The 64,453-nt window shown below is 38.7% G+C and overlaps 2 protein-coding genes and 5 non-coding genes across 8 annotated transcripts; all 7 read right to left on the bottom strand.

Moving 5' to 3' along the window:
- Positions 1-16,727: 16,727 nt before the first annotated feature.
- dkc1 (dyskeratosis congenita 1, dyskerin) lies at positions 16,728-37,022 on the bottom strand. Of its 2 annotated transcripts, none has more exons than XM_056263525.1 (15): positions 36,946-37,022; positions 36,064-36,122; positions 34,332-34,418; positions 33,928-34,019; positions 32,348-32,532; positions 32,191-32,255; positions 28,379-28,505; positions 26,820-26,950; positions 26,332-26,475; positions 26,131-26,251; positions 25,819-25,937; positions 25,639-25,742; positions 19,535-19,583; positions 18,177-18,329; positions 16,728-17,102 (listed from the first exon to the last, which is right to left on the bottom strand). In XM_056263525.1, the coding sequence occupies exons 1-15, from the start codon at positions 37,010-37,012 to the stop codon at positions 17,034-17,036; spliced, it is 1,572 nt and encodes a 523-aa protein (XP_056119500.1). In that variant the 5' UTR covers positions 37,013-37,022; the 3' UTR covers positions 16,728-17,033. The 2 variants fall into 2 exon arrangements, with proteins under 2 accessions (XP_056119500.1, XP_056119499.1); XM_056263524.1 differs by having other exon boundaries at positions 16,729-17,102; positions 36,064-36,125; positions 36,946-37,021.
- Positions 26,014-26,092, bottom strand: LOC130096856 (small nucleolar RNA SNORD83). Its single transcript, XR_008808233.1, has one exon. It is a non-coding gene; the product is annotated as a small nucleolar RNA SNORD83 (small nucleolar RNA).
- Positions 26,670-26,789, bottom strand: LOC130096857 (small nucleolar RNA SNORA36 family). Its single transcript, XR_008808234.1, has one exon. It is a non-coding gene; the product is annotated as a small nucleolar RNA SNORA36 family (small nucleolar RNA).
- LOC130096855 (small nucleolar RNA SNORD83) lies at positions 28,256-28,335 on the bottom strand. Its single transcript, XR_008808232.1, has one exon. It is a non-coding gene; the product is annotated as a small nucleolar RNA SNORD83 (small nucleolar RNA).
- Positions 32,608-32,687, bottom strand: LOC130096854 (small nucleolar RNA SNORD83). The gene has a single exon (XR_008808231.1). It is a non-coding gene; the product is annotated as a small nucleolar RNA SNORD83 (small nucleolar RNA).
- On the bottom strand, positions 34,085-34,290 carry LOC130096859 (small nucleolar RNA SNORD17). Its single transcript, XR_008808236.1, has one exon. It is a non-coding gene; the product is annotated as a small nucleolar RNA SNORD17 (small nucleolar RNA).
- A 4,322-nt stretch (positions 37,023-41,344) lies between the features above and the next one.
- tmlhe (trimethyllysine hydroxylase, epsilon) lies at positions 41,345-60,171 on the bottom strand. The gene is made up of 8 exons (XM_056263527.1): positions 60,021-60,171; positions 59,753-59,897; positions 58,471-58,647; positions 48,862-49,141; positions 47,036-47,155; positions 45,598-45,834; positions 44,077-44,215; positions 41,345-41,484 (listed from the first exon to the last, which is right to left on the bottom strand). The coding sequence occupies exons 2-8, from the start codon at positions 59,889-59,891 to the stop codon at positions 41,353-41,355; spliced, it is 1,224 nt and encodes a 407-aa protein (XP_056119502.1). The 5' UTR covers positions 59,892-59,897; positions 60,021-60,171; the 3' UTR covers positions 41,345-41,352.
- Positions 60,172-64,453: the final 4,282 nt, after the last annotated feature.

The following is a 64,453-nucleotide window of genomic DNA, read 5'->3' as shown; positions in this document are numbered from 1 at the left end:
TGCGACAAATAAATGTGAATTTAATTGAAATTGAAATAATATTGGGTCCATCACCCACTCCTGAGATTGCATAGAGAGGAAGGAGAGTTCGCTGCGGGATTATCCCGATGCTTTAGTTTCCCTCAGGACGCAGTGGCTCAGTTTGATGCTCATATTAATAAGAAGAACCACCAATTACCAACTGATCCTGAACAGTTCTGGGTTTTTCCATTCGCTTGTACGGTGGCTCTGAGCTGTCAAAACACCTCTCAAAAGGCTTGCTACGGATGCAAAAAACGCTGGAAAATTTTTTATGACGGAGGAAAGTTTCGGAGGCGGTGTGTAAGCGTGATTGACACAACGTGAGGTCGTATTTATTTTTTAACGTTTTAACGCAAATTTCGGACTCAGTGTGCAGGGACCTTGAAGCTTGAAACATGCTATGTGCAAGTATGTGAATGCGATTTGACATGTAATTGCTTTCCTAAAACTATCAAAACACAATTTCTATTGCAACCGCGCATGGCATTCTCAGAAAAAAAGCTTTACATTCACATCAACTACCATCGTACAGTAGTGAAGCAACCGTTTGAAGAGATCTTGCTGAACCACCAATATGTAATGTCTTCTTTCGCCTATTTAGTAGATTCATCATGTTTTCTGTCTTTAAAGCTATCACATGAAAACATTCGGACATTTCTAGCTGACTCGAGTACTGATGTTTGTAATGTAAACATGGCCAAGCATTTGTGTCTGCGTACATTATGTGATTTAAACTAGATTATTATTTTTATTTTTAATTGTGTGGATGACTTCTTCGTGTAAAACAAAACCAGAATAGTATAAAGTAGATGTGCTTTTATTTTTTGTCTTTTCTTTATCTGGTGATGCTTTTGTAAATTCTGTAAAACAAAAAGAGAAATGTTTGTTTTTCTAGTTTCTAATGAATGCTATATACGTGTGTGTGGGTTTGGTTGTATTAAGAGTCTTCTGTAAATAATTTGAATGCTAACAGATCATCTTTAAACATAATAACAGCAAAAACAGAAAAGGAAATCTTTTTTTTTTTTTGAGCAAGGACTTAATTCTCATTCCAAACCCTCTTTCTTCCGTGGAAAACACAGAAATAATGCTCATGCTAGACAGATGCAGTTGGGCCATTAAAGCATTATAAAAGTCGTCCATATGCCTGCAAGTCTTCTGAAGCCATGTGATAACGTTGGGCCAATATTGTGTTGGGGTCAGTTCTTGAAACACTGGTTAAACTATTTATTTCTTCTTTAAGTTTTTAGACAATTTCTCATTAGGGTCACGGATGTGCATCCCAAGTTCTGACACTGGTGTGTTGTGGTTATATGTATTGTTTTAGTGGTCAAATCAAGCCCAATTGGTTTCGATGCACTTTGCCAAAAAACAGCCATTTAAAGGAGTCCTAATGTCCCCTTTTACGAAGTTTTGATTTTGTTTTTTGGGGTGTACTAGAATATGCTTTCATGCTTGATGTTGTCATGTCCCGATTCAGACCCTAAAAATAGCCTTTTGTTAACTAAACTAAAACTAAAAGTTTCCATCCACTTTTTTTCGCTGTTTTGTTATCGACAAAGTGAATATGTGGTAAAAAAAAAATTGGAAAATTTGCTGTCTCCATCTTGTTTCCATCCGATTGGTCTTTTACATGACATCATCCGTAAAACGAGGTGCGCTTGTTCCATGACGCAATACTATTATAACGGCGCATTTACAAATCGGTTCACAGCCGAGGAGATCGATCGATGTCGTAAAAGAAATTGAAGTGACATTGGGGATGGGACAAATCCACCCAAATTAGCTTCGGTTAAACATGCATATAATAATTTGGGTAAATGTGTACGCTTTATGCCTATTTTTCCCCATCGTCATAGACACAACAATGATTTCCCTCGTGTTTTTATATTTTTCCTTATAACAATGTATCATTTGCAAAAAGTAAAATGCATCTGTGTAGATGAGAGAATCATCTACAGTGTATGTGCGTTGTTCACACTCTGTATTATGGCCAAGCATGCGCGCTTAAAATAGCATCTGAATGTACGCGCACCGCGCCACTGACTCTAGACTAGGTTTTTTCTGGTCAGTGGCCCAATTGTTTTCTGGAACTGCAAAATAGCACCAGGGAATGTTTGCGCCGAAACACGCCTCCTTTTTCTGCGCTGAACCGCCCAGGAAGCGCAAGTTCATTCCCTAGGTTTCCGGCGTGCGTCTGTGGAGGGAAAAGTCCGCTTTGCACGGGTGTAAAATACGAATGATACATGCGTCGGTGTACAAAGTTAGAGAGACGCCTCGTTTCACATCACTTATAAACTCATGCGGCAAATCCTGATTCCAATGAGCATAGGGATACCTTATGTCAAGCATAACAAGATTAAGTTTATATAATCATACCTTATTTTTTTATGCAGTTGTTTTTCTTTTCTTGCCATGATGCAAAATCACGCTCTCATTGTGTCATCTTGTGGTCGGAAGTGGGACGTTTCATCTCGAATATTCGACTTCGTCTCGAACGCGTCATTACGGCGCCGTTTAAACGACACTATTTTCAACTTAAAACTGAACACTTTTTATGCATTTTCACCGTTCATTTACACCAGAATGGCATTTTGGGGCCTGAAAATGCAAACTTTTGAAAGCAGGTTTTAAAGTGCAAGTGTAAAATGATACACGTCAACTAAACGGTGACATATGCGCGTGCCTGCATTGTGCTTCTTTATAAAGGGACATCGCCATCGACTGGCCTGGTATAAAGAATACAGCGTTTTTAGTCGTTTTCACGGATCCGTGTGAGCGGGGATCGGTTTCGAGAACGTTGTTGTCTGTACACGAACATCATTGTTGCGTAAACGTACCCTTCATTTCAGGCAGTTCTACAATCACGAAGACTTTGATTCTCTGCTTTAGGTGTTTAATTCAGACTGGAGCTGAACTCTTGCCTCCAGAAGTAGGACTGGCCATCACCGTACTAAGGCCACATTTACACACAGAGAAACGAATATTTCCCCCGAAATAATTTCGTGTAAATGAGAGGCCAAACCGCAGGGAAATATCTGCGTCTTCTCTTCGTGTATTGGGGCATAAAGCAGGTCCACAGAAGTAAGGAGGAATCACGGAGACCAAGGGTTGGCAAAGCTGAGGAGGTTCCCATGCCGATCCATTTTCCTTCCAAGCTTAATCAAACACACCTGAACAAGCTCATCAAGGGCTTCGGGATCTCTGAAAGCTACAGGCATGGGAGTTTGATCAGGGTTGGAGCCAAACTCGGATTGTTACATATGTAAAGTGGAGCAGGAATAAAAAAATACTGGTGCCAAATTACCATCAGCTGTTTTCCGTCACAACAAGCCCGTGTGCTTTTGCTTATCAGACGCGCTCTACTAAAGTGAGCAACATTAAAGTCTTTCATTGCAGCTGGCTTGCTTCTTCAAAGTGTCCACGAGCTTGTTAAACGAGCATGTGTTCTTGTAGAGCTTCCCCCAGCTGAGGAGTTTGCATGTAAATGAGAGAGGTTTGTGATTTCAGCTGTCGAGGTCAAACTGCAGTCCTGAGACACGGCTCATGCTCACGCTTTCCTAATCACAACCAGAACCAGTTCTGCTCCTCACATTCCTTTCCTTCTCCGACTGTTCCTCTGTCCCGCACAGTCTCGGACCTCGGCGAGGCCTGAAATACACAATATTGAGTCTATATCAGTTTCGCCAAACACAAGTTGGATCACTCTAAAAATATCGTGGATTAGCCTACGTTGGTACTTCATACTGAGACGTTTTCTACTCTTAATGGGTTTAAAATATAATTACATTGGAAATATCAGATGGATTTCTGCCAATGAATAATGTTAACTCCATTTGATTATTATAAACACATAATTGATAACTTTTAAAGTGATATGATCTATCATGTCGCTGCATAAATTGAGGTTAATACACTGGAGTCGCATGTTTTACTTTAATAATGCCTTTCTGAGGCTTCAAAAGTGGGAGTTGGTGTCCATGGAGGGACAGAAAGCTCTCAGATTTCACTAAAAAAGACCTTCATTTGTGTTCAGAAGATGAACTAAAGTCTTATTGGTTTGGAACGACATGAGGGTGAGTAATTAATTATACATTTTGGGTGAACTAATGTAACACAAGTAAATTAGCAATGAATATGTGTGATTGCTTTAATAATAAAACAATACAATAATGAATCATTTTAAATTGCTTAAAGGGTTAGTTCACCCAAATAATGATTTATTATTGTATTGTTTTATTATTAAATCATGCAATCACACATATTTATTGCTAATTTACTTGTGTTACATGGTTAGTTCACCCAAAAATGAAAATTCTCTCATTTTTTCATTGTCATGTCCTTCCAAAACTTTCAAAACAAAAATGAAGATATTTATAATGAATTTGAGAGATGTCTGTGCCTGCATTGAAAGTCCATTTTGTCAAAATTTTGACACTTTAAAAAGTTAATAAGGGCTTAATCCATATTGTTTGAATCAGTTGAATCCAATCATTTCAATGTTTATATAAATCAGACAGGTATTTTAGGTATCTCGGCAAATTTGAGGCCATTTGTAAACCCTTTTCTGAATCTGAAAGATCTCTTGCCAAGCAGAAGTCCTGGGTAAAGCTGGTTATTCTCATTGCTGCAAAGAAACAACTGAGATATTAAAGAGTTGGGATTTTTGTGATTATTTTTGGAAGTTATCTGGTTGGTATATTAATGTTATTTTAGTATTATTGAGAAACTATTATAGTTTAACAGTTTGAATTAGTTTTTATGTCTTTATATGTATATAGTAAGCCTGGTTGGTAGTCAAATCAAAGTACAATTTAGCATCAGAATGTGTCAAAGATGGGATATTTGAAGGAAGATACAAGCCACACATGACCATATACAGTATGTATAATGTTTTGGATGACTTCTACACTAGCTAAAGCGCCAGGAAAAGCTATTGACCAGCAGCAAAACCAGCTAAACCAACATCTTTTAAGCAGGGTCAGTAGTTTGACAGATTGTAAAGATACAGAGCCTTGCATGCAGAAGCAGATCTCTCTGCTGAGTCACACGGTTCACAAGACCAAGTTTGGACAAAACGTTTGGAAGGCAGATGTGGAGAGCGCTGGGATGGAGTCTGGTTTCCATTAAAAGCAGAAAAATAGAAGCAGATATCTGTGGATCTTCCTCTGCAACATAGCTAAAAAATAAACCAGCAGCTTTGTGTATTATAAAAACCATCAACAATCATTATAGTCCATCAGAAAGTGTCTTCAAACCCCCTAAAGGCCAGCTGGAGCAGGTACTCCATTTCTGTGCCAACGACTAGTCAAGAACATGCTGAATTACAAGCAAATATACTGGAACGTTTCATAATAATGTGTTCTGGCATGTACGGGGACTGAATATAAAAGTAACTGCAGTCATATTTTATTCAGGACAAGAAAGTAAACCAGAAAGTTGGCATAAAGGGTGTTTCCTTCACTCTAAAAAATCGTGGGTTCTTTTTTCTACCCAAATCCTGAGTTGAGCCTTTTGGGTCATTTTCTGGGTTCTTTTTTCCGTATTTGGGTAGATTTGGTGTTACCCAGCTCCATGGGTCAGACGTAACAACCTAGTGTTTGGGTAGTTTTGGTGTTACCCAGCTCCATGGGTCAGACGTAACAACCCAGTGTTTGGGTAGATTTGGTGTTACCCAGCTCCTGGGTCAGACGTAACAACCCAGTGTTTGGGTAGTTTTGGTGTTACCCAGCTCCATGGGTCAGACGTAACAACCCAGTGTTTGGGTAGTTTTTGTGTTACCCAGCTCCTGGGTCAGACTTAACAACCCAGTGTTTTGGTACTTTTTGTGTTACCCAGCTCCTGGGTCAGACTTAACAACCCAGTGTTTGGTTAGTTTTGGTGTTACCCAGCTCCATGGGTCAGACGTAACAACCCAGTGTTTGGGTAGTTTTTGTGTTAACCAGCTCCTGGGTCAGACATAACAACCCAGTGTTTGAGTAGTTTTTGTGTTACCCAGCTCCTGGGTCAGACTTAACAACCCAGTGTTTGGGTAGATTTTTTGTTACCCAGCTCCTGGGTCAGACGTAACAACTCAGTGTTTAAGTAGTTTTTGTGTTACCCAGCTCCTGGGTCAGACTTAACAACCCAGTGTTTGGGTAGTTTTTGTGTTACCCAGCTCCTGGGTCAGACTTAACAACCCAGTGTTTGGGTAGTTTTTGTGTTAACCAGCTCCTGGGTCAGACATAACAACCCAGTGTTTGAGTAGTTTTTGTGTTACCCAGCTCCTGGGTCAGACTTAACAACCCAGTGTTTGGGTAGTTTTCTTGTGTTACCCAGCTCCTGGGTCACACTTAACAACCCAGTGTTTGGGTAGATTTTTTGTTACCCAGCTCCTGGGTCAGACGTAACAACCCAGTGTTTGAGTAGTTTTTGTGTTACCCAGCTCCTGGGTCAGACTTAACAACCCAGTGTTTGCATAGCTGCCAACTCTCACGCATTGGCCGTGAGACACCCGCATTTGATTGGTTTCACACGCTCACACGCCACACTCCCGATTTCTCACGCTGAAGTGTCAACCCGGGCGGTCAAATGCCTGGAAGATGAGTTTATCTATATATCTACCTGTTGAGCCACTCGTGATCGACTAGTTATACCGCAAATTCGTTAAAAATCTCCCGTTATCTAGAGCGAGCGTGCATGCGAGACAGAGATTGTGCTCCAAACCGCGTAGAGCGAGCGAGAGACCTTGCGCGAGCGAGACCGCACCCCCCCCGTCAACAAATCTCACTCGTCGCTACCCCCCCCCCCCCAACCCCCCCCCCCCCCCCCCCGTCAACAAATCTCACGCCGAGCAAAACTCAAAAGTTGGCAGGTATGTGTTTGGGTAGTTTTTGTGTTACCCAGATGGGCTATAACAACCCAGGGATTGAGTTATTTATCGCAGGCTTTTTGCGCCCTCTTCAGGAGAGAGCAGTGCATCTCCGTCAAATTGGTGCATGTCTTCGGTATTATAGCCTGGGTTTGTGTACATTTTAGCTTATCTATAATTTCGTTATTGTTATCGTTTAATTTAATGCAAAGCAACACACAGGGGCGCGATGTGAGTCACCTAACGAGTTGATCTTGAGGAAACAATTCATGTATGTAGCAAAATTCATGTATGTCGCAAAAAAAGAAAGAAAATAAAAGAATCAACCCAATTTTGGAGAATTTTCTGGGTAAAATTAACCAAACATGTGTTCTGTCCTAGCCGTGGTTTGAAAACAACCCAAATTGGGTAGTTTTTAACCCAGTTTTATTTTTTTATTTTTTTGCATTCCTTTAGCTTAAGCATAATCCAGGGTTCACACTGTCATGGAAAACTTGACCGAGAATTGACAAAAACAAAAAGGAAAAGCCATTTAATTGTTTCACCTGGTACCCGACACAAAACTTGAAATCCGTTTCAGCGATCTCTATTGTTTGTGTATCGGCTATAATCGTTACGATTTCGACAAACGTCTAGACGTCATTGAAATCCGTTGGTGAAAAGGTGTGGGAACCTCTTTGTGTGTTTGAAAAACAGACAAAGGCACAATCATCGATTCACCTACTAAGTGTTTTTCTTTCTTTTCTATGTTTGTGTGTGACTTTGTTTGTGTGTGACTTTGTTTTTTGAAAAACGAAAAACAGACAAAAGCACAATCATCGATTCACCTTCTTAGGAGTGTTTTTCTTTCTTTCCTATGTTTGTGTGTGACTGTGACGAAGTGGCAAACACATAGTTAAGCAAACCGCCGTATAATCTGTGGTTTCACAGAATCCAGCGGCTTCTCAAAACATTCATATGATGTCATCGTCTGACTACACAAGTGTGTTAAAGAGGTCATTAGAGGCAACCTGAGGGAAACCCCTGCTCTCATGAGCCTCAGGAAAACACATTCATTTCTTTCATGTATAGCCCGATAACCAGAGACCAGGGTTGCCAAGTCCACGGTTTCCCCGCGGAACTGGGCGGTTGCTTTTTTGTTTTGCGGCTTATAAGTTTTACATATTTATTTTTGGTTATTTATTTTTTGTTTGAAATATTTGAATGAAATATTTCGCTTCTCCCACTGTATATTTTGCCAATGGTGGGACTAAGAGTGGTAAGAGACAGTGCAGGCTTTTGTTTTTAGCGGCACTGACTAACAATTTTAAATTGTAAGAATATTTTGAAATGTTTATTTAGATTTATATTTTTTATTGAACTAAAATTGATTTTCCAGTTGGACGTTTGGTGCAGATTTCAGTAAGGATTTGGATTTTATTAACGTGCCTTAGGAAAAACAAAACATTACTGGTGTGAATCTTCAAACAAAACAATGGCACTGATTTATTTTAAGATATATCAGTGCAAGTTGCTTTCATTTAAAGCCCCCCTGTAGTCAAAATTTTTATCAAAAATCATCTTTGATCACCAAAATTACAAATTTAAACGTTTTTCCCTTGAAAAAAATGTCTTAATGCCTTAAAATATCTTGAACGTAACTCGACACCCTCGCCTCGTTTAGTATGCGCGGTTCTATGAATATGCAAATGAGCCCCGCCTCCACTCACTCCCTCAGCTCAGAGATCCACTGGTTGACGATCACACGTTGATCTGATTGGTTACAAGGTCGTTTGTGACGTCAGAAACACCAGCGATTTCAAACCGTGTTTTTGAGACTGTCTTTGGTTCACTGCAGTTTTAAGCAGAAAATACTCAGCAATGCTGTCGACTTATGAACTTACACATGGTTTGTCTTAAAGCACATTAAAAACAGAGACACATAGGCTAAATGACATTAAAACCTTGATTTTCAACACAGGGGGACTTTAAAACCGTGCATTTTAGTCTGTGACTAGCCTTGTCTGTGAAACCAGGGGATTGTGTCTTATATTAATATACCACATTATAATATGGACTATAAAATGTGTATGTTTAGATATGGAAGACGCATATTTTGTGTTTTACTATCCGTTTCTAACGTTCTAGACAGATTTGGATGTGTGACAGATGACAGAAAAACACGAAGACACTCGAAGAAGATCTAGAGTGATTGCCGATGTTGTCCAACAACAGCAAATAACCGTCTCCCCTTTCAATCAAACACTTAGCTAATCATGGGTTTGAAGCTAAGGGAATATTTCACACAACAATAAACAGTTTGTCATTATTTACTCACCCTCATGTTGTCCCAAACCCTACCTGTTTAACTCAAAAGATACACTGGGATGTCCATACAATGGAAATCAATGGGGTCCAATATTGTTTGGATCTGCATGGTAAGAATATTCACCCAAAACACTGCAAATAATTTGTAAACACTCAATTTAATTCAAAAGATCATCAAATGTACAGTCAAACCAAAACGTATTCAGACACCTTCAACATTTCTCACATTATCACAGTTTATTCGCTATAGTTTAGATAACGGTAATAAAATATGAGCAGAACTCAGTGGATATTTGACTGGTTTTGTCCGTCCTTCTGTTAGACTCTCACACATGAATTATGTTGAATATCTATCAGCTGTTAAATTTAACTACACAATTAGATAATACCAGTTTAGCTCAACCAGTGACCAAGCAATGCTTCATGTTGTTCAGTGTGTGTGTAAAAAGAGCATTAGCAATTACAGAAAACACACTTCAGCAAAACATGAGCAGCTCAAAGTGGAGGAATCATTTTTAGTCCCAAATTATTTATAAATGTCACTGGTAGTCACTGTATGAAGAATATTTGGGTATAATATGTCACAGTTTACTTTATTTTGCTCTCCTCACTTACATAAATGAACTATAGTGTCCTGCACACACTAGTGTCTGAATAATTTTTGCTTTGACTGTACATCTGAATTTTATGATGACATTTTATTTCCATCATTTTTGTCATGCTTTATAGGCATATGAGAGGTCATGTTGAATTAAAGCTGTTTGTAGGCCGTTTTCAGCCTCAGATTCGCTGCTTTATGGTGCCATCGTCTGGCAGAGACTAACAGATAGGCTGCACAATAATCACAATTCCTGTTCACACACTTCTGGGGCTTCATTTATAAACTGTGCGTAGGATCCTTACTAAAAGTGTACGTGCGCCCGAAAGCCAAAAATGGCGTAGGCCTACGCAAAAAAAATATTCAGACTTATAAAACCGTGCGTACGCCAGAACCTGCGCAGAATTCACTTTATAAATCCCAGTCAGCGGAAGATTGTGCGCACACGCGTCTCCTCCTCAAAACAACCATATATGGAGATTATAACGCCTAGTTTTACTATGCATATCCTCATCTGCATATCATTTGCATATGATTATTCATCCACGTGATAACATGTTTAACGGTACAAGACATTAGGAAAATATGAAATACGGATGTGCCGTCACATTACATTAATAAAAATCATTTAGTAGCCCATCCTTCCCTTGTTTTTTAAATAAGTAAAATAAAATAGTGCAAAATGCATTTCAGAGAAAGTTTTTCTCAATCTTTTCCACTGGCCAAATAGTATTTTAATTGTTTTATATTTTTAATGGAAACAGATATTCCTTGTTGTGCATTATTTGCACAAAACCATTTTCTCAGACGATCTGCTATCATGATAAGCAATTATCTATGTAGTTAACACATTAAAACACAGACATCATGCCAGAGGAAAAGTGTTCAAAAGCATCACATCCACAACAATTATTTATATTTATTGAATATAAAAATGTTGTAACTTCTCAGTAATGATTTCATGTTACTGGCCGTAATTCAGAACACAATTCCAAGAGGATGGCTCTTGGGAATCGAAATCATAGATCGAAATCGGCTCATGAGCAAGGAAATCTTCACGGTCTCTGAAAACACGCTCTCTCCGTAGAGCGTCATTAGCAAGGTCTTCTAACAGCGCTGGAGCATCCATTATGATGATATGTTATATAGGCTACGCACATACCTTTTTATAGCCCATTCATTACACAAAAATTGCATTTGCACCTGCTTAAGAGTGCTGATAATGATAATTCAGGTTGATGCAATTTGATTTATTGGGTGATGTAATAGGAAAATTTAGAAGTTTTTCATTTTAAATAGTTATTGCTATTTGGGCCAGTTGGTGTCGCAAAAACACATAGGGTAGAGTGGGGGAAAATGCCCCCCTGGGGTAAAATGCCCCCCCACCCGTTTTCCCCAAAATAACCACTAGAATGAATCAAGATACATTTTTACTATTGCTATGCACTACGTTGACAACGGGGATATACAAATCTCCATGGAGAAGCTGACACCAGCGACGTATTTGAAGAGAAGAGGATTACATGGAAAATGCTATAATGTTCAGATATTAGTAAACAAGTGTTTAATAGAATATTGTTCACAGTGATATCACAGTAATGTATGATAGATGAATAGAGAAGTCTGTAGTTTGAGAGCATATGTTATTTATAAGGAATATAATTATATTTTTAAAAATAAACAATTTAAAAGAAAAAACATAGCTTGTGGGGTAAAACGCCCCCTATGCTGAGGGGTAAAACGCCCCCCAATGGGCATAGTTTCTCTTTATCATAATTACTATAGTAACATATTTCTGTTTATCAAAGTCTTTATTTTACACTTTAATGCAGTATAACTAGGCGATAAAATCAAAATATTTTAACAAAACATGATAAAATTACATGAGCATTAGCTAGCTAGCTTGGTGGATGCAATGATGGAAGGTGGTAAGGTGACCCAATGATAAAATATAGTGACTTTTAGAGCATTTATTGAATATATTTCACTTTAAATATAAAAATTTATGTTTAATATTTATTTAGGGTTTTCTGTTTTTCTTGATGATAGTGGTGAACAAATACTACATCAATTATCAACCCCATATAGGCCTAGTGTAGAAATCAAAATATTAAAATGTTAGAAATTTGGCTATTTTGTACATTCCTGAAATAAATATTAATAGGTATATATACATGTTGTTGCATTACTTGCCTTTTACTTTTAGAGATTAAAAACTATGTTTATTTTGCTGTTGATCTATGAAGCAAACTGGTTGGTAAGAAAGGGGGCGTTTTACCCCACCTTGGGGGGCGTTTTACCCCACCGCTGGGGCAAAACGCCCCCTTTGTACAAAAATATTTTCAGTCAAAAAATATATATAATTATGCAGGTTGAGCAATTTTAATATTTAGTAATATTCTCCTGCCATAGTCACTCAAAACTGGGATGGCAATTCTAGTCACATTTATGTTTTGTTTCACAGTAATGTCACATTTTCCTTAAGGGGGGCGTTTTCCCCCACTCTACCCCTACTCTTCTAAAAGAGTGCGTACGCACGGTCAAGAGCATCCTTACGGTGCGCACTTATTTACGCCAAGTTTATTTTTTATAAATCCGATATGTGCGTGGAAAAATGCGTACGCATATTTCTATGCCCATTTTGTGCGTACGCAACGTTTATAGGCTACATCAGGCCCCTGCACTTTAACCAGTTAGAAACCCATTTTAAATTGGTCTCCAGATTTAATAATGCTTTAGACGATCTCTGCTATTATCTAGCAGAGATGTTGTGTGGTATTCAGGATCTAGATGTGGCTTGAATGTAGTTCACCTTAAGCTTTCTACGCCGTTAAAGTTCAGAAATCCAGAAGAAAACACTTGAACATTGTATAGTAGGCTACCATGTCACAAGCAATATTTATTCAATGAAGATCTAAAATGAAGTTCTTTCAATCATAAGCATTTTTTGTTGTCTTAGTAGCCTACATTATTTTCATACCTCCTTTTATGTTATCTTTTATGTGAACTGAGAATACAAGCATCAGGAACAGTGTAGTCGCCACTTAGAGGATGTTCAGCCTTTTCACTTTATAGCAAATTAACAAAGGAGATTAAAACACAGGTTTTGTTCAAAAGCTTGACATTCTGGCTTTATGTAAACTTTTTTAATATAATTATTGGCCTGTCTGTGTTAAAACAATTATGGTATCAACAATGGTTGAACTAAGTGTGGCGATCTCGTTATTTTTCGCCAGGGGTTGTAGGCTATAGATTACATTTTATGTGCAATCATACATGAATAATGACTCACTGTAGAACAACATATTGAGTATCGTGGTAAAGCAATACTTCAAGTATCACAATAGTTATTTACTTAATATTTGAATGGTTTTATTTTGGTCCATCTACATCTACACTGATATGATGACGATATTATGTTAAAATTGCTGAACACCACAATATGGAACACAACCTTGTTTTTCACAATGTAAATTTAAAAAAAAAAAAATGGGAAGTGCAAAACTGACTCAAAATTAACATACCAAAATGGCTGAAGACAACTAACAGAAATAAATCAATCACAATAATGGAAACTTGACATTAGCCTATTTCAGCTTTGACTCTTAAAGGGATAGTTCACCCAAAAATGAAAATTCTGTCATAATTTACTCACCCTCAAGTTGTTTCAAACCTGTATGAGTTTCTTTCTTCTGCTGAACACAAAAGATATTTTGAAGAATGTTGGTGACCAGACAGTTGCTGGACCCCATTGACTTCCATAGTATCTTTTTTTCCTACTATGGAAGTCAATGGGGTCCAGCAACTGTCTGTTCACCAACATTCTTCAAAATATCTTCTTTTGTGTTCAGCAGAAGAAAGAAACTCATACAGGTTTGAAACAACTTGAGGGTGAGTAAATTATGACAGAATTTTCATTTTTGGGTGAACTATCCCTTTAACTCCACTGCAACATGCACTTGCTCTGGCCAGAACAGCACTGTCAGGGGCGGATGGGCACTGGCCAGGCATCATCCTGAAAGCGGTTCGCAGTGCTGGAAGAGTCAGTAAACTATAGCAAACAGTGGTTTCATCAGGATAAATCTGTCCAATGAGAAGCCAGAACAGGGTGTCTACATATTTAAACAAGTTACATTTAAGATTTAAATTTCATTCAAAGTGGCATTAAAAAGTCTTAAGACCAAACCTGTGATGGAAAAACACAATATATTACATATGTATATGCAATGTTTAAAGGGATAGTTCACTTCAGAATGAAAATTCTGTTATCATATAGCCTACTCGCCCATTAAAGGTACAATATGTAAGAATTTTATAATAAAATATTCAAAAATCACTTGCACAGTGTGATATATTTCCTGCAGTTGTGTACTTACAATATCCCAAAAGTCTCCAAAGTTTTTTTATTTCAGAGAAATTCCAATTTTAAATAAGTGGCCGTGCCGGAAAAAAATGTCACCTGTCAATGACGCAATATCCGCGCTATCCTCGGTTTCCGCTCGAACTGCCATAGCCATGACGTAACCATGGCGACAGACGCGGACAACTGCGTAGTGCGTCACGTTTAGCGGCACGCAGTTCTTGTTTCTTTTAAACATAGACCATGGCGAGCAGACTTTGGGACAAACAAGGAGAACTAAAATGAGGATCAATATCAGCGTGGCGTTTTTGAGATGCCGAGAGCTAGCGTCCGCGACTAACTTGGACTCGACAGAGCTTCACGAGTCACGACTTGACAACTTTATTAGACAGGTGAGCAAATGTACATAAAACAAAACAATGTTAGTTTTATAACGTTAGCTCAACATGATGAAATGTTAGAATATGGTCAGTACGTTATTCTAATGTTGATCTAGCTTACTGGTAGTTTCGTATAGCAAACAAAATAACACGTAGTATAACATTACAACTTTCAACACACATTTAAATGCCTATCATTATCATTTAGTGTGATAGTTAGACCAAGTGAAGCAGCGCTGCGTGATGGTAAATGGACTGCATTTATATAGCGCTTTCACAGACCCAATGGCCACCAAAGCGCTTTACAATTTGCCTCACATTCACCCATTCACTCACTCATTCATACACTATGCAAGGCGCCATACAGCTCGTCGGGAGCAGCCGGGGTTAGGTGTCTTGCTCATGGACACCTCGACACTTGGTCAGGTGGAACCGGGGATTGAACCACCAACCTTCCGGTTTGTAGACAACCTACATGAACCACTGAGCCACTGCCGCCCCCATAAACTGACCTGTGTGAGTAATCCAGCACTTGCGGTAGTTCGGTAGAATTAAATGTCCTTATTCCTTTATATCCACGGGACTCGCGTGTGATATCTGTCTCTTTAGCAATCGCGACCTGCTTTATACCACTGTTATGTTAAAAAAACATGAATGTTTGCACTCATCCATAAACATTACATCCATCAGCTTGACAGCAAGTCCCATCATTCAGCTCATCACTGCGTCATCAACCTACGCCTTTGTTATTGTTGGAAACTGCGCCCTCTTGTGGCAAAAAAAACCCCTATATGTTGTGCCTTTAACTTCTATGGCTAGGAAATAAAAAAATACAAATGGAAGTCAATGGGTCCAGTTAACCATTTGGTTACTGACATTCTTCAAAATATCTTCCTTTGTGTCCAGCAGAAAAAATAAATTCATACAGGTTTGACACAATTTAAGGGCGAGTATATGATGACAATTTTCATTTTGAAGTGAACTATATTTAAGCTAAGTAAATTAAGTATTTTAATACTATTGTTTATTGAACTAAAATCTGTTACATTTGCAATCGTGAGAATATTCAGCAAAATAGCTCCCGTCATGTTATTTACCTATATCATGAAATACAAAACTCAATTTTGAACATACCTCAGGATGTTACTTCTGTGAGGTTATGTGTGCTGTTATGCTCATTTGTTTTGAGTTTTTACTATAAAATTTCTCTCAGAGATAGGCGAGTCTAAACAGCGTTACCAGAAATACATTATCAATCGCTGTTTATGTAATAAAATCAGCATCATTCTCGCGATTCGCTCCTTCACTGGTTATTTGACAGACATCGGGTCCGTCAGACTTGAGAAATTTCAGCGTTAATGTGACCAGAAATATTTAAGACCCATCAAATCTGAATTTAAGACATTTTAATACTTTAAGTAGCTTGACGTCGTCATACTCAGATTCTAGTCAGCAAGCGAGTCTGAGACTGCTCCACTGGGCTGATTATGGGGCGTTTCAACCGAACCAGGAAAGAAAATGCCTCTGCACTCGATTGGATCGACAAATGCCTTGATCGCGGTTCTGTTCCTCTTAAATTAATGCGCTGTCGACATCTTCCATAACAGACGCGACGGCTGGATCCACACACCTCAGTTCTTAAGCGGCGGCCATCTTTGATGTAACGAATTCAACCCAAGCGCTCTTTGGTGACGTGGTGATTACGTCACTGTGTATCATCTGTCCATTATCTTATAAAGCCCGCCTGATGATTTGATTGGTCCGAACAGCTTTGGTTCGAGCATACTTGCTTCACAACGGATCAAGTCCAGATCGAACTTCCCATCCTCAAATGTTGTGGTCGGGGCGAAGCTTGGGTGGCATGTCTACTTTTTAAAGGGTTAGTTCACCCCAAAATAAGTTGTCAGTAATTACTCTCCCTCATGTTGTTCAACCCCGTAAGACTTTCGTTCATCTACACAACACAAATTAAGATATGTTTGATTAAATCTGAGAGCTGAGAGGGAGAGTATTACTAAGTTTTAATTTTGGGTTTAACTAAAACCCTTTAAGGCCTTTTATTAGGAAAACTCAATTTAAGACACTTTACGCACCCGTGGCCACCCTGCAGAAGAGAACGAACACAATCCAGTAAACCCGCTGCAAATGAAGCCTGTGCTGGTCCTAGAAATCACTGAGCGGACGAATCGCTCTCTCAAACGGGTCAAATGCAGAAGGAAACAAAGGGGCCTTTTTTTGTAAAAAGTCAGTCATGTTTCATTTGATTACAGGATTACAATCTGTATTTACAATAATAATAATAATAAAAAAAAAAAAAACTTTCAAATACATGAATGCACCCAGGCAATACGGGTTTCATTTGGACGACCAAAAAAACAAAAAACGTCATCAAGTATTCAGAACCGCAAACATTTACAAGAACGATCTTCAGACCCGCAGATGTCCATCGTTACACTGGGAACCAGTTTCCACTCGACATGATTACTGGTGCGCTCTCTCAATATTACACGAGTCTGTTCATTCTGAGGCAGCTTCTGCATCTTTCTCCTTTTTCTTTTTCTTCTTCTTCTTGGCGCTCTCCGTGACCTGCATGTGAAAGGAGTTGGTTTAGTACATCATCCTCACACTGAATGAACAAACGTGCAGGGCTGTAATATCCCAGTCCACTTATTGGTCGATACGTTCTGGCTCGACCAAAATTATGATTGGTTGATTTTTTGCCGTGTTAATTTGATGAGGTGGAAAGCACTAATTGCTAATGTTTTCAGAGCACCCGTTTCACAGGGAACAGTCTGTCTGCAGAACACCCCTCTTGTTTTCACTTCTTTTGGATTAGCCCAACGCCTAAGCCCAACGGCCAAACCCAACGCCCCAACACAACCCCAATCCCTTAAACCCAACGCTCAAACCCACTGCCCAAACCCAACGCCCAACCCCACTGCCACAACTCAACGCTTAAGACCAACCCCAACAACGCCCAACCCCAACAACCAACACCCCAACAACCAACGCCTAAATCCAACGCCCAAGCCCACTGCCAAACTCAACGCTTAAGACCAACCCCAACCCCAACAACGCCCAACCCCAACAACCAACGCCTAAATCCAACGCCCAAGCCCAACGCGCGATTGTGCTGTGCACTGTTTGTATTGGTTGTGAGCCTTTGCTTTATTTTTCAGTTATGCACTTTTAGTTGCTGCTCTCGCCTTGATCTGGTTTGTTTAATAAATATTTTTTTTATTAAAGTGGACGTGCCTTGTGTTTAAGAGTAAAAGCTTTAAGTTAATAAGTCTATTCGTGTCTCAGCTGAGCTCCTGTGTTCAGCTGTCAGTTATTATAACATATGACAAAAATAATTATCTAAATGATGTTGCATATTCCTCAACAGGTCGTGTGCTGATATCACTACTTGACATAGTACTATTTTCTGAAAGCATAGGCTATAATATTGCGCAGTTGCACATGATGCAACACTGTCAGACTCGAGTGTCATTTCAGTGCAAAATAATTAGGTGAAAAACGATTTAATATACTGCAAATAGCCTACTAGTTTAAGTTTATTTATAATTAATTTAGACGGACAAGCCTAAATCCCCCCCCCCCCCCCCCCCCATTACAGCCCTACAAACGTGTGTGTCATGTGAGCGACCGAACCCTGACCTCGGGTTCATCCTCGGCCGGAGCCTCTTCTGCCAGCTTCAACTTCTTTTCTTTCTTCTTTTTCTTCTTCTCCTTTTTGACTTCTTCCTCTGTCTTGGATGTGTCCTGAGCGACGGCATCACCACTTTCACTTCCGCTCTCGTCACGTTTCCTCTAGAATAACAAATAGTGTTAGTCCAATACCAAGAGAAGCAAAACAACTGCGTTTACAGTCTCGCTCTTCAGACGTTAATTCCTTTGGCCGTGTTAACCGGTGTTCCTTTCCCAGAGTAAGGTCATAAACGGCTTAAAGGCTTAGTTCACTTTCAAATAAAAATCTCCTGATAATTTACTCTCCTCCACATCATCCGAGATGTTCATGTCTTTCTTTAGTGGAAAAGAAATGAAGGTTTTTGAGCAAAACACTCCAGGATGTTCCTCCATATAGTGACTTCAATGGGGTCCAACAAATGCTCGTCTTGTACTATCTCTGAGATGCGCCACACATTACATAATCACGTTGAAAGGTCATGTAGTCGGACCGTTCAAAAGTTATTGTATGTTGAATGACACATATGTATTTGTGTCAGTTTATTGTTTAATATGGCCCTTATGTGTGCATATCCTGGATGTTTAACGATGTCACGCGTGACCTTTCCAACGTAATGTGTGTCTCATCACAGCTAGTGCAAGACCAGCATTAGTGGTTAAAAGTATATAAATGTTTATTTTGTTATAAATGTCCGCTGGTTTGTCTAGATCAGACTCTTATTCCTCGGCTGGATCGTGTCGAGACTTTGAAGCTGCACTGAAACTCACATCTGGACCTTCGACCCGTTGGACCCCATTGAAGTCACTATATGGAGAAACATCCTGGAGTGTGTTCCTCAAAAACCTTCATTTCTTTTCCACTGAAGAAAGAAAGACATGAACATTTCTGATGACGTTCTATCAGCTAGTTATTGAATTAACAGTTTAAATATCACAGCTGATTTCTACTTTAAAAGTGTCTAATAAAGCACACAGTATTACTTTAATTGTTAATAAAATGTAAATGAATGATTTCTTTCAAACTATATAACATTATACCATTTAAAAACGCAGGGACGATCACGACGAGAGATAGAGTTTTATTTAATGCCATGTCGGCATTTAAGGCTATTTTCATGGCAAAAATCCTAAATTATATATATATTTTTAAAATTAACACAAATTCAAAACCTTTTCAGGCATAATCTGAGAGGCGAATCTTACAAAACATGCATTAAGTTGAGTCTTCACTCTTCACCTTTATCACGACCAGAGAAACAACCTAAGTTAATTCAACAAGTTGATTTTTGTGAGTGATCACAAAAAGAAAATTCATAAATCACACATACCTTCGCTGCGGTCTGAGCCGTCGCTTCACCCTTCTTCACCTTCGCAGTGCTAGGAGAGAGAGAAAGAGAGAGAGAGAGAGAGAGAGAGTGTGTGAGTGTAAAGGTAAATCCCAGACAACACGACTCGTCCCCGCGCACTGGAGATCCGCTTGTCCCGAGAGCTCAGAGGACGCCGGCCCGGTGCAGACGCCAGATCCTGAGCTCAGGGGTTACTTTAGCAGACAGACTCCCTGCAGGGTCACTGCAGACCAGGCAGGGATAACAGTCTGCAGAAGCACCTCACACACACACACACTTACAGAAGGGTCACTGCAGACCAGGCAGGGATAACAGTCTGCAGAAGCACCTCACACACACACACACACACTTACAGAAGGGTCACTGCAGACCAGGCAGGGATAACAGTCTGCAGAAGCACCTCACACACACACACACAGAAGGGTCACTGCAGACCAGGCAGGGATAACAGTCTGCAGAAGCACCTCACACACACACACACACACTTACAGAAGGGTCACTGCAGACCAGGCAGGGATAACAGTCTGCAGAAGCACCTCACACACACACACACACACTTACAGAAGGGTCACTGCAGACCAGGCAGGGATAACAGTCTGCAGAAGCACCTCACACACACACTAGGGGTGGGCGCTATACCGGTATGAACGTGAATCCCTGTATTATGTTGTGCCATGATATGGATTTTGCGATACCGAGGATACCGTATTCATAATTTCAAATTTTGCAGTTATATTGTTTTGTTCAATTTGGTACTCTTTACAACTGTTAACACTAATGACGATACAGAATCGAATACGCTGTTTAAGGAAATGGCTGATTTGGCGCTTCATAGGCGTGAAGTTGCTGAGGCGATTAACCGCTGTCCTGTGACGCGTTCAATGAAGGACCATAACGTAGAACACATCGCTAGTGCTAAGCGGCTGTTCATAAAGGATGCATCTTTTGCGGTGGAATGGGAAATAACAAGGTAATGAGACGCAAGTTTGACTTTTAACTTGAGCGCAGCAGTTTTAGAATGCCGTTTCATTTGCGAGACGCAGGTGCAACACCAAAACAAGTTCGTCAAACACAAAAAAAAGTTAAAGTTCTAGGCCAGCCTTTCTCAAAGTGGGTGTCGCGGCACACTGGGGTGCCCCCTGACTGTGTCAGGGGTGCCGCCAAAAAATGACATAGGCTAAAAAAATAAAATAAAAATCTGACATTTCATATATATAAATATATTTACATAAATACATTCTTCTTTTTAAACATATGAACGTATTAATAAAATTGTAAATTAATTTTAGATAAATATATACGGAAATATATACGGAAAAAAAACGGTGTTGCCTACACAGTGTTATCCTCTTTTTAAAATTTGCACCCTGTTGACTTACACGGGGCAAGTTTTAAACCTGCTTTTAGCCTCTTAACAACCTTAATGTGTCATTACAAGTGCACAGCCATGTGAGTGAACACGGTGAATCTGACTGCAGTAAATGTGAAAGATATGAATAAAAATGATGTTTATTCAGCCAGCTGCTCACATACCCGTATTTACTTCCTGTTTTCGGCCGAAGTCCACAGTAGGCGATTGTCGAGTGCGCGCGCGATCATTGGTAACTAAGCAACAGTGGAGACTCAGACTGTCAGCTGTCAGCCGATGACGGTGCTGTGTGTGTGGTGTCTGAGAATATCAGCTCAAATGGATAGTTCATCCGAATCAGATGTTGAACACACGGAGGAGGTTTGATCACGCGCGCGCGAACTCGACAATCGACTACTGTGGACTTCGGCCGAAAACAGGATAAAGAGATTATTCCTGCCTTCGTGAAAGCTCGGATCACAGTTGAGACTGATATATCAGCCCAGGCATCCACGATCCATTGGCAAATAGTGGCGTAAGTTGCTCGGCGCTGTCTCCGCGTCTTGGTGAACGTGTGTTCCCCATCCGTATATAAGGCGCTCCGGATTATAAGGCGCACTGTCATTTTTTGAGAAAATTAAAGGCTTTTAAGTGCGCCTTATAATGCGGAAAATACGGTATATAAAATTAACCATAAAAATCCGTCTCACAAGACCGAAGCAAGACACACACACAACTTGACGCAAGTGACGCAGCGGCAACCCATAGCGACGCGTTATTATAGCAACAACACCTCAGACTGACAGAAACGTAAAAATAAACGTGAATTTAGGCCACTTTAGTTTTGTACACATTGTCATGTTAATTATAAGCAAATAATTTTTTTTATTGACCACAATATACCAAAAGGTGCTATAAAATTGTTATTATTGTTATTGTTATTTACAGTTCGTATTATGCTCTGTTCATACTGTTCTGTCTAAATAAACAGGACATTTGCATTTACATTTGGGTTATGCAGTGTTTTTAAATTATATTTTACACTGGGGTGCCTTGATATTTTATGCACTTTTGAAAGGTGCCCTGACTGAAAAAAGTTTGAGAAAGGCTCTTCTAGGCTACTGTATGTTTGAGATGTCATGTTTTCATGAAGGTTGAAAGGCTGAAAGCTGCTATTATTATCATCTTTGTTTTTACAAAACATTTACTGCTAATAATAATATCCACATGGAGACATTTCCCCGCAATGTAACGTTAGGCTATGAATAACAGGACACGACACACATAAGCGCGCGCATACACACGACACACACATAAGCGCGCATACACACACACTGGTCCACTATCTTTGTGGGGACTCTCCATAGACGTAATGGGTTTTATACTGTACAAACTGTAGGCCTTTATTCTGTCTCCTTACACTAATGAATTAGTTTGTATGAAGATTTTCATTGTTTTTTTCTTGTATACTTTTAAGTTTTATTTATTTGGTGCTTTGTTCAATCTCAAACCATTATTTTATTTTTATTATTAAGATGTCTGCACAAGAGTTAATCTGTGCAAACATTAAACTTAAATTAAACGTCTCGCTTTGGTCTACACTGGAAGTGTTCTGCTCGCTCTGCTAAAGCTAAACTAGAATTACTAAAGATGAAACTAAATAAAAACTATACAGAAATGTGTTTGCAAAATAAAAACTAACAAAGCCATTAATGAAACTAGCTAAAACTAAACTGAAATTTAAAGCAAAATTGAAAACGATATTAAAATAAAAACTAATTTAAAAAAGCAAAACTATAACAACAGATATTCCCGGAGACAGAGCACACCCGAAGACGGCTCACTCAGAAATCAATAAAGTCTTCATTCGCTGCCGGTTCTCATTATAACAAGACGAGCAGAAAGTGGAAAGACATAACAAGTGCATTCAGGCCTACCTCATGTTGCACGTTTGCACTTTTTGAGAGAAAAAAAAAAATGGCACAATAAAAAAAAAAACATTTCAGGTCTATGTCCAATGAAATGCCTCACCTTTTTCTAGTTATCTACTGTTAAAATACATATTTTGCCTGTAATTTAACTAAGGTGTACTAAAATGTGATTCCAATTTTTTTTCTCATATCGCGATATAATATCGATATCGTCCGGACAGTGAAAAATATCGTGATGTGAATTTTTGGTCATATCGCCCAGCCCTACACATTGAAGGAAAAGATCCACACAGATCTGCTAACACTTTACAATTAGGTTCATTACTAGGGCGGTCACTTTACGTTCGAAAATTGATTGCACGATCGATCGGACCAACCAACACAAGTATCGAAAACAAAAATAGGGAATCGATTTTAACAGCCTTTTTTTTTTTTTTACAAAATTGTGTTTTAGGAGGACAGATCAATACAGGACACAGATCATGTAGGATGCTGGAAAATAACACTGTCTTTTCTGTTCACCAAATGCTTTTTAATATTCGCTATTACTTCAATGCAAGTGAACAAGCGCGCCGTTATTTGTTGCATAGTGACGAGTGTGTGTGTTCAAGTAAGCCAGATATGCGCAGATTCTGCAATACGCTGTATTTAATATATCATGAGGATCACGAGTTGCGTATTTGCACTAAATCCGCACAGATTTGTCTTACACGAACTTCCCCAGCAAAGTGAGTAAACACAGAAACATGCCAGATTGGCTCGTGATTTGACAGCGTTTCCCGCCAAAGTTCATTTGTACCCGCATTCGGCGGGTCGAGGGTGTTAATCTCAATCCCTGAATGTTGCGCTCCTGTTTGTCATTGTGCTGAAACTTAACGCCAGTAAATCATCAGAAATATCGCTGACTTGTGCGTCTCAAGCGCCTCTTTACGCTCGTCCACTTTTTTCACAAAAGTGACAGCCCTATTCATTATTGAACATTAATGTATTAACTAACATGAACAAAATGGACAAAATGTTTGTTAATGTTAGTTAATAAAAACCCAGCTGTTCATTGTTAGTTCACAGTGTATTAATGTTAGCTAATACAACCTTTGATTTTAATGACTTAGTAAATGTTGAAATTAATATTAACTAAGATTAAATGCTAAAAAAGTATTGTTCTTAACTAAATGAACCTTATTGTAAAGTGTTACCCTATATTTTAGCATTTTATCTTTATTGCCTATCAGTTTAGTAATATCGGACGCACTGATAAATGGCGCCATCCTGTGGACACTGAGACTGTAAACTGCATGTGGCCCTGTTTACCGCTGGAGTTCAGATGTGTTTCAGTCGATGGGATCGCGAGTGGACGACTCTACACACAGGTGTAAACGGGTCTAAAGCGCTTTGAGCTCGTCCACTTCCAGTTGAAAACACATTCGGCCGGATTGCTGTCGTAGTGTAAACGCTCATGTGACCGAATGTGTTCAAACAGCCACTAAAAGACCGTCTTCTCTCCGTCTCCTGAATAATGAGTGAACATTATAGAGATCTAGCCAGACGGGGTTTAAACTTTATCAGCTGAAGACACAAGTTTGGTTTGAAGAGGGAAATCGCACCAAACACAATGTTCTCTCAGCGTTCCTGATTCCTAACACACACTCACAGCGTTCGGCTGGTCTTGCGTCTATAAGAGCAGAAACTAAAGTCTCCGGTCGTGTTCATATGTAAATTGCGTGAGCTCTGAATGATCTGAAAACACACACATGTACCCGCCCATAGACCCTCCTCTGAAGAAATCAGGACAGAAGTGGTTAAAGTGGACGGATTAAAACACCAGGTGTAAACGGGAATGTGTCTCTCTCGTCTACCTGTGATCCGATCCACCAAAACACATCTCAATACCAGCTGTAAACTGGGGCCGGTTTCACAAAGATAGACTTTGACTACGGCTTAGATGTAGTAGAGAGTCAGACTTCAGATAGACGTCTAAATCAGACCGGTGCACAAAGCACTCAAGACTGACTATCTTAAGTAGGACTACACTGCAATGCATTCTGGGTAAAATAAGACTTTTTAAAACAAAAAACATGGCGGATGGAGTAAGCGCATTCACCCGCTCAGTGCAGTTTACCCCAGCGGGAGATATGTGTGTTGGAGGAGTGTAACAGTTACAAGGAAATTTCACTGGGGAAATTTAGCAGAGAATGTAGAGACAAGAAGAAATGTTTAATTTGGACAAAGATTGCTATGACAGTTAATCCGAGTGTTGAGCGGAGCGTTAAAGACGTACAGAAAAGATTCAAAAACATAGTACAAGATGCCAAAAAAGAAATATTTCAGAGGAAATATCCAAAAACGGGAGGAGGACACCAAGAGAAGCTTAAAGACACTGAAATGGTGATGGATATATATGGAAACGGCCATTTTCCCTTTTCTTTCGGCTGTTTGCAGTGTAACTGATTGTTGCTGCTGGTTGCCACGGTAACAGAGTCTCAGCCCTGAGTTAGCCTGGGGGCGTCTAATTTTTTGGTCTAAATTAAGTCAGTCTTAATTTTTGTGGAACAGTCTAACTTGCATTAGACTAGTCTATGAGCACGTTTTAGTCTTGTCTAACACTATAGAGCGGTCTAAAACAGCTTTGTGAAACCGGCCCCAGGGCCTTAAACTAGAAAGTAGACTCCGCCACTCACTCCTGCGGTCCATTTGAAATCAGACTATCAACTTTTTTTACCCTATTGCTGCTTTGTGAACACTATCACAATAACAGTAACAGTTCCTCAATGTCCACTACAGCATCACGTCTCCAGCTATATATGTACCTGTAGTCCACGTATCCCTCTTTCCAGTCTGAAGGAGTGCTGCCGTTCGGCTTGCCATGCTTGTCCAGAAGCCCTTTCTGAATCATCATTTTCTTCTGACTAGCCTGAAACATGAAAACGTTATGAAACGCGTACACGACGTCACCACTGAGAAGCGTGTGATCTCTCGGTGTTCCTCACCTTCGGGCCAAGGCCCCATTTGCGTGGATACGTGTCTCGCTCCATAATGACCCTCTTGATCTTAGCAACAACCCCGTGATCACATGTGGAGATGACGGCGGTCGTCATCAGGGCCACCGCTGCAGAACACACACACACACACACCAGAGTCATGAGAATCTGCTGAAGGACGGCTAACAGACGAAGCTCTCACACAGCCATCAGTCTTGGGTGATAGATAAACAGTCATCTTTGCAGTAATGCTAATGCAATCTACATCACATCATCATGTGGCTTAGAATAGTGCATGCTGGGAGTGCAAACGTCGTTCACCTGTACAAATGGCTTCTCCTTTAGTAGTTATAATGACGATGTCTTGATTGATCTCAATGCCATCTTCATATCGCAGGACGCCTGGTAACATGATCTTAGCGCCGTAACATATAGCGTTCACCTGTTACAAAACACATGTCATTAATCACGAACGTGAACGATCTAAACGTGTTCTGAAGAGTGTGACGCGAGTTTCCCTACAGCGCTGTCCTTCATGACGATCCTCTTGTGTGAGATGAGGAGTTTCTCCAGAGGGAAGATCACTCTCCGCAAGTACGTCTCGTCCTTGTTGTGGTCGAACTGCCACTGCGCGTCCAACACGTCATGCATCGTCACCAGGTTATCCTAACAAACACACACACATCGTCACCAGGTTATCCTAACAGAAACACACACACATTGTGACCAGGTTATCCTAACAAACACACACATAGTCACCAGGTTATCCTAACAGAAACACACACACACACACACGTCATGCATCTGAACTGATCATTACTAGACTATAACTCTGATGAAGAACATGTTCCTAAAGGAGTTCGTGTCGGCTGGAGTCAATAACCACTTCATGATTGTGTTAACACTCAGCCATTTTCTGTCCCAGAGGTTAATTAGCAGAACTGGGGATAAAGCCCAGAACTGAACTCAACACTCTGGTTCTTCAGACCGAGACCCGGTTCTCACCGTACCATTTCTCCCAGAACACCCGAGCGGACCCTGCGGAGCTCCTGCATCTGGCCGCCGACCCCCAGCAGCAGACCCAGGTGCACACACAGCGTGCGGATGTACGTGCCCGCCTCACAGCTCACCCAGAAGATACCTGCAAACACACACACACACACAATCAGGCACTTCGCAAACACACACACTCACAATCAGGCACTTCGGAAACACACACACACACTCACAATCGGGCACTTCGGAAACACACACACACTCACAATCGGGCACTTCGGAAACACACACACACTCACAATCAGGCACTTCGGAAACACACACACACTCACAATCGGGCACTTCGGAAACGGAGTCATTATGGTGGATTTAACCCTCGACGCACACCGTAGCAACAGAATCGCCATTGGCTTGTATATTTGCGCCTGTGTGTTTAAGATTGAGCCATTTTACAAAGATAAAAAATAATTTGGTGCAGATTTAAACAAGCTCGATCATTAAACAAAATAATAAAATGCTTGATTGACTTATAATTAGCCTGTATCTCAAACACTGGAGTAGGGCTGTGAAACAATTAATCGCGATCAAAATAAGTGCGCGTTCACATAATGTGTGTGTACAGTGTATAATTATTTTGTTTATGCAATATATATATACATACACACATTTTTCTTAAATGTATACATGCATGTGTGTATTATATACACACACTGCACATATGTAAACAAACTTTTATTTTTGCAGGGGATCAGTCATGATTGTTTACATATCTGCACGGCGTATAATTGTGTATGTTATTTTTATATATATATACACACATTTTTCTTAAATGTATACATGCATGTGTGTATTATATATACACAATACACATTATGTAAACAAACTTTTATTTTGGATGTGATTAATCATTTCACAGCCCTACTCCAAAGTTTTACATAATGTGTACGGTGTATAATTGTGTATGTATATATATATATATATATATATATAATACACACATGCATGTATACATTTAAGAAAAATGTGTGTATATATATATATAAAAAATAACATACACAATTATACGCCGTGCACATATGTAAACAATCATGACTGATCCCCTGCAAAATAAAAGTTGTTTACATATGTGCACTGTGTGTGTGTGTGTGTGTGTGTATATATATATATATACACTCATGGAAAATGTGTTTTTTATATAAGGCAATTATATATAATACAAATTATATATACAGTATATACATGCATGTGTGTATTTATATATACAAACAAATTATATGTAGTGTACACATAATGTAAACAAACTTTTATTTTGTGTGCGATTAATCGGCTTCACAGCCCTACTCTGGAGAGTGACTTCTAAATTTATAAGCCAACGTCTAATGACGGGCATTTAGTCGCCTAGCATGAAAATCGAGCCGTGTGTGTGTGTGATTTGTAAGGGTTGCACTAAAGCCATCAGTCTTGGGTGATAGATAGACAGTCATCTTTGCACAGGGTGCTAATGCAATCTACATCACATCATCATGTGGCTGACAGTTAATGAGTCAAGAGGAAATAAGCTTGATCTTCTGACCTAGTCTCCTCTCGGGGTCGTACTCGATCAGCTTGCTCTCGTAGATGGTGCGCACTCGCAGCTGGCGCTTCACAGCGGCGATGAGCGGAGGCCTCTGGAACAGGGCTCCTGTTAAACACTCCATCGCCTGAAGACAAACACACACACACTGATGATAATCTCACACACAAGACTTCCTACACTCATTCACGGTCACGGTCCATGTGTGTGTAGGGGCTTTCGCACCGGAGGAACGGCAACTATTGGTCGAAGATCACGGTTTTTGGCGCGTTCGCACCGCAGGAACTGGGAACGATTTCAGTTCTAGGAACTCCTTTTGGAGGAACTAATTTAGCTAATAACTAATCTAATGCCGAGTTCAGACTGCACGATTTTCAAAATAATCGGGTCACTGTTGTTTTCACACTGCATGACTATCTGGGGTAACGTTCAGTTGCTGCTGTGTTCACACTGCACGATGGATCGGCGACAGGAGGTTTCACACTGCATGACTTTACAAAAAAAAGAATCGCCGACAACTTCTGCCTGGTCCGCAAACTACGTTTCACAACCAAACAAACGCGAGAAGTGATAGGAAATAACGGAAGATCACGCGTGTGTGAGACTGGAGTTCTCGCGCGACACTGAATTTGTTATTAAAAATGATAGCCTACAAATTGTCTGTGTACTGATTTGTAGCGAAAATGAAAAAATAAATAATAAACAGTTTATGCAGGAATGGTTGGGAAGACGAGGGGAGCAAGGACTGTGTTTTGCAAAGAGAGTTGGGGGTAAATAAATAATTTTGCAAATGTCCTGCTGTTGCTGCTGGTCACGCAAATGTTTGTGCTTTGTTTCTGTTTGATATAATTGTAAATATAGGCCTATCTATTAAAATACTGATATTCTGGTCTATAACTCCTCCTCCTCCTCCCTGTATCTTGCTCTCTCATTGGCTGTCGGTCATCGCCGATGTAGTTTTCAGTCAGAACACATTCACACAGCAGGATTGTGAATCGCCGACAGGTCCAGATATTTAGCATGCCAAACATCTCACGGGCGTCGGCGATTCACTCAGATCGCGTCTTTGCTCATTCACACTGCGTGATTGTCACTCGCGTGAAAAAGCACCGATTTGCCTGTGATTTCGGGCATTTGTCGGCGATTTCTCAAAACCTGTCGGCGAGCCAAAATCGGGGCTAAAATCGTGCAGTCTGAACTCGGCATTACCCTAACCTCCCTACCCTAGAGTCGGCCTAGACCAGCGCTATAGGAACTGTCCGGGACGTTAGGGGTGGGAATCTCTAGGCACCTCACGATTCGATTCGATTACGATTCAGAGGGCTGCGATTCGATGCTAAATCGATTATCAGAATCTTTTTTTTGTGTGTGTGTGACTATAAATACTTTGCTTTAAAAGTACAAAGTAATGACCCATAAAGAATTAACGTACAATATATTTTATTAACATTGCAAAGAACCAACAGGAAAATACATGTGTGTCTGAACTAGCAGCAGCATATTTGTAGTAAATTAATAATATAACAACGACCGGTAACGTTACAGCCGAGTGTTTTTCCTCCTCTGGCTGGAAACGTGTCATTTGGCTTCATGTGTCTTGTTTCCGAAATATTTTAGTTTTACTCTACAAAGCTTACAACTAGTGTGGCTCTTGTCCAGCTCCTTTCCCCCTTCAACTTCAGAAGCCAAAATATTTCCACACGTCAGCTTTTAACGAGGAGGGTGTTTGGATTTGGCGCTCAGCCATCGCGTCCGCGTCTGTTATGTGCACGCCACAGACGGTCCGGCCACTGCACTTCCGCGCTTCAGAGTTCCGTCTTTCGCGTTCCGGCAATATTACGTTATTATAAATATATATCTAAAATTTTTTTTTTTTTTTTAAATCGATTTTTGACAATTGTGAATCGATTCAGAATCGTCCACGTCCGCATCGCGATGCATCTAAGAATCGATTTTTTCCCCCACCCCTACGGGACGTCAGTGTTCGCTGATTGGCCGCGAAACACCAGAACACGCCATTTTTAAAAACACACAGATTATAGCCTATACATTTACTCCAGAAACTAACTCTACGAATATGTAAAACACTGATAGATGAGCCTCTCAACCTTTACACTGAGGAGAAAACCCAACGTGACTTTGAGGAGACCGAGAGAAACATGATTATGTGTTTCTGCTCAGCTAGCGTGGATCAGCCACACACACACGCTAATAACTCTTCATTAGGTCGACTTTGTGTATAACAGCTTTATCTGATAACGTATTAGACAGATCGTACACTAATGAACACGGAGAATGCGAGCGCTGCCGTTCTCAGCGACGTCTAAATAAAAGTCTCAACAACGAGCGTGTCTCACGTCACTCAGAGTTCATGCTAGCGCTGCGAACGCAACCAGGAAAACGTTCCTACGGGAATCATTAGTTCTCGGGTCTCCATCCTGGCGGCTCGTTCCTAGAACTATCCGGTGCGAAAGCCCCTCGTGTGTTCAGAAATGTCCGCTCTTCTTCGGTGAATCAGGCCCTCCCCTCACGCACGGTCTCGAGAGCATCTGACACAGCAAAACACTGCGGCAGAGAGACGAGGCCGGCAGAGAGAGAGGAGGGCCGAGAGACACTCAGAGAATGGATAAACAAGTTCATCACGTCACACACACACAGCAATGAACCAACACTCACCATTATTCAAAACTACAATGGTATATTTCTGCAATTATTCACTTTTACGCGTTAGATCAGCGGTTTTTAAAGTCAAAGAGTGTTTTTCAGCCTAATATTAAAGTATGAAATACAAAAAATTATTACTAAAATAAAAAACTATGGTCTTCACAATGAATTAAATGCGCTACAAAAGCTTTTCGCTCAGTCGTTTGATTATGATGACAGACAGCAACAGGTTTATTAGGCTCCTGTCACTTTAAGACTGAATGCACTGATCCAATATAATGACTCCCTACGGTTTGTGTTCACTTAAGACATGACGAGTGTTTAGGTAAACCCAGCCAATCATCGGTATTTGATCAGTAAAGCGCAGGACTGATATTTTTTAAATACAGCCAAGTTCCTAATTATCTTCGTTGGTCCCACTTTATATCAAGTGGCTTTAACTATGTACTAACATTGAAATTAATAATTTGATACAATGGACTTATTGTGTACATACATGTTTTTACATTGTACTTATATTTTAAAAATACCTGCACAGTTGACCTTCGCTTACACCTTAACCCATTAAACCGACCCACCTGACCCTAACCTTACCCAATACAACATGAACATAAGTACATTGTACTTATTTTTAGATGTAATTACATAGTACTTAGAGCCACTTAATATAAAGTGGGACCCTTTCGTTTTTTTTCACCCTAACATTTTAATTATTCATCTATATAATGAGCGTTTCAAGTCCACATTTTATTGGTTGTGTTCGACCCCTCCCAGCTTTCCACACCCAATTCCTCCAGTCTTAAAATCTGAGGTGTGAACCAGGATTTTGCTTCATTTTCGACCAGAGAAAACTGTGGATGACTAACATTAGTGTACTAGTGCTGTACTACTGTCCTTCAAACACGCTTTCAATTCTGCACTAAAATTTACTTTTAGATTTGCATTACTTTATTATAGAAAGCACATGCATTAACTTTAGTGTTTTTCGACAGTGTTGGCGAATGTTTTCGTTTCGTCTTCAAGTTCTTAAGACAAAAGCACCTTTCTTTAGAATAATAAAAAAATTAAAAAAAATTGGTAATCCCTATTGGATGATTATTTCCGTGTTATTCCCCCATTTGTTTAAAGCAGAACACATTGCTACTTACCCTGGCTAGCTGGTGTTCGTTCTCTAGTGCATTGTGCAGCCGTACTATGCCCACATACTCTTTGCCTAAAAGCAATGAGACAAGAGTAGTAAGGAAAGGCTGCTAGTTTTAATGTGAGCTTGAACGGGTCGACCCGGAAGTGCTACGGATGACCCACCTGCGCTCTGCTGGGATTTAACCAATCGCGTGGCTCGCTCCACACACACGATCAAGCAACCCGTGACTTTGGGGTCCAGAGTGCCACTGTGACCCGTTTTCTCAACACGAAGGATCCTCTTGATCCACGCGACGACTTCATGCGAGGAGGGATTGGCGGGTTTGTCCAGGTTAATGAAACCAGCCCTGGGAACACAGGTTCAAAATAACACACGTGTGAACTTGAGATTCAACTTCACAACACACACACATTTGTGGAGGAACCATCAGTCTGGGGTGATAGATAACAGGTCATCTTTGCACAAAGTGCTAATGCAATCTACATCACATCATCATGTGGCTTACATCACATTTTAGGGATGCACGATATCGTTATCGGCCCGATAAGATAGTCCGGTGCGACTTATATATCAAAACTAATTCAGACTGAGATGAACCGAGAAAGCATTAGCGTCTGCAGCCGCGAGAGGGCCTCGAGTTGGCGGAGTCGTTCATCAGCGACACCGAGGATGAAGAACTCAGTGGATTCAGTGATGAGGAATGAGATCGAGAGCTTGGTGAACTTGCTCGCCGGTAACTTGCTTGTTGGACTCGCTGTATGGTAATGTACGCGTATGGTAATTTAGCCTATTCATCCTCCCGGGTGTGCTTTATGCTATTGTGGAGCTGAATAACTGTTAATGTGTTACGCTAACACACCGGACAACTATTCAGCCAGTTGTTCTGTTGTGGAGCTGAATAACTTGCCTTTCCAGATTAATAGGGCTGTCAACTTTAGTCGACTAATCGGTCGATGCCGTCTTGGTCGACTGATATTCTCATTGGTCGACCAGTTGCATTTTTTTTTTTTTTACCAATAGAAATAAATTCATTGATTTACTCCTTGATATTTATTCCTTTATAAGCAGTTATATATTACTGTATTCTAAATATAATTAGCCTATGTTTTATCTATGGTTTTATCCTTAACTTTAAATGCTGTAATTTAGGCTATTTCATAACAGCGCCACAGTTTAGCGCACCACACTCGGCTTGTAGGCTTGCTACGGTAGTCGGTGTTACCGGTGTTCAGGCGCAACACCGGTTTCATCACTTTTCAATCCGGAGCGCTGCGCGCTGTGACTTCGCGTTGCTTCAAGTGCATCATTCTGCGCACGGGATGCGCATAATCGCTTTGCCGCTCTTATTCGAGCCTTTCATGTTATAATGTTATAATACTTAGGGGAGGTTTAAACACCTGGGGTAAGGGGGCGTGGCCAATGGGAATATCACTCATGGGCCACGCCCCCTCCCCCTGGCGAAATGGGCCTGCCACCACAGCTGGAAAAAATCCTAGAGGAAACACTGGTCTCCGTTTGTCATTCTGTATAGCAAAGCAGATGAGAGTAGATCATGATCAGAAACCCGATTAGAAATCATAATGGATAAAATCGAATCGTTTTGAATCGAATCGTGGCCTCAAGAATCGGAATCGAATTGAATCGTGAGATGGTAAAAGATTCCCACCCCTAATATCGGTTATCGGTCAAAATGTTCATATCGGTGCATCCCTATTACATTTATTAATACGAGATTTCCCACCTGACATAATCACTGATGTTCCTCTTGAGCGGATTCGAGCCGTGAGGAAGAGGAGTGTAATGCGCCGTCCGGATGTTGAGCTTATCGAAATGCTGTAGAAAAACATGTAGGTTAGAAGCAGAAGTGACATTAAAAGATTAGACCGAAGTGTGTATGTGTGATCAGATATGTTTAATCGTCTTTGTCAGAAGTGGGCCGTTCCCTCGCACAGCATCGTGAGCCTGACCCGCTGACCCGACAGAACACCGGCCCAGCCGAGCAGAACCAGACGCCGAAACCCTGCGACCCAGAACGAGCCGCGGGGCCGGCGAGGGACAGCAACACCAGCGCTCAGCGAATGGATAAACACGTTCATCATGACACACACGCCTGGTGAAAGGGTTTGTGGGTAAACAGACACAGACCTTTAAGAGCAACGGCCACTGGGACGTGTCCAAGGTCGCGACCTTCGACTCGGGTTTGATGAGGAAGTCTCCACTTTCTTGAATGTCCTGATTGAAACAGTTCAATGAGATTATTGGGAAACTGATCTTGGAAATGAACAAAAACTAGTTTGTGATAAAAAATAGAGGTGTAAAAAAAAAATTGCAATACAAAAATGCATCAATGCATCGTGTCAGACATTAAACTACTATATATAATGTTGAATATAATGTATAATAATGCAATGGGGGAATATTTGTGGTCCTGATAATGCCAGATGTCTGATGTTACCAGTAAAAAGTGTCCGACATTATGTTAAATATATCTAGTCAGTGACAGAGATCATCATATTCATCTACAATAATTCAGTATTTTCAGCTTCAGAATCATGAATATTGATATTCCGGTGTCTCTATTGTCCTGTGCTTTGAGTTTCAGCACCAAGTGCAAGTCTATTCATTTACACACACAATGTAACACCTAATTTAGCATTTTAATCAACAATTAATTTGTTAACCTTTTATCATATGTCTTGGAGTATCGCAATAATATCGTATCATGAGTCGTGATGTGTATCGAATCGTGTGACATGAGGGCATCGCTACACCCCTAGATAAAAATTATCAGGTAGTGTTGTCACAACACCAAAATTGCTTAAGTTGGTATCGTTACCAGCCAAATTCAAACTATAAGTTGTCTATGATTGGTCAAATGTTCCAGGCAAATCATTTCGATGTAAAATAAAATTCTGCCCTACAGTGAATATCCTGTAATACTCATTACAATATGGAAATAAAATGGTTTCAGAATGGGAGCACGATTTTTTCAGACAAAAAACCCTAAACAAGTTGGATCAGAAATTCTGCTGTGGACACATTATATTTTAGTGAATATGTCACAGTTTTAAGTGTGAATGTCCCGTACAGAGCACATTAGGGGCTTTTCAGAGACAACACATTTTTTAGGTTTCACCATCGCAACATCGGTCTTTAAAAATGACTGATATTAAATTTAGTGGTCTAATGTGGCACTCTTACAATCGGAAATGGAGGAAATATGAGTTTTGTACCCATTTAAATCCGACTACTTTTCAAATTGTTTGTCAAATCAAAATCTCTGAAAATCGTCATGGGGTTTCTGATCAAAATATATGACTGTTATAAAACATTGCATTGATTTCATACATGAACACTGTAGAGACGCCAGGACTTACAGCAGGATTATCAGGCATTCTGGGAGACAAGTGAAGTGGAATTATACATCACTATTCCTATGAAAAACTAGATATTATGGAAGTGTTACCGATTATTACTCACATTTTTACACTTTTTTCATTTCATGTTGCCCCAAGAACACATTAATATGCAGATTAGATAGTGTATTGAATGGGGAACACCATTTATAGCCATTTTACCAATAAAGTAAAATGGTGCATCAATTCAATATATCTTTAATAACAGTTGAGAGTCATCTTTCTACAAAGTTTGGTTAAGAAAATCCTGAAATCTGAAAATTGTTTGCTGAATGAAGAAAAAAAACATCGTTTTTGCCTATACATGTAATTTCATGTCTTTATATTTTTTAACTACTTAGTCCTGGTGTCACTACAGAGGACATAGCAAAACATTAATAAAATGTATTTTTATTTTTTAAACAAACTCGCAAAGGACGACACAAATACAGAAAAACGCATGCATAGAAAACTGCAATTACCCCAACGTCTCCTGATGAAATTTTCTGTGACCTTCTTTTCTTCTCTTTCTTAGCTGAACCTACTGGGGACATAACAAATAACATAAATTAAGTAAAAGACTCAGTTGCGTAGATCTACATAAAGCATGTTAAAGCAAGCCTGGTCTCCTCATCGAGCGCGTGCACAGCACTGAACGGGACCACGTGGCCTGAGCGAGCAGCACGTGGCGTTTGATTTAGGGCTCTAACTTAACACAAAACAGGTTTAAAATTAAATTTTTAACGTTAAACGTTACATTAAACCACCGTCTGTCACTGCCGATCACATTGCGCTACGATAAATAAGCAGCAAAGTGAAAAATAATAATTTACATATATTAAGTGACCGTGAGGTTTGCAGAAATTGTATAACTTAAAGTAACGTTACCTGCAAATCTGCCCATTTACTGTATCATCATACATTTATTTATTTACTTATACTATCTATAAAAAGGAAAATTATCCGGCTTCCATGCAAGCAGAAATACATTTACTAAGTTACCTATATTATTAGCTACCTATTGACTTGATTATTTTATGGAAATAGATAAACTAACGTTACCATTAATAGTTATCCCCCCTTTTCTTAAAGCATTTAATAAAATAAATAAACTACCATCAATAGTAGAATTACTTAGCAATAAGACATTAATGATAGCATGTGCACTAGTCACGCATTTCTACACGCACCCGGGATTAACGCGTGCTGATGAAGTTAAGAACTCAGCTTTGATCAGTTTACTTCTACCCTTCTAAATCGCATGATATATGTGAATAAATGCACATTAAAGTAGAGTTTAAATATAAGCAAATTTACAGCAATCGTAGCAAAAAGAAAGCAAAATGTGTAAAGCATGATCTTACTTTCCACGTCCGCCATCTTCGCTGCTGCGCGCTCAGAGAACAGCAGCACGTGTGACCGTTCGCGCATGCGCTTTACTCTGCGGGGGGCGGAGAGAGCGGGCTCACATCCCGGGATATGTAGTATCGCGATATTATAGCGCTGAGAACACGGAACGTGGCCGCGCGAGGGAGCGCCTTGTTTCAGGAATGATTATGGTGAAATGAGGGAAGATAAAATAAGCCTACTCATGATCTACTACACACTACAGTTACATTTTTATTGATGACATACTTAATTTTCACAAAATGACAGAAAATGATTAATAAATAACTGATTTTCTTTTTTTTTAAAGCATGTCACTTATATATGTTCATAAAGGATACTTACACAGAGAATTGAGAGGCCACAACAAATAAAATATTAAATCTTTTTTGTTTCATTTTGAAAAAAAATGTAGAAAAAATTAAGTACAAAATCATTTTAATTTTACATTTTTGTTATAATAAATATATAATTTAATTATACCTTTTCGTCAACTTATACAAACTAATATTCCATCTCAGACGTAATGTTTAATACACATCAGTGTGTGTGTGTGTGTGTGTGTGTGTGCGTGCGTGCGTGCGTGCGTGTGTGTGCGTGCGTGCGTGCGTGCGTGCGTGTGTGTGTGTGTGTGCGTGCGTGCGTGTGTGTGTGTGTTTCAGCATTGAACAAGATTATCCTTTTCAAATCTGATAATACAGGTCAAAACTAATCGAAAAGTAGTCAGATTACATTACCTAAAATGTGTAATGAAATACAGTTTTCATATAATTTTTCATAATTTCATCTGTAATTTGACTAATCTCAGCACTGGTCTTTTCAGCTACCATTCTATTTCAAATTGTGTTTTGACAATTTACTTGAATAACTGATGACCAACAAGGTATTTTATGAATGTATTGAAGATACGTCGTTATAATAACACAGACAATTTCAATTGAATGATTTCACTCATTTGGCCATTATGTTTTAAGATGTCTGAAATGTCATATCTAAACTTAGCAACGAAAGAAAGAAAGAAAGAAAGAAAGAAAGAAAGAAAGAAAGAAAGAAAGAAAGAAAGAAAGAAAGAAAGAAAGAAAGAAAGAAAGAAAGAAAGAAAGAAAGAAAGAAATGTTCCCTTTTCAGGATATAGTGTATATTAAAAGACCAAAAAAATGATAGCCTATATTCAAATTTAAATCCGACTTTTCCACTATAACAAACTATATGTAAAAATGCAATATGTGTAGGCTATATTTATTGTATGCATTTTATTTTTTATTAAGTACATTGTTTACAGCCTTGTCTAAAATAAAATAAACAGTAAGGCCAAAGTCAACAAGACAAAAATGTAAGGAATTCAATTTATTTCCTAGAGGTAACATTGGTATTTTTGTGCGTACATTCATTTGAGATCATTTTTTATAGGATACAGGGTGTTAAAATGCTACAGATTAAAAGATACATATAAAGTAAGAGATTATTGCAGGATATATATTTAAAATGCATTCTCATATCACTGTTAAGGCACAAACCCATAGGAATAGGCCTACCCTGCAGTTACAACCATTTTAAGACATTTCTATCATTCCGATGTTTCGGTTAAGCGAAGGATCTTCTGTGCAGTATGTAATATTGACACATAGTGGTTGAAAAAATGGATAATGCAGTCCAAATACAAAATATTGGAGATTTGATTCTCCCACCTTTTCTCCTCAGACTCGACGCTCACGCGGGTTGCCAGATTGAGAACACGTGACACAACAGGAACGAGCGTGACGAGCACTGTAAGTTAATAGGCTAATATATCTGCGTTTTAATATTCCTCTGATCAGGGGCGGATCTACCGGGGTGGCATAGGGTGGCAAATGCCACCCTAAAAGAAAGCCTTGGCAGCAACGAATTAAAAGTTATGGCCAATTTGACAATTTACGAACGCGAATCTCCAATGTCCGACTGCAGTGAATTCGCTCCGTGCATAATATGACGACCGTTGACGTTCGTACTTTATTGTGTGGGCAAATACTTCCGGCGAAAACGTCCGCGGTGATCTGACCGCGAGAGCGGGAGACAGCGAGAGCAAGAGACAACAGCGACCGAGTTCCATTACCAGAGAGATAAGTTTTCAACCCGACCAAATTTTTAAATGCATATCATTTTCAGTGTATTTCACCTGTGCGTTTCTATGCTTTATATTACTGCATTTATTTTGTGCAAGTGAGATGAGTAAAGAACATCAGTTTCATATATCATTATCTGTCTGGTGTTTATAAGCAGTAGCCTACAGTATTTTACTACGTGTAAAATATACACAAACTTAGCTATATTAAGTTGTTTGTGTACAGTTAAAAATATAAATGTAAAATATGTGATAATAATATTGATCGAGCAATTGATGTAAGTAAGTAAAAATACATGCGCAGAATTAAGAAAATATTATTTAATATTTATGGAGATAAATTTTAGCCTATCATAAAGAAAACGTGTGAATGTTCACAGGGTATTTTATTTAACAACTCTAATCGTAGTTGTAACTCTATATTTACAGTAGGCATAATTGTCATTGCGTATGTATGCAGCATGAGTCCAATACAATCTTCTGTTCGTGAACAGTTGTATTTCATTCATTAATCTGACTAACGTTATGCATCCGTGCATTTAATTGCCATTGGCTCGTGTGATAGTAATATGGATCTTAGAAGTATTTAAATGATATAATTGATTCTATAAATTGATTCTTGTTGGGTGCTCAACAAAATAATAGCCTATATATAAAAAAGGGAAAAAGGTCGGCACACCTTGGCTCCAAAAGTTAAACGCACCCCTGCCTTTATACTCACACAGCACAGGGCTGGACTGGCCATAATATTATAACTATTATTATATAGTAGTGTAATGTAGACAGACACTATCACAACTAAAAAGAGTTTTGAGTTTTTCTTTGTTCAATTTGCACACTGCATATGGGTTGGAGCTCTTTATTTTGAACTCTCAAAGTGCACCAGATTGATGAATTTAACATTAAAAAGCACAAAATTTTCTTACGGGGGAGCATGCCCCCGAACCCCCCTAGAGGGACAGAGGTGCACTCTGCACTCACCACAGATTTACCAAAATCCTATGGGAAAAAACGGTATTGCTATCCCAATGCAGCTTATAGCTTGTTTTAGGATTCATCACTGTGGAGTATAGTTCAACTTAGTAGTTATTTCATCTATTAACTCTAACTCAGTGGTTTTTATAGGAGTTGGTATACATTCGGTTGTGTTTATGATTATATGTAGTGGGCCAGTCTGGGCCAAAATGCCCGGGCCGATTTTTTGTCCCAGTCCAGCCCTGTACTCACAAATTAAATTAAGTACATATACGTCTGCCATGTTGCCACCCCTCAAAAATTCCTGCCCCCCTCTTGCCACCCCATAAATATTTTTCTAGATCCGCCCCTGCCTCTGATCATCATATAAGTGTTTAGATGGGTTTCGAGGATTATAAGGTCGTGTAGAATGTGATCTCTGACCCAGTTCGTTCGCTGCTTCCCACAAACTTCGGAGTTTCCCGCCAACTGGCAACCCCGGTGTCGAAAAAATACTATTGGGTAAATTGGCAGTGGGCGGAGTCACACAAACCAAAACAAATCAGACACTCCGACACGGAACCACATTTCAAAGCAGAGTAACTGGCTGTAGTGTTGTTTTTCAGAGAAACAAGTATGTGAACTTGTGTAAGCCCTCCTTTAGTATATTTCTATGGGAGTCTGATAAAATGTTTCAGAGTTGTTTAAAAAAAAATGTTTCTCACTGTCAAAACATTAAAATATATTTTTCTTTGATGTCTATATCGGCTACCTGTTTGTCTTCCCCCTGACTCCTTTTTCTTTTCTTGCTTTTTCAGATTCAAACTCTGTGTTAGTCTCAATGGAAGTGTCTTACATTGTTGATTGTTCCTTCCCTGTTTTGTTATGTACATTCTGCATTAATAATTAAAAAAAAGTATGTGAACTTGTTTCCTAAATATCTGTAAAGCAAACACATCATGGTATTTTTATGCTTTAGTACGGCCAAAAAAAAAACATTTTTTTCCATACATCACCTTTGATTACAACTATCTGGTTTTCTGTGGAAAGAAAGCATTTTGGATCAAAAAGATACATCATCCACTACAAAAAACTAATTTAATTAAAATAGTGAAATCATTCAAACAAAGAGTTGATTGTTAAATGTGTACAGATAGAGAGACGGATCAATTCTTATACATATATAAAAATCGAGAGTTAAGTGAAGTCTTCATATCCTTGCTGCCATAATCATAGGTTAATGGCATTTCAAAGAGTTGTTGTGATCCTGCTGTAAATCAGCTGTCCTCTGCTGTCGTTATAAACTGGTGTCCTCGGGGTAGTCGAGCATTCAGGCGTGGAGTCCCAGAGAGCGGGCCGTGTTCAGCACATCGTCCCGGGTCAGATAGCATCCGCACAGCTGCCTCAGGCCCGTGAACGACTCTCTGCCGTGCAGAACACGCCAGTTATCGATGAACAGAACCTGGGACAAAACAACAGGAGCTGTGTTTACATGCACTGATTTACATCAATCATACATCCAATATGCACGTCATTTACATGTGCCCGAAATTATGCAATTCCATTCACATATTCATTTACATCTGCATTGCATGCATTTCAAACTAAATTTTAGTTGCCGCCTTCAGGAACAGAGTCTCAATCAGCGTCCTAGTTCACAGAAGGCACTGATCAGGGATATATTAAAGTGATAGTTCACCCAAAAATGAAAATCAGCCCATGATTTACTCACCCTCAAGTCATCCTAGGTGTATATGACATTCTCCTTTCAGACGAATATATTAAAAAATGTCCTTCTGAGATTTATAATGGCAGTGAATGGCCGGTTTCTGTTTTTAAGTCCATAAAAGTTCATCTATCCATTATAAAATTGCATCTCTCCATCATTAAAGTGCATCTATCCATCATAAAAGTGCATCTATCCATCATTAAAGTGCATCTATCCATGATAAAATTGCATCTATCCATGATAAAAGTGCATCTATCCATCATAAAAGTGCATCTATCCATGATAAAAGTGCATCTATCTATCATAAAAGTGCATCTATCCATGATAAAAGTGCATCTTTCCATCCTTAAAGTGCATCTATCCATCATTAAAGTGCATCTATCCATGATAAAAGTGCATCTATCCATGATAAAAGTGCATCTATCCATCATAAAAGTGCATCTATCCATCATAAAAGTGCATCTATCCATGATAAAAGTGCATTTATCCATCATAAAAGTGCATCTATCCATGATAAAAGTGCATCTATCCATGATAAAAGTGCATATTTCCATCCTTAAAGTGCATCTATTCATCATTAAAGTGCATCTATCCATGATAAAAGTGCATCTATCCATGATAAAAGTGCATCTATCCATCATAAAAGTGCATCTATCCATGATAAAAGTGCATCTATCAATCATAAAAGTGCATCTTTCCATCCTTAAAGTGCATCTATCCATCATAAAAGTGCATCTTTCCATCCTTAAAGTGCATCTATCCATCATAAAAGTGCATCTATCCATCATAAAAGTGCATCTATCCATCATAAAAGTGCATCTATCCATCATAAAAGTGCATCTTTCCATCCTTAAAGTGCATCTATCCATCATAAAAGTGCATCTATCCATGATAAAAGTGCATCTATCCATCATAAAAGTGCATCTTTCCATCCTTAAAGTGCATCTATCCATCATAAAAGTGCATCTATCCATGATAAAAGTGCATCTTGCCATCCTTAAAGTGCATCTATCCATGGTAAAAGTGCATCTATCCATCATAAAAGTGCATCTATCCATCATAAAAGTGCATCTTTCCATCCTTAAAGTGCATCTATCCATCATAAAAGTGCATCTATCCATGATAAAAGTGCATCTTGCCATCCTTAAAGTGCATCTATCCATGATAAAAGTGCATCTATCCATCATAAAAGTGCATCTTTCCATCCTTAAAGTGCATCTATCCATCATAAAAGTGCATCTATCCATCATAAAAGTGCATCTTGCCATCCTTAAAGTGCATCTATCCATGATAAAAGTGCATCTATCCATCATAAAAGTGCATCTATCCATGATAAAAGTGCATCTATCCATCATAAAAGTGCATCTATCCATGATAAAAGTGCATCTATCAATCATAAAAGTGCATCTATCCATCATAAAAGTGCATCTTTCCATTCTTAAAGTGCATCTATCCATCATAAAAGTACATCTTTCCATCCTTAAAGTGCATCTATCCATCATAAAAGTGCATCTATCCATGATAAAAGTGCATCTATCCATCATAAAAGTGCATCTATCCATCATAAAAGTGCATCTTTCCATCCTTAAAGTGCATCTATCCATCATAAAAGTGCATCTATCCATGATAAAAGTGCATCTATCAATCATAAAAGTGCATCTTTCCATCCTTAAAGTGCATCTATCCATCATAAAAGTGCATCTATCATGATAAAAGTGCATCTATCCATCATTAAAGTGCATCTATCCATCATAAAAGTGCATCTTTCCATCCTTAAAGTGCATCTATCCATGATAAAAGTGCATCTATCCATCATAAAAGTGCATCTATCCATCATTAAAGTGCATCTATCCATGATAAAAGTGCATCTATCCATCATAAAAGTGCATCTATCCATGATAAAAGTGCATCTATCAATCATAAAAGTGCATCTATCCATCATAAAAGTGCATCTATCCATAATTAAAGTCCTCGTCACTGCTCTGCAGGCATTAATAAAGTTCTTTACAATACATAAAATTAGGAAAAACCATAAAAACAAAACACAATACAATACATTTCATCATTGACCATATGCTAGTTCACTGACATTTTAAATAACTGCAATCAATTGGCCATTGCAATAATTGCACATCTTAGAACATCTGTCAACCAATCAGATTCAAGCATTCAAAAGCCCCATATTATAAGTAACAATCAAAGTATTTATCATAAAGTATTTTTTGAAGCTGATTGAGAGATGCACCCAGAGGAAACTCTGTGTTGTGAAATATGAGCCAGGCATGTGTTCAGACAGTGTTCACCAGCACGTGCGGAGGCTGATACCTTGCCGGGCTTGAGTTTGACCCACAGCTCGTTCTCGGGTCTCCTCAGTTCTGCGGTGAGCTCCCTGTGAGCTGCGTACCAGCGCCGCACCACATCATGAGCCACTGTGTTCATCACAGAGCGGTCATAGTTATTATACCTGCAGAACAACAACACACCACACCACGTCAGCAGCCGTTTCACATGAACACACACACACACCAGGGTCAGATATTTACGGGGCTTGGAGCAAAAATGCAACCAAAATTAATAACAATGCTCCCAAAAAGGGCAAAAAAATGGCGCTTGTTTTTAATATTTATAAAGCCTACTATAAAGGATATAGAGTGCTGATTTCCCGAACAACAGTACAATTGCAAACATGAAGCCTATTGATTTTATACAACAGTGCAAAGCTAAAATTATATGCATATGGCGTCTGAAAATTGTGTAAATGTAGGCCTACGTTTTTTGACCAACTTTTGATGTTATTTCTAGCGAGAAATTACCATTTAAAGCCCCCCTGTAGTCAATCATTTTATCCATTAAAACTCATCTTTGGTCACCAAAATGACATATTTATTCCATTATTCTGCTTTTACTACGGTTTCCACACCTCACAACATTGTTTAGATGATGTATTTCAAGACATTTGTCAGCTTTCTGTCCTTGTGTGTGGAATTAATTTCTAATAAAGATTAAGCGTGTGTGAATTACCTGAATCTGTGCGTCTCCAAGCATCTCTACTTTGTGTGTGATTATCCATACATAATAAAATGTAATTTTGTGGTAAAAAAAACAAGGACATAATTTGTCGTTTTTATCCTATTGCTTGCCATATTTATTTGCTTGGTCAGTGTCGTTGTGGGTTTTGGTTCTTTTGCTATTTTTGGCTGTAAGGACCTTTAATGTCAATGTCAATTTTATTTACTTTACTTATTTAAGCATTTTTTCCTGTGAAAAATATTTCTTCATGCCTTAAAATATCTTGAATGTAACTCGACACCCTTGCCTCATTTAGTATGCGTGGTACTATGAATATGCAAATTAGCCCCGCCTCCACTCACTCAGCTCAGAGATCCACTGGTTGTAACTTCCCTAAATCCTAAAAAATGTCCACTATATTATTGGCCAGCTCTTTATAGAAAAGTGGATATATAACAGGGACGTTTCCTCAGAGAAGGCGAGGGGGGGAAAAAACAAAAAACAATGCAAATATTAGAAAACTTGACATTAAAAAGCATAGAAGTCACTCGTTTTTATAAAGTAGCACTGCATACTCGCGTAAGGTAACATATACTATGTAGCAAATCTCAACTGTACTATATTAAATATGTGACAATAAGGCTTAAAGATAGTAAGATATTAGTAATAATTAAATCATGATTTTATGTGAAGCTGTTTTGAAACAATGTGTATTATGAAAAGCGCTTTACAAATGAATGTGACATGACAATACCAAGTCTATTTACTCAATTAATTAGAAGTTTCACACGTCAAGAAAGCATTTACAAAGACGACAAAGAAACGCCTAGGTCTTACCGAATCATGTAGACCTCGTTGTTCCAGGGATACACGTTGAGCACGGGCCCGATGCCGATCATGTGGTTGCGGTGCTCGCTCAGGTTCTCGACGTACTCGTGTTTGATCGGCACGTGGGACAGCAGCTCGAAGTTCCCGGGCGTCCGCTGGAGGACCGCGTCCGCGGCGTGGAAACCGTCCACCAGGAGAGTCCGGCCCCCCGTGCCTTCATGCCTCAGACAGTGAAACACCTGGATGCTTATGGACCAGAAAAAGGCATAACAACCTTCGATTACAGGCCCTTGCACACTGAGTCCGTCATTCAGTGGCTCTGGATTGTCAAAACACCATTCAAATGCTTGTTACGGATGCGAAAAACACTGAAAATCGAACACGATGCGAATTTTTTGTTTATGACGGACGAAAGTTTCGGAGGCAGTGTGATTGACACAACGTGAGGTCGTATTTATTTTTTAACGTGCGAAAATTTCGGACATAAATTAATCAACTAACCATTTAGAAATGTCCTGTTGTCACTTCTTCTTGAGTCTCTCCATATTTCTGACTCCGGTTTGAACATAAAAGGCTAAAAGTTTTAGAAATGTTCAGTGCGTGTGTGTGAGGTAAAAGGACACAAGCTCTTGAAGCTCCGCCCCCTGCGCAGAGAGCAGCAGCTCATTTGCATTTAAAGGGACACACACACAAAAACGGTGCGTTTTTGCTCACCCTCAAAAAGTGACAACTTTAAAAGGTTAGTTCACCCAAAAATGAAAATGATGTCATTAATGACTCTCCCTCATGTCGTCCCAAGCCCGTAAGACTTACGTCAGCAGCGGCACTGAACGCGGATCCACAACAGAACCGGAAGACAATACAATGCTGAATAAAGTCCTAGTTTTGGTTATTTTTGGACCAAAATGTATTTTCGATGCTTCAACACACTCTAACTAACCCACTGATGTCACATGGACTACTTTGATGATGTCTTTATTTCCTTTCTGGACAAGGACAGTATACCGTACATACATTTACAATGGAGGGACAGAAAGCTCTCGGACTAAATCTAAAATATCTTAAACTGTGTCCTGAAGATGAACGGAGGTCTGACGGGCTTGGGACGACATGAGGGAGAGCCATTAATGACATAATTTTCATTTTTGGGTGAACTAACCCTTTAACATGCTATATAAAAATATCTGTGGGGTATTTTGAGCAAAAACTTCACATACACACTCTGGGGACACTTATTTTACATCTTGTGAAAAGGGCATTATACCACCCCTTTAACTATAATCTAAAGTTACTTCAGTGGTCACTGTTTACTCTTATAATAGAACAGGGAGAATGTGGATTTGAGCCCCTGCTGATCGACTACACATGCTGTACGGAAACTGGATCTGACAGTCAGGAGTTAAGCCGCTCATGGCTAATGAAGGCCAACTCTGATTCTCCTGTTTACCCGCAGGGTTCTTGAAAGTATGAGGTATCGGTGTGGCGGTCCAGTGCCAGCTTTGTGTAGGCTGTGTCTCCACGAGAAAAGTCTGAAGTGAAGTTCCACATCCGCCCATACATGGTCTCTCTGGAAACAAAGAAGTGCCTCATTTAAGTCATTTTAATTCGAATAAACTATTATTGTGACCTCCATTTTCTGCAGATGCTTTGTAAATCTCAGGGGAAAAAGTGACACGGTTCTAGCAGTGCCTGCCATACGACCCCTCGTTCCTGTTACACTGCAACAATTCTCTATTTATCTAAATTTTACACTAGAAACAGTAGGGCATTGGTGGTCCTGTGACTAAAACGACTATTCTGCTGCCAGGCCAGAAGATGGCGATGAAACACTATAGATTGAACACGTAATAAACATGTGCATGACGTCATCGTCTTCAGATATTCGAGTTTTTGTTGTTTACACAGGGACCGTTTTCAAAAACTTGCACCCGTTTTTAAAACATTGCGTTTTCAGGCGCCCTAACGGCGTTGTCGTGTAAACGAACGGCCAAAAGTTTTACGTTTTTAGTTGTAAAACGGTGTCATGTAAAGTTTAACAGCCCCAATGTTTGGTGTAAGGAAAAACCGTGGACCTGGCAACCCTGACTAGATTTATAGGGTCAAATAAAGCTTTTATGTAGCTATTTCTAACTGTTAACACGTTATTGTCGCGCTAACTTGCCCTAAATTCAACACAAGAGAGACTTTCTTCTCTCTTGTGTTTCTTCTCTCTTTTCGACTTTCTTTGATTGACAGAATATAATCGGCCCAGGGGCCGGTTTCACAAAGATAGACTTTGACTACGGCTTAGATATAGTAGAGAGTCAGACTTCAGATAGACCGTTGCACAAAACACTTCAGACTCTGACTATCTTAAGTAGGACTACACTGCAAAGTATTCTGGGTAAAATAAGACAGTTTTCAAAAACAAAAAAAAACATGGCGGATGGAGTAAGCGCATTCACCCGCTCAGTGCAGTTTACCCCAGCGGGAGATATGTGTGTGTTGGAGGAGTGTAACAGTTACAAGGACATTTCACTGGGGAAATTTAGCGGAGAATGTAGAGACAAGAAGAAATGTTTAATTTGGACAAAGATTGCTATGACAGTTAATCCGAGTGTTGAGCGGAGCGTTAAAGACGTACAGAAAAGATACAAAAACATAGTACAAGATGCCAAAAAAGAAATATTTAATATTTGGAAATATCCAAAACCGGGAGGAGGACCCCAAGAGAAGCTTAAAGACACTGAAATGGTGATGGATATATATGGAAACGGCCATTTTCCCTTTTCTTTCGGCTGTTTGCAGTGCAACTGATTGTTGCTGCTGGTTGCCACGGTAACAGAGTCTCAGCCCTGAGTTAGCCTGGGGGTGTCTAATTTTTTTGGTCTAAATTAAGTCAGTCTTTATTTTTGTGAAACAGTCTAACTTGCATTAGACTAGTCTATGAGCACGTTTTAGTCTTGCCTAACACTATGAACCGGTCTAAAACAGCTTTGGGAAACCGGCCCCAGGATCATCGGCTGCTTTTAAACAACTGGTCAATGGCCGATAGTGAAAATAATAGCTTTTATCGGCCGATACTGATTATTGGCCGATACATCAATGGATCTCTAAATAAAAAAAACATAACATCATAAAAGCAGCAAATGCGACTTTTGCACTATAGTCCTGTTGTCTTCAGCAAAAGAAAAAAAACGTTGTATGACATTAGGGTAAATAATGATTACATATGATCAAACATATGATCTATCAAACCGATTCATGTTGGAGCAGAAACGCACGAGGCCTGACCTGATGAGGCTCACTCTTCGGGTCGCTGCTTCTGTGGCTTCAAGGGTCGGGGGGACGCCTTCGACGAAGGCTATTCCATAAAGCAAGAAGCAGTTGAGGAAGATCTTCAGCTCCTCGTCGCAGCTCATGAACTTCTCCCAGCATGCACTGGGAGCCCGAGCGCTGGCGTAGATATCAGCGTCCCACAGCACACGCGGTTGCATGGCACTTCTCTTCTGGCCCTCGTAGCTGTTCTGCGCTAGCCATGCTAGGCCGTAGCGCGTCACATGACCATCTGGCCCTGGAGGGGGTCACGAAACACAGCATCAAGTCGAGTCCCCTTTATTTATACAGCGCTTTACAATACAGCGTGTTTCAAAGCAGCTTTACAGAGATAGCAGGAAAATAATGCAACAAAGAAGAAAGTTTCTAGAAGAAAATAGCGTCACAGTCACAGCTTAAGTAAGTTCAGTGATGGTTCTTTTTTGTAGTTAAAGTTATTAATTTAGTTCATTTATATATATATAGAGCCGCTCTGGAGAAAACAGTGATGTCATCGTCCAGCTCACTTCAGTTCTCATATAATGGTGTCAATGCAGGAGATCAATAATATTGTTGAATATTAAATTAAACAGATGATAGATAGATAGATAGATAGATAGATAGATAGATAGATAGACAGACAGACAGACAGACAGACAGACAGACAGACAGACAGACAGACAGACAGACAGACAGATAGATAGATAGATAGATAGATAGATAGATAGATAGATAGATAGATAGATAGATAGATAGATAGATAGATAGATAGACAGCACTTTATTGTCCGTGTACACGGAAATTTGTCTTGCGATACAAGCTCCAACAATTACAACACACAACCTAAAAGAGCTAAAAACATAGAGTCATCAATAAAAAACATAAATAGATACTTAATTAATATTATGGGGGCTCCGCCCTGCAAGAGTGGTCTTCAATAGCCATAAATATATAGTGCAAGTGTGTGGGGGACTATCCCTTCTTTACTCTCCTGTGTTGATTCAGCAGCGATATTGACAAACTAGGAACAAATGAGTGTTTATATTTGTTCATTCTGGGACCCTATAGCGCCTCCCGGAGGGCAGGAGTTGATACTCCTGATGCAACACATGGGAAGTATCTTGGGAGATTTTGTAAGCCAGCCTAACAGTATGCAGTACATGGCTTTCAGTGAACGCCTTCTCCACTGAGTGTCCCACCAATTTGGAACAGATTCCCAGGAGCCGAAGAATCCTGGCCTTCAAATGAGCTGAGAGGCCCAAACCACACTGCGCCAACTAACCACGACAAAAGTGCGCCAATGCGCCAACTAACCACGACAAAAGTGCGCCAATGCGCCAACTAACCACGACAAAAGTGCGCCAATGCGCCAACTAACCACGACAAAAGTGCGCCAATGCGCCAACTAACCACGACAAAAGTGCGCCAATGCGCCAACTAACCACGACAAAAGTGCGCCAATGCGCCAACTAACCACGACAAAAGCCAATGGCGAAAAAAGGCGAAAAACCAAACTCCATCAGTGACAGAATGGAGAGAAAACCCTGGTGAGAAGCCAGACTCAGTCGCTCAGTTCTCCTCTGGCCAACGAACGAACAGTGTGTGATTAAGATTCAGGACGCGTTATCAGAAATCAGATTGTTATCAAGTTCCATTAGAAGATAACATATGAGTCCAGACTTCATCAGTGTTTACCAGTGGAGAACGCTACTAGTGCAGTGACGTGCACATCAGGATATCTGAACCGTTAAAGGAATATTCGCAATTCAGTGGCATAATGTTGATTACTACAGAAATACATTTCCACTTGCCCCTATTTTTCATTTAAAAAGCAAAAGGCTGGGTTATAGACGGGCACATACAATAGAACTGAATAGGACCCATTTGTAAATGTTAAAACACTCAGTTTCAGTAGTAAGGAAGAGCGAGGCACAAAACGCTTTCTGACTTTCTCAGTTTGTGTAAATCTACGTAGGGTTCAGAGTATTTTTTTTTTTTCCACATTAATTTCGCACGTCTAGTACAATTATGTGGTTTTGTTTCATTAATAGGCCTACAGTGTATACTTTTTTCTTGATTGCCCCACAGGTGACCAAATGACAGATTAAAATGTTATCTGATCTAATAAACAAATATATACAAGACAAACTGACATATTTTCTCAATAAAATACAATTATTAGCTTTTTCATATAAAATGATGGAATTTTTTAATAATTAAAAATAAACACATTTTTGAGTTTGACAACAAACACAGCTATACAGCATAGTTCAAAACTAGTGCTGCACGATTAATCGTATCGCAATCGTAATCGCGATGTCAAACCTATGCGATTATATAACGCAAAATGCCGCGATTTTATATGAAATAAACAAATTAGGGCAATTAACGCAGCATCTCTTCTTTTTTGTCATCCTTTGACTAGTGTTACATGATCCCGCTCTTCGTGCAAATGCCTTAAAACCATTTTGCACGACAAGAAGTCAAAAGAGAGCGCGCTGCCTGTGAATGTCCTGAATGTGACTCACAGAATAACGCGCGCCAGTATAATGCGCATGCACAGACCGCGTGCCAGAATACAGTTCTCTTTCGAGCTTGAACGAACAATAACACACACAATTATGCCAAAATGTCGTTTTGTCGATTATCTTCATAACATAAGAGCAGTTATGATGGACGAAAAGAGTTGTGCTTGTGAGAGAATGAGGCGCGTGAGAGATCCGCGTCTCGGCAACGGCTGCTCTTAAAGGGCCAGCAGCGAATACAGTGTTCCGTCAGTAAAGTTAATCAAAGAACAAAGGGAACCGAAAATTACTCACTGCTCTTGACTAAAGAAGTTTTGTAGCTTTAATAAGGATTAGTCTATATATAATTTATAATTCATGCAGCGCAGACCGTTTGATAACTTAATTCAATTTCTGTATATAAATCTGTATATAAATCCTCAATCCTACCTGTTGAGACAGGAAGGGCACAGGTAAATATGGCATTTATTATGGGTTTATGTGAGGATTGTTTGAAGTTCACTTAATTTAAAAGCTGTTATTTTTTTTAAGCCTAATAAATAAATATTGTAAAAGTTGATAGCTTTCAATTGTATTGATGGAATCACTGTAATGTTGGATGGCTATAATTAACGTTTAAAATGTGGGGGGTGTCGTCATTTTTATCCAGACATCAATGGTTTATTTATCATTATAGGTGTTATCAATCATTTAGTTGTTGTTGCTAGTTTGAGTTGAGAAATACACATTAATACACAGAATGATCACTAATCTGTGTGTGCATTTTACTTTAGAACCAAGCAAGTTGACTCATGAAACCATTTGTTTATTATATCGCAATCGCAATCGCAATATTGACCTCATTAATCGCAATATGACATTTTCCTCAAATCGTGCAGCCCTATTCAAAACATAATAATAATTAATAATTTCTGAACATTGACTCTCAGTCTTTATTATTCACCTTTTTCTCATGGTTTCTCAATAGAATTGATAAACGTATAGAATAGAATATCATAGTTCTAATAGGGGCTCATTGTAACGCCGTGTGACAACATGCCCCGCCTGCGCAACTGGGGTTTAAACCCGGCGAGTGTTTCTGCAGGTTAGATCAGCAATAAATAACTCTCTCAACTGTTAAATAACACATATAAGATTAAAATAATAAAGTCTCATTTTAAAATAAACACACACAAAAAAGAGATGAAAAATTTACTTTGCTTTGGTTAAATAAATGTTCATGAATTTTGGTGCAATTTTTCTCTATGTAGTGTTGATATGGGCAACTAGTAAATACACTAAGTTTCGTCATGCATGTGTGTAAAGTTTTAAACCATGTGATCAACCCTATAGCCAACAATATGACTGTGAAAAAAAATTGCTTACTAACCTTTCCTATGTAAGGTTATATATCCAATTTTACAACTTCATCGCCATGACAACACAACACTATAAACCCTGAACTGTAACTGTAAAAATTATTATTTAATCAGCTTTACAACACAAATTATACACAAGCGTTCACAGAAGAATTCACGTTAAGGGCTTTTATGAAATGACAAGCGTATAATTTCTGCTTTGTCCAAAAAAAAAAAAAAAGCTTAAAAAGTTCCCCTGTGGTGAAAATCAAGTTTTAATGTTGTTTATGTGTCTATGTGGTGTGTTTAATATGCTTTAAAACGAACCATGTGTAAGTTCATAAGTCGACAGCATTGCTGAGTATTTTCTGCTTAAAACTGCAGTGAACCAAAGACAGTCTCAAAAACACGGTTTGAAATCGCTGGTGTTTCTGACGTCAGACGGTCATGAACAGCTCGATTTGAGACTGGGGAAAACATATAAGGAGATTAAAACAAAAACACTGGATGGATTTTAATCATTATATGATGGTTGTGTACAGGCACTGCCAACACACATTTCAATCAACTTGAGAAAGTGCATGTACCATTATATGACCCCTTTAAAGTGAATCTCACAGATGATCTGCTGCGTCTCGTAAGAGTCAAAGTTCTGACTCTCGCAGAGCCTTATCTTTACTTAGGAAAGAGATATCCATCTTTGTTTGGGAAGAGTGTTAAACTTATCTAAGCACAATAAGACCACAATCTCTGAGGACAGGATTGAAACATGAAGACACGGGTCAAGTTGGTTCATCTTCCTATCCCAATATTAAGCAATCCTGCGTAAAACAGTGCACGTTATGTAAAGGTGCCATTTTAATTCAAAAATTGGTTTGGTTTTGAAAACCAGGATGTTTACCAGGAAATGAGTGTGAATAAATAAATGTGGAACAACAACCAATGATAAAAATCTCAATATTAAATGGTTAGTTAAACAAAAACGGATCTTTTCAACAACAGCTCACATGTCTGTCAAGCTCCAGAAAACAACAACAAACATTTCACTAATCCATATTTGTCAGTAAAGATATACTTGGCATCTTTCACATCAAACCTGGCGAGAACGGATCAGAGATTTGGCCAAGGATAAGATTATCAGTGAATAACAGCTTCCCCACACAAAGCTCTCGTATAAACATGACACTTATACTGCACTGTTAAAACAAATGTTAAAACAATATATCAGATAATGAAATATGTTGTTTTTTTTTACTGTAAATTTAAGTTAAGTCTGTAAAACTTAAAATGTTGCTACCGTATTTTCTACGGTAAATTTCTGGCAACCTCAGCGGCCGTTTTTTTTACCGTAAATTTACGGTAAAAAATAACGTAAATACGGTAAAAAAATTCTGGCAACCTCAGCTGACGGTTTTTTTTTTACCGTAAATTTACGGTAAAAAAAAAACTTAAATACGGTTAAAAAAAAATCTGGCAACCTCAGCTGCCGTTTTTTTTTACCGTAAATTTACGGTAAAAAAAACTTAAATACGGTTAAAAAAAATCTGGCAAACTCAGCTGCCGTTTTTTTTACCGTAAATTTACGGTAAAAAAAAAAATCAAATACGGGAAAAAAAAATCTGGCTGAGGTTGCCAGAAATTTACCGTAAAAAATACGGTAGCAACATTTTTGGTTTTACAGACTTAACTTAAATTTACAGTAAAAAAATAACATATTTCATTATCTGATATATTGTTGAAGTACTAATATCTGTCTTGAACTATTGTAATACACTGACAACAACCAATCACAGTGGTGTTGAGAGTCACATGATCAATCACAGCTCATCACAAGCAGCTTTCCCTCAAGATAGTTAATAGTAATATACAGAAGCTGTACAGTTTCATTCACACACACACTAAACACCATCATGGTAACACACATGACATTTTAAAACATTAATTCAACAACATTAAATGTAACATAAAACCCTGATGTACGTAACTGATTAGAAAAAAAACGAAGGAAAACTATGAAGAAACAGTTATTTCAACAAAAACACATCAAATGTGAAGTGTCACGCAGGGAATTGTGAAAATAGTTTCAATGTGAACTATAGAATGACTTGTTCTTTTTCATGTGTATATAGTACGGAAACTTTCTGTTAACCAATTAACATTTTTTCACTGTAGCATTTTTACAGTCTTTTACCGTTAATATCACGATCATTTTATTTTTTTAGCTCTTTTTGGAGCTTGAGATTATGAGGGAGAGTAAATAATGCCACACTGTAAAAAATGATCGTGATTTTAACGGTAAAAGACGGTTAAAATGCTACAGTGAAAAAACGTTAATTGGTTAACAGAAAGTTTCCTTACTATATACGGTAAATAACTGTGATAGATCTGATTACACATATGATGTTTGTCAATTTAAAAGATACATTTTAAAGTCAAGAAAGTCGCAGTTTGATGTAAAAATGTTGAGGTATAAGACTGTGAAAATACGTAATTAAAAAGACTACAAACCCCAAAGGCGCACATTTTCTCTCAATGAATGAAGCTGACTTTACTGAAGCTAACTTTACTGAAGCTAACTTTACTGAAGCTAACCTTACTGAAGCTGACTTTACTGAAGCTAACTTTACTGAAGCTGACTTTACTGAAGCTAACTTTACTGAAGCTGACTTTACTGAAGCTGACTTTACTGATGCTGACTTTACTGAAGCTGACTTTACTGAAGCTAACTTTACTGAAGCTGACTTTACTGAAGCTAACTTTACTGAAGCTGACTTTACTGAAGCTGACTTTACTGAAGCTGACTTTACTGAAGCTGACTTTACTGAAGCTAACTTTACTGAAGCTAACTTTACTGAAGCTGACTTTACTGAAGCTAACTTTACTGAAGCTGACTTTACTGAAGCTGACTTTACTGAAGCTAACTTTACTGAAGCTAACTTTACTGAAGCTAACTTTACTGAAGCTGACTTTACTGAAGCTGACTTTACTGAAGCTGACTTTACTGAAGCTGACTTTACTGAAGCTAACTTTAGTGAAGCTAACTTTACTGAAGCTAACTTTACTGAAGCTAACTTTACTGAAGCTAACTTTACTGAAGCTAACTTTACTGAAGCTAACTTTACTGAAGCTGACTTTACTGAAGCTGACTTTACTGAAGCTAACTTTACTGAAGCTAACTTTACTGAAGCTAACTTTACTGAAGCTAACTTTACTGAAGCTGACTTTACTGAAGCTGACTTTACTGAAGCTAACTTTAGTGAAGCTAACTTTACTGAAGCTAACTTTACTGAAGCTAACTTTACTGAAGCTGACTTTACTGAAGCTGACTTTACTGAAGCTAACTTTACTGAAGCTAACTTTACTGAAGCTAACTTTACTGAAGCTAACTTTACTGAAGCTGACTTTACTGAAGCTGACTTTACTGAAGCTAACTTTACTGAAGCTGACTTTACTGAAGCTAACTTTACTGAAGCTAACTTTACTGAAGCTACGGTAACTTTACTGAAGCTAACTTTACTGAAGCTAACTTTACTGAAGCTAACTTTACTGAAGCAACGGTAACTTTACTGAAGCAAACTTTACTGAAGCTAACTTTACTGAAGCTAACTTTACTGAAGCTAACTTTACTGAAGCTACGGTAACTTTACTGAAGCTACGGTAACTTTACTGAAGCTAACTTTACTGAAGCTAACTTTATTGAAGCTAACTTTACTGAAGCTAACTTTACTGAAGCTAACTTTACAGAAGCTACGGTAACTTTACTGAAGCTAACTTTACTGAAGCAAACTTGAAGCTAACTTTACTGAAGCTACGGTAACTTTACTGAAGCTACGGTAACTTTACTGAAGCTAACTTTACTGAAGCTAACTTTACTGAAGCTAACTTTATTGAAGCTAACTTTACTGAAGCTAACTTTACTGAAGCTAACTTTACAGAAGCTACGGTAACTTTACTGAAGCTAACTTTACTGAAGCTAACTTTACTGAAGCTACGGTAACTTTACTAAAGCTTAGGGTGTATTCACACCTGCCTTGTTTGGTTCAATTGAATCGAACTCTAGTTCGTTTCCCCCCTTGGTGCGGACCTTTTGGGCAGGTGTGAATACAGCAATCGAACTCGGGTGCGGACCAAACAACCGAACCGAGACCCAGCTGAAGAGGTGGTCTCGGTACGGTTCCAAACGAACTCTGGTACGGTTCGTTTACGGTGTGAACATGAACCGACCCAATTGCAAGAAAGCACTGCGCCTTTGAGTTAACAGGCTTCCGTAGTCGGAGTTGCGTTATGGGAAAGTGATCTGTTATAGCCTAGGCTACTACATTACATCTGTAGCGCGTCTTTCTGCTCGTCGTGTGTGCATCATTGGAATGGAATGAATGAATGAGTGTGTGCATCAGGACATTCACATACAGAGCGTTCTCTTTAGTCTAATCGTGCATAGATGCAAAAAAAAAAAAGCATTTGCAGTTCATGTAATGTAACGATAGTTACAATACAAGGATGATGCTGCGTTAATTTACGTGAAGCCTTTTTTGCACTTCCTGATTTCCCTACTTGAGGATCCTTGGACGACCTTAGCACACGTGTGGTTTTGTTTACAAATTTTGGTTAAAAGAGCAGTGTGAAAGCGAACCATACCAAAAAAATAAATAAAAATGTTTTGGTCCGGACCAAAGCAAGTGAACTATCGGACTTTCCTGGTGTGAATACACCCTAACTTTACTGAAACTAACTTTACTGAAGCTACGGTAACTTTACTGAAGCTAACTTTACTGAAGCTAACTTTACTGAAGCTACAGTAACTTTACTGAAGCTAACTTTACTGAAGCTAACTTTACTGAAGCTGACTTTACTGAAGCTAACTTTACTGAAGCTAACTTTACTGAAGCTGACTTTACTGAAGCTGACTTTACTGAAGCTAACTTTACTGAAGCTACGGTAACTTTACTGAAGCTAACTTTACTGAAGCTAGGGTAACTTTACTGAAGCTGACTTTACTGAAGCTAACTTTATTGAAGCTAACTTTACTGAAGCTAACTTTACTGAAGCTAACTTTACTGAAGCTTTACTGAAGCTAACTTTACTTAAGCTAACTTTACTGAAGCTAACCTTACTGAAGCTAACTTTACTGAAGCTAACTTTACTGAAGCTAACTTTACTGAAGCTAACTTCTGTCATTGTTTCTATAGTCTTGCGTTATAATCGTAACGTTACGCCGTCATGCCTGAGTGTTTTGTGCCAGACTGCACACACACCAGCAGTGGATCTCGCTCGTTGTTTCTCTTCCCGGGAGATGTAGTTCATTGACTTTCTTGACTTTCATTCTTATCTTTTAAATTGACAAACATCACATGTGTAATTCAGGGCACAGTTCAGACGGACTAACGAGATAAGTTGTCTCTCGCCATTGACTACCATACATATTTTTTCCTAAATAAGGTCCCATGAGCCGGAAGCGGAGGGGAGGGGCTTATCACAATGATACAAAACAGATATTAATACTTCAATAGGTCAGTAAATTAACCTTGTATCAGATAATGAAATATGGTTTATTACAGTAAATTTTAAGTTAAGCCTGTAAAACCAATAAAGTTGCTACCGTATTTTTGACGGTAAAGTTCTGGCAATCACAGCTGCCGTTTTTTTACTGTAAAAACTACGGTTTATGTTTTACAGTGCCGAAGTATCCCTGTGTTGAGTGAGATGAGACTGCGTTCTGCACTCACAGGTCAGGAACAGCTGGTGTTCGTCGGCTCGGCTCTTTGAGGGCCGGATGTCCAGGTCGATGCCGGCCGTGTCCAGGTTACGCTGGTTGGTCTTTGAGTTGTAGCATGAAGCTGAACGGCAGTGATCTCTCAGCCAAACATAGTCGAAGTGCATTACAAGACCACCATAGTTGAGCTCTGCAGAATTATATATACAGTATATATGAATAATTACACTTGTTAACAACTGATTATGATAGCAAACATAACATTCTATAACGATGCAACATATATATCAGTGTGAATAATGTGGATAAGGTATTGATAGGCAGATTAATCAACATTTTTAGTGATTTTTTTTTAAATTGTGTAAGTATTACATTGAAACATTTTTGTTTGCTATCATTCAATTGTATTACATGAACTGACATTATAGTGGCCATTGTTCTCAAGATATCTTTATCAGTCAATGAATTTAAAAAAAAACTTGTTTGAGCTCTAGTGTATAATGAAATAGTTTATGTATCTGATTATTTAGTTGAATTACAAAATGATTGATCTTGATGCTTGGCAGTTCCACACGTTTCGAGTTTCGCTTCGCAAAAAGATCCCTTTAGTTAATGTTAGTCTGTGCATTAACTATCACTAACAAAACATGTTTTACAGTCTTTATTCATCTTTGTAAACATTGTTTAATTAAATTAATTTATTAGTTATGCAATATTAACAGACACAACTATTGATTTTAATAATGTATTAGTGAATGCTGAAATTAACGTGAGCGTAGTTGGTAACACTTTACAATAAGGTTTATTAGTTAACATGAACTAAGAATGAACAAAACTTCTTCAGCATTTATTAATCTCAGTTAATATTAATTTCAACATTTACTAATACGTTTTTTAAAATACAAAAGGTTTTGTATTTGTTAACATTAGTAAATGCACTGTGAACTAACATGAACAAACAATGAACAGCTGGATTTTTAACACTAACAAAGATTATTAAATACTGTAACAAATATATTGCTCAAGGTTGGTTCATGTTAGTTAATATACATTAACTAATTTTAGCTAATGAAGCTTATTGTAAAGTGTTACCGCTAAGTATTTTCATTGTGAGTTCAATGCAGTTATCTTATGGTAAAGTGTTGCACATTTCAAATTGATGACAATAACTGTATACAAATTTAGTTATTTGAAATGCAAGACTCAATGTAGGCTACTACTCATCTCTCTCTCTCTCTCTCTCTCTCTCTCTCTCTCTCTCTCTCTCTCTCTCTCTCTCTCTCTCTCTCTCTCACCCAGGCAGTCAGACAGCAGCTGATAGTTGAATGCAGATGACTGAGCATCAGTGTGCTGTAGTCTTCCTCCCAGACTCTTCAAACCTTGTTTCCAGAGCACAGATACACTCAGTCTCTTCAACACTCGTGTTAAGGACATGTTGGCCTGCAAAACACACGCACACATAATCTATTAGTCAGCAACAAATCAAGTCAACACGCATAGTGTTCGGATAACAGTAGTAACAATGTAATAATAGTGTATCAAAGTGCGTCCGAGTCGACTCACATGTGCACTTCAAGCTCCAGCGAGGGTTGTGAAGCTTCGATGTGAACTTTAATTCACGGCTGGTTAAAGAGTGGTCATATAACCGTTAACATTAACCATTGAACTTGATCTTCACTCCCGCCATTGTGTCCGTGTTTTCATGAGGTTTCACTTGTTCACGCACGCGCTCAAATCCACGAGTCTACTATGCTGAAGGCTTTTCTTCTCTATATTCATGAGCAGAGCTGCACCATTGGAGGGATTTTTTTTTTTTTTTTTTTTTTTTACCATTGAAGGATGTTACCGAGCAACTTTTAAGGAGGACCAAACTTATAAAAATTAAAAATGAATAAATAAATAAATACGCGAAGAAATGTAAAAAAAAAAAAAAAGACTATTTATACTTTTATTTCCCTATTTATGTATAATTATATATTTTCCCACATTTATTTATTTTTTTCATTTATTTATTTATGCATTTATTTATTTCCACTTTTATTTATTTCCACTTTTATTTATGTATATATGCATTTACATCTACATTTATTTATTTATAAATGTATTTATTTATTATTGGTCCTCCATAAACTTTACCATCACCTAATAAATATTAACAAGTTAAGCCAACGTGGCTGGCGCACTGCTGGCACATAGGCTACATATTATTATTTTTCTACGCAATTATGTCGTAATAACGAAATGTTTTTTTTTTTTTTTTTTTTTTTTTTTGTAATGCACTTCAAACAAACAGTCAATGTACAGTCAGAATTGCAATATATACAAATCGGGAAAACAAACAAAAACAAAACAAAAAACAAATAACGAGATGTTATGTCGTTTAAACGATTTTGTACGTGACGTGTAGGCTACAACGTAAGCCTTTATGGATTGATCAATAATAGAAAATGTATCGCCTTGATGAGATCAGTGTTTATCGCACTTTCGCGTTTGAAAAGCTGAAGCAAATAGCGTAAAACACCTTCCGCTGCCTGTAGTAGGCTATGAATAGCACGAAATTGTTGTGATTTATGTAGCCTTCATCACGGATAGCATAGCATACTTCATCTACAAACTTTCTGAAACATTTTTGGGTCCATCCATGGACTCCTTGTTGTCATGTTATCCCAAAGCGTATTTCATATCCTATTTAAAGAGGCGTTAAAATACAGATTTATGAATGAACCGCTCATTATAAAATATTCCCGGTCTGACTGTGAGGAGGACTTTTAGGCTACTTTCTGAACCTGGACTTTACACCTCTGAAAACATGTTATTAAATGTTGTGTTTTGCCAGACAAGAGGTTCATGAATGTTTGGAAAGATGTTGCTTTTTCACATTTTTCACTGATTCTCAAATCACCATCACAAAGAGATTCTGGGCTGAGTGAGCAAGACTTCAAAAAAACGCACTCACATTACCATATATATATATATATATATATATAGATATATATATAGATATATATATATATACACCTACTCATGCTGATCTCCATCATTTACTCCTTTAATATAAACCATCCTCATTTCTTCTGACACCATCAGGCGCTCTTTTGTTCAAAATCACCCGAAGTCCTAAAATTATACTTTTTGTTTTGTCCAGAAAAGCTTATTTAATTTTGTTAATATTTTTTAAAGCAATTTTTATTTTATTTACCTTTAAATTACTAGATTTGATCAATACATAATAAATAAACAGTAATTTCAGCACATTCCTCACATTCTTTCAACATAAATTAAAAATAACTCACACTTACATGCATAACCATTTTAATTCAGCTCAAAATATCTTACATTGGGTGTCTTTACAGACCTCTAGTGGAAAATATAACATAAAATAACATGATATTTCACGACTCTTGCCACTAGATGGCCTTATAGCTCTATATATGGAGCAAATGAGCTGTTTCTGCTGGATCCTAAAGTCAGTTTTTTCTTCAGTATGCATTCAGATACACATGTAGACATAATACAATATTTTTTTGGTAAAGTTTTTATCATTTTCAGTTTGGATTTTGAGCATTTTTAGGTTTTTCTATGTCTACTGAAGCATGGGGGTCAAATTGAAGGATTTGTTACTTTTTTTAATTTCACCCACAAAACTCCTCGAATCCGTTCATTTTTTTGTGTGTATTCGTGGTTCAAGTGCGACAGAAGTCCTCAATGACCCGAGGGAAGGAACTGGTGAATTTTCCCAAATCTGGTGTTAAATGGCTCACCCCGATGTGATCCTGGACCCTGTTTGGGCTTGGAAGAGCTTGTCTTGTGCCTTCGCTCTGAACACATAACCTTCTACATTTTGAGCTGGACCGCAAGATTCTTGGCAATGATCAGATCGTAAATGTCTGAGGTTGTTGTAATGAGGAAGTCCTTCAGCTCATTGCTGCCATGTTTGAAGCACCGCATATTTTGCTTTCTTAATGAGTTAAAAGTGAAGCAAGTGGTGGACATTTGTTTTTCCAAGAGTACTGTCACTTAAGAATGTTAACTTAAGAATTTAAATCATGCATCTTTGTAACTACTGTAATGATGCATTATTAAATGCTGTGTCGTTGTTCAGTTCATTTCATCTCATCTCTGTCATTATTTTCTCTAAACCATATTATTTTCCTTCTGAATCCCAGTAATTGTGATACACTGAGCCCTTATCCAAAAAAAAAAGGGTATAAGTTAATTTATGTAAATGTAATAACATATATTCAAGTAAAAAATCAAATGGTTATGACACAGTGATTATCTAAGAATCTCATAAATGGCATTTGAACAAAACCCCCTGTTTTACATAATAAAATGAACTTTAACTATAGCCTATAAGGGAGCAGTTCCACCTCAAAGCTGCTTGTTGACTATACGTTTTCTTTTCTGTATACTTGTCAGTGTCCTTAGCTATATAGACCTAATTTTGTTAAATATTTCCAATAAGTACATAAAAAGTAGATACTCTCTTATTTTTTTTTTAAATGAACTTTGTTAAGGAGTGTCCATAATCAGTATGATATTTCAAATATTTGATCATAATTTTTAATAGACTACCTTTAATATACGTTTGTCCACTGCAGGATCCTTGATGTTCTGCTGAATTTGGACCAAATTATTATCCTCCTCGTTGAGGTCGCAATACTGACTGCCCAATCATATACATACAGTATACTGGGGACAATAACCTTAGGACCAGAACGATTCACGAACATGTTAAAACATATTTTAAGAAACATTCCAAGAGGTTCATATAAGCCATTCTTGAAAAAATACTCAAGAAGTTCTCAAATGGTTTCTTAAGAACCTCTTATTCTCTTTCCTAAGAAGGAAATGTGGTTGGTGTTGTGTGACTGTTTAGCGGTTATACAGAAAACTCGCTGATCAACTCAATGAAAGACTCAATTCTTTTCAGATGCCTGCATTACAATAGCTGCGTTTACATGGACACTTATAATCGGATTGACGGCTCAATCGGACTAAAAAACCTGTGTAAACACCTTAATCGATCCGATTGAGCTCGATCCGATTGAAATTTTGATCGAATTGAAAGGGGTGGTTAACTCCTTTTGTAATCTAATCGAGAGAACATGTAAACACTTGATCGGATTGAAAACCGAAACTAAAAGGACTGCGCATGTGCACTGACGTTGAAATAGCGTAATGACGTATGACGCACGGAACGAGCTGTTCTTCCTGTTGAATAAAGTGAATATAAAACGAGTGTTCCGTTATTAAAAAATTCTCATTTCACTCCGCGTCTGTGAAGTGAAGCAGGACATCGTCCCACCAGTGCTTTTTTCAGATTATCATCCATGGACGCTAGGGGGGGGGGTTTACTGCGTGATCAATATTAGCAGCATGGCAAAACGGTTCATGCTCATCGTCTCCAAATCATGACCAGAGACGGATAAATATTAAGTCTGCTGTTTAAAAAAAATAAAGAACCAATAGAGGAGAATAGTTATGCGCGAACAGCGGCATATTCGTGCAGTGTGCGCATGTCAAAAAATCAATTCCGATTTGAATCTTGTGACATATAAACGCGCACATCAACCCGATTACTTTATTTATCGTTAATGTAAACACTACGGTGGCCGAGACAGCTCAACGCGCTGCCATGCAAATAGAGAAAAACGCGTGCAAATACAAAAAAACGCATGCAAATAGAAAAAAACACATGCAAATAAAAAAGCACCTGCAAATTAAAAAAAACATCTTCATCAGTTTCACAACACACGCGTGCTCCAAATAAGGAAACGCGCTGCAAAAGTTCACAACACAACCAAATACAGAAAACGCGCTGCAAATAACACAGACCACAACGGAAATGTTTCCAGGGGAACCAAATAAGTGACGAACCCGGCTGGGACGTGCTTATTGCTCGTGAGCTCCCCTATGCCATACTCCCTTCGAAGGGCAGATATTAGAGCCCTTTTGGAGTGAGCAAGGCTCTAGTGTGCTGTTAGGCAGCCGTG

This window comes from Rhinichthys klamathensis, unplaced genomic scaffold (assembly GCF_029890125.1).
Source record: "Rhinichthys klamathensis goyatoka isolate OS25496 unplaced genomic scaffold, OSU_Roscu_1.1 h1tg000207l_1, whole genome shotgun sequence".
In the NCBI taxonomy this organism is placed as follows: domain Eukaryota; kingdom Metazoa; phylum Chordata; class Actinopteri; order Cypriniformes; family Leuciscidae; genus Rhinichthys; species Rhinichthys klamathensis.
Note: the sequence above shows the minus strand (reverse complement) of the source record. Positions and strands in the feature narration are given on the sequence as shown.

Excerpts from the sequence above, each read along its gene's own strand:
- dkc1 (XM_056263524.1), bottom strand. The coding sequence starts at position 37,012 with ATGCGCGAACGGTCACACGTGCTGCTGTTCTCTGAGCGCGCAGCAGCG. Across the intron at positions 36,126-36,945 it reads GAAGATGGCGGACGTGGAAA|TAGGTTCAGCTAAGAAAGAG; the intron begins GTAAGATCATGC and ends TTATGTCCCCAG. Across the intron at positions 32,256-32,347 it reads TAAATCCCAGCAGAGCGCAG|GCAAAGAGTATGTGGGCATA; the intron begins GTGGGTCATCCG and ends CATTGCTTTTAG.
- tmlhe (XM_056263527.1), bottom strand. The coding sequence starts at position 59,891 with ATGTCCTTAACACGAGTGTTGAAGAGACTGAGTGTATCTGTGCTCTGG. Across the intron at positions 47,156-48,861 it reads CGAAGAGTGAGCCTCATCAG|AGAGACCATGTATGGGCGGA; the intron begins GTCAGGCCTCGT and ends CTTTGTTTCCAG. Across the intron at positions 44,216-45,597 it reads AACGAGGTCTACATGATTCG|GTATAATAACTATGACCGCT; the intron begins GTAAGACCTAGG and ends GTTGTTCTGCAG.